Raw genomic sequence first — 69,049 nt, 5'->3', positions numbered from 1 at the left:
GCTCAGAAAGTGGCGGGGGATTTTATTTGAAGTGCCTGCAGGAGCACGTGTCAGAAACACACACATGGAGCAGGCCGCTTGTTGAAAGGCAACACACAGTGTGAGGCTAATAGAGGAGGGATGTGCGCAGAGCTGCTCGCTCATTCAAACATTGCCCCTGCTGTAAAGTCACGTGCTGAACTTGCCCTGATATCTTTGTGGTTTTCAGTCATGCCTATGAGAAATTTTGTCTAAAGGTCATGGATCAAACTTATACAGGTTTCAGAGTGCACAAAGCAAAAAATGTAGACCCCTGCAGTGTTAATTTTGACAGCAAAATTTGATTTAGTTTTAGTCGTAATTTAATCATACAAATCGTTTCAGCTTTAATCTAGTTTTAGTCGATCTAATATCATAATCATTTTAGATCTGGTCTTTGGCCTTTTCGCCTCATTTTTATTCGTTGGCAAAAATGTCAATACACCTCGTCATCGTCTAAGTCCTTGTGGATGAATTTCTATTTAGTTATCATCTAAATAAAAGGTTGTTGGCGATAACTATGACGAAAATTTCTCGTCAATAAAATTAACACTGGAACCCCCAGGTGTATTTACTGACGAAAAGTCTGAATTAGATTGACACGCATTTAGATTGAGACACATTTGGACAAAAAAAATATTACATAAAATCACCCAAGAAAGGTGACAGACAGAGAGGAAGAGTTCCTCCCTCTCTGTTTTGCATTGAAACTAATTGGTCCAGGATCAGAGGAGATCTATACACAGTATATATTTAAATGAAATGCCGAGATTTTGTGTTTTTTACCGGAGCGCACAGCAGAAGCCAGGGAGAGGAAAACAACAAAAAAAAGCAACTGCCGCCTCAGCGCGAGGACGACGGATGTAAAAAACCAAGTACACGAGGCCACAGGGAGGCGCCGTGAAGCTCATTAGGGATCTGAAAGAGGTGAGTGAACCTGTAGCTCGCATCACCTGGGAAAGTTTCACAGCTGCTGCGGAGGACTTTCAAGTCCTGTTGCAGTTAAAAAGTACGGAGCTGTTTGTCTCTCCCCAAGAGTTCTAATGAGTGAATTGTGACTGACGGGCAGAAAGACACAACAGTCACAAAGGAAGACGGGACACACAAAAGCAGCATATGCACAATTAAGTGTTTTTGTTTTCGGGGTGGGAGGGTGGAGAGGGGGTGTATCAGTTTTTAGCAAGGGATCTGATACAAATGTACACGTCTGTTTATAGACAGATTAAGCATTGTGTTGCTGTTGTTTGCAATGTGCTTCGGGTTCAATTGGCTGCATCAACAACAGACGTGGCTTTGTTTTTTAGTTTAGTTTTGGGAGCTCGTCTTTAGCGTCTGGAAGCAAATGTTTCCTTCAAACATGAAAGATCTGTACCTCGCTGTCAGTAGGTGTCACACTCACTCCAGCCTCCGCGATCTGTTCTGCTGGTTGCTTTCACTATCAGAGTTGGGATGATGTGTAGGGGAACAGACAGCAGGACCAAGACAGGTGGTTGAGACGCCTTAATGAGCTTTGAAACACACCGATCATCTGCGATTTTCTCGACTTTGCACTATTTTGTGCACGACGCCCTCAGTTACCGGTAATTTGCTGCAAGTCAAACACAGATTGTTCCAGGTAACAGCTGTTGTCCTTCTTTTAATTAAAGCCAACAATTAAAGGCATTACACATACTCATTCAGTACAAAAGCAGCCTTACTGACACACACTCTCTCTCTCTCTCTCACACACACACACACACACACACACACACACACACACGCACACACACACACACGCACACTCTTGAGAAGTGCTGTGAAAGGATGTTGAAGCTTGTGGTGACGGTCACTGCAGTGTTTGAATTGTTATTCAAGGGCAGCCGCAGCAGGAATTTGTGTATATTTGCCTTCTTTTGAGTGTTTAGAAGCTGTTGTGCACCTGCTGGTCTCAGAACTTGAATCTAGAGGGTTTTGAGAGGTTCTCCACCGCAACTGAAGTGAGGCCTGACTTTCATGTTGAGGTGTTGTGTTCACTTGTCCAAACAAGGAAAGTGTACCTGAGGTGGTGGGACATAAGTCTGCCACAAAAAAAATTAATACCAAAAAAAGCAAGAAGTAAAGAATATAGGCCTTTAGCCTAGGAGAAGACAACGCAAGGTCAAACTGAAGTTTTAAACGTAGGGTGTAGCTTCAAGGAAATTCCTGTGTTAATAATTTTGTTTGCGCTGTAAACAACATTTCGCCACTAGATGTCGTAGTTTTCCACCTGTGTGCAAATCAAAACCAAACGTCTCCTTGCAGGTCCTCCAATGTGGCAAACAGTGAGGATTTAACACAAGGCAGAACAAACACATCCATGGCTTGGCACAGTCAAGTGATATAATATTGTAAGGGAAAGGAAAATAATACCCTTTTGGTATTTATTTTTCTATTATTTTTTATTTTTGCCTGTTTGATGTGCTTTGAAAATGAGTGTTGAAGTAATTTGTGGTACAAGTAAAAAAAAATATATATATATATATTTTTAGTTTCATTGACGTAGTTTTCTCCTGAACATAGCACTCTGACCCGGACTGTTTGTACTGAGTGACATGTTACATTAAACAGTGAACTCGACGCTTGAGAACAGCCGCTGCCGCCACAGCCGCTTCTGTCTCATGGCAGCCTCTTAGCCCATCATATCCATAAATTTCCGAAATACACTTTTTTTCTTTTTTCCATTGCAGAGTGCAGACTGACAGCATGAGAAGGTGAATCTGGGCAGGGGAAATCTGACACTGAGTGTCATGAAGTCACAGTCCGCGTGCCTTATGCATGAAGTGTAGGTTTTTTCTGTGGTAGCAGACAGAGGGAGAGATGCAACTTTAGAAGAAGTGTGTGTGTGTGTGTGTGTGTGTGTGTGTGTGTGTGTGTGTGTGTGTGTGTTTTGGCAAATTGTTGCACACATGTAATGCAGTTTGTATTTTAGTGACAGCCAGTGACACACAAAAATTCAAATGTAAGCTTGTTTTTTTAGTTTTGTTTTACCTTCGCTGGTGAGTTTGAGGCAGCTGTTCTCCAATAGGCTGCACTCCTGTTCGATGGAACAGGTGTCATTTTGGCCCTCGGGGCAGGTGTAACACTTCAGCGAGAGCCCTTAAGAAACAAAGCAGACGGCACATTAACGCGTCTCACAGCCCGCAGTCAGACGGTAGTGGTCAACTTTTTGGTGCTGGATTCAAAGCTGACAGAGATGGAGCTGTTTGAAGTACGTGAAGCAGAAACACTTGTTGTGAAAGTGACGTGAAATTTCAGCAGTTTGCGTTTCCAGAAATTTATCTTCACAGGATTTGGCTACATATTCACTTTGTATTTTGAAAAATACGAAGATTGTAAATGCACATCTGGGCTTTTTAAAAGAAAGAACGATGAATAGCTCAAAATTGATGAGAGAGAAAAGTCGCCTTATAAATTGTTGCTGCTTCTTTTTGACTGTTCTCCTTTTGTTTACTTACCAACTCCAAACAGGGCAAAGCTGACAGCAAGGCAAAACACTGCAGAGCACCTCATCATGGAAAGTTTGTGGTAACTGAAGTAAATCAAAGGTGAGCAATTAATGTCAGAATAACAGCTGCCCAGAGAATCAAGTCAGCTGAATTGAATTTGAAGAGAGTTGGCAAATAGACAGTTGTTTATTGTAGTAGAATTGTTGCAAAAAGGAGAAAATCATAATAAATCAAATTATCAATATGTCATTGCAACGATAATACATGACACTAGAGAATTCTTACCTGTTAATCTCCGTAAAATAGCAGCTCGCCACTAAAGTAAAAGCCTTTTTGTAACACAACCACCGTCGGAACGCCCATTTGTTTGGACACAGAGTCCATGTTTGGATTTGATGTTTTGATCTTGCAAATATTGGGCAACATTGTACACTCCCTTATCGACACACGCAGTCAATGGACACAACAGGTTGACATGACGACTTAAAAAAATAAAACCATGAAAGTATTGTCGTTTGTGTTGAGCAATCAGCTGCAGAGTACAAATTAAGTGCCCAAAATGCAAAATCACATTTCATTCCAAAGAGTTTTTCTTGCCCTGCAGAGAGAGGCTTAACGTTTTTCCTTTACGGAGCTTCAGATGTCGTCGTCTGGAAGTCACGTGACTTTCCCCTGCCGCGGCAGCTATTTAGGCTAATGACTGTCTGTCCTGCTGCTCATTACGTCCTGTCTGAGGCCGAAGCTCAAAGCCGGTGTAATGAGGAAAAGCAGAGCTTTCATTTATCTCTGGCACCAGTTTGCGCGTTATTATCCTATTGCTGCTGCTGCTGTTGTTGTTGTTGTTTGTGCCTGAGCTCGCCCTTTTTTTTGTAATTTAGGGAGTTGCCTCAGCAACCTCAGATCGCTCAAATAATTCTTGAAGTGAATGATTTAAGGTAGCGTCATTTGTTTTTCATTGTCTTACACGTTTGCAGCTTTGATCAACAGGCACGAATGGCTCATGCAATTTACTCTCTACTGTTGCTCACAACGAAGAAAGGTCTGCCTCACATTGACCTCCTCAGCCGGAGTTAAGCACTTTTTAATTATGCATAGTTTGTGGAACTGCAACATTTGCATGACCACTGGATCCTCTGGCATCTTAGCCATCGGTTGCGAGCTGAGCTCGGCACCACCATCGAGGCAACTGTTTAAATGTTTTTGCATTATTTTATTTTTTCCACATTTTCCTGCACTTCTCCCCTTGATTCATCCACTGTTCCCTTTACCTCTTCTGTGCCGTCATTTCTTTCCGTCTCTTGCTCATTTCCCACTCCACTGACTTGAATATGGAGACACCAAACCAATCAGGCCATGACATGGTTATTATATTTAAGAACTGACTTTTTAGCTTCCCCAACCCCTCCACACGCACTCTCTTCCTGTCATTACCGTTCCCCTCATTTGTTCTCTTTTTCTTCCCCTCTCCATCCCCTGCCAGAATTCTGTCCATCTGCAGTGCTGGGAAAGCAAAACAGGGTTACGAAAGATAAAGTGAAAAGATCATAACCCTTTATTTTTCATCTCACACTACAGTGAAAAGTTTTATATGATGAAACTGCATGTGAGATCTCCGTTTACAGCCTCCTGCTTAAGTGCCAGGTTTGAACTTTATCTTTGTGCGTTCTTAAGTTATTGAATGATATATTTGGGAAGTGACTTTTTTTCATCATATGCTGCTGTTACGAAACACACTTGATTATTTACTCAAACGATCTAACGGGAAAGCTCAGACGCTTTCCCAAACCACTCCAAATATAGGCAGATTTGCGTCGGCCACGTGTATTATGCTAATCACGCTGACTGCCTGCAAACGGTGTGATGACGGGCGCTCACCTTCCCCCGGGAGCGGAGCACACAGGTTGGAGATCATTTAAAGAGAGCTGTGAAGACTCATAAATCGCAGCGCCGTGAGAGGGAACGCGGGATTAAAGGTTAAAGACGAGTGACGCAACAGCACAAACATGACAGGCGCTCACGTGTGACTGCGCGACTGCATTTCCCCACTCCATTATTTTTCAGCAACCAGAGTTGGACTTCGGTCTTTCGTTGCACATAATGTTTCACGTCTTCAAACTCCTTATGTTCCCCCCAAAAGGAAGCTGCTGCGATTGTACGTTGAGCCCCACACACAGTTGTGTTACATATTCTGTAGTTTTAGTGCCAGTTTGGAGTAAACTACAGCTCCACTAAAACTCTGGGAATTAATCTCACTTGGAGCCTTCCCCTCCTCCGGAAAGACAAACTGTGAACGACCATTGATTGGTGCCTGTGTTTTAATTGAATGTGCTAGTTTGTTTTGCTGCAGCTCTGTTTGTATGTTCTATTCCACGCTGCCCTGACTGACCTCTTGGCGAGGTCACGGATAAATAAAGAAAAAGAAAGAAAGAAAAATAAATGAATAAATAAATGAATAAAGAAGTCTTTTATGGAAGCTTTCCGTAATCTCATTCGCTAATGTTCACTTTTCTGCGTGCATTCTGAGCATTACAAGCCAGCGAGGGATTTGAAGGAGCTCTTGGTGTCCTTCAGTGTGTTTCCCTTCCTCCTCCTCCTCCCCCTCTTCCTATATAATGATGTCCCACTCCGTCCTGCCTGAAGTCATGAATCAGCCCCGTGCGACGCTGAGGACATCAGGACACACACTCTGGCACTCGGCATCCCAAAGGGAGCTGGGAACTTTCCAGCTTGCCCCGTACATTTTCAGGACAGCAGCAGAATTAAGCGGTGTAACTTAGAGAAAGAAAAAGTGCCCCCATTAAGGACACAATTAAGCCAATCAATGGACGTGTGGAAATAGCTATTAAACTTTAAATATGCGTGTGCACCACCCCACCCCCGCCTCCAACGTTCCCTCTGCATATGTGTGTGTGTGTGTGTGTGTGTGTGTGTGTGTGTGTTTGAAAATCCCAGCAACGAGGGGGTTAATGCTGTAGATGAATAATTGTATGGAGGAGAGAGGAAGCGCCATAGGTGGTGTAATTATCTGGAGTGACCTGGCTGTCCATGCATGTAGGACATGGCTGCTCTTTAACTCGCTTCCTCTCACCACTCTTTTCTACTTCCTCCCTTCATTTGCTTGAAGGCAAGGGAAAAAGGAGGGAAAAAAGAAAAAGAAAACCCTTAACAAGTATCTCATCGTGACTGATCCCAGTCTGACAACCTCTTCTTTCTTCATCATTAACCCACCGTCCCATCAGCGCGGAGGTCATGGAGACAATAAACATTTTTTTGTGCCTCCGCAGATGATCTGACTATAGCCGCTGCTAGCGGTTAGCATCGCCCCTGAGTGTCTGCGTCGTTCTCGCTCTAATGCCGCACTTGAAGGACAAGTGAGGCCGTGTTTACAGCTTTGTGATTTTTCAGCTTATGCCAAGGATTTAGCAGCTGCATTTAAAGCAAAAGAAGAGGGGAACTTTATTAATTTAAAAAGATACACAGATCGTCCTGAAGGATGAATTGACACTTTTGTAAATATCTGGTTTCCACATTTTTTTTCTATCCTAATTTAACCAAACTTTCAAACAAATGTGGATAACTTCAAGTGAAATTGTTTTACTCTAGCTTAGCTTGTAACATTGAAACATTAATTCCCAATAACTTTCTCTATAGCCAGGGAGCAGTACAACGGACAGGGCACCCCTCAACCCTGTAGAAACTAACTAATAACCTAGCTAAACTAACTAATGTCATAGGTCCTCAGCAAAATTGGAGCCCCCTCAATCCAATAATGGCTGAGCAGACGTCCCAGTGTCTCATTTCAAACTTGTACTTTTGCAAATATAAACTCTGTTTTCGTCATGTCTCATGAATTGCGGTTGTTTGGTTGTTTGAGGTTGTTTGAGGTTTTTTTTTGTTTTTTCACAATCAAACTCCAATCTTACGCAAATGTATCATGCAATGCTGCCACCTGATGTGTGCAAGTTTGGCGCTCGCTGTCATAACCACTTCTTGTCTGAAAGTTTGTGGGTATATGGTATATATACATACATATATACATATATTTACAGCAACATCCATAAATCAATGAGTCTGAAGTTGTGTGCGTGTGTGTGTGTGTTTTTGTAAGTGTGGATATTCACTTAACATGTGCGTGCGTTTGCGTGTGCTCGCGCGGCTGGCTGATATTTTTGTGTGGGTGTGTTGTCCAGGGAACATGTAACTGGATTAGCCGTCATGCTTTTATTTCTGTAATGGAAGCAGCAGCCTCATGAAAGGAAGTAGGGCCGAGGGCAGCCAATGAGAGAGACATGGTGGACAGACAGACACACAGCCGGGGGGGGGGGGGGGGGGGGGCAAGGAGAAGAGCGTGTTATGTGGTACTGCCTTGTTTTTTATTCATTTTAAATCTAGCAGGATTTATAGAAACATGTATTTAATCACAGACATTCCTACTTTGAAACAGATTTTCACGATTGGAGACACATGAATCTAATGCAGATCAGGATGTGCCACTCTTGTCACTACTTGCTGAAGAGTGATCATGCTGCCCATGAAGCATGCTGCCCAAATCGTTGGCCAATAGGACTTGATGAATGTGTGTGTTGGGAACATCCACAGGTTTGCATGACAGAAGACATAACAGAGAGCGACGTGATGGTGAATTAACAGGTCACTGGACAGTGCGTGCGTGCGCGCGTGTGCTTGTGTCCGTGCGTGAGAGCAGATGTCCAGGATCCCATGCCATGATCTCGGCAATGTGTGTATCCCGCTGTCGGTTCATGTGTGTGAAGTGATGTGTGTAGTTAATCAACTCAATCAACTCAAAAAAAAGTGATTTCTGAGGCTGAGAGACTGCTTCATTTTGGTCCCAGATCTGCCCAAAATTCTCAGGAATAAATTACTGTTCTATGATAGTTTAGCATGAAAAGGGTGATAGAAAGAAAGATACCAACATGTCCTAAAATGGGAAAGAAAAAAAAAAAAAAAGTCACCACTATTGTTTTTTTATGGGGGCCAAAATATGAAAAGTCCCATATCAGCCTGAAACGGGGTGTGTGTGTGTGTGTGTGTGTGTGTGGATCTCTGCGTGCTGTAAGACTTGATCTGCCATACTTGGCATTCCAAGTCAGTTCCACCCTGGGCTATCTGTTGACTGTTGTTTTCCAGCTACAAGAGAATTTGTCATTCTTTTTTGGACCACTGCACTTTAAAATTCAATTTTGCCTGTTGTTGGACTCAAACCACCTACCTCAGAAATTTAAAGTGAGCACTCTTACAGTCTGAGCTATCTGCTGCCTACTACCTAGTGGCGGATTTATCCTTCTGTTTGTGCCACTGCACATCAAAATGCAACTACACCCATTCTGATCTCTGGATTCAAAGCAGTTCCCTTGAACCCTGAATCTGCTGGTTCTCAAAGTACATCTACTGGCACATTTATCTCACTCTTTTTGGGCCATTGAATTTTAAAACGAATCTCTGCTTGCCATAGGACTTGAAGCTGCAACATTTAACAGTAAGCTATCAGCTAACTACACCAATTTTAAGACTTGGTTAGCTGGTCTCGGGATTCAGAATCAATTCTTTTACACCCTGAGCTGTTTGCTGAGTGTTGGGATGTGGCTACTAGCACATTTATCTTTCATGCTGAAACTCACTGAGACAACTGTTGAATGATAGTTTGTCATAATAAAAAAACAGACAAAAGTCTGGGTCTCCAACATGACAGTCAGTCTTAATGCAATGGACTGCAGCAGTATATGAGTACCTAAATCATACATAGATAGAAAGAAAAATCTCAACGAGGAATTGAACCCAGCCAGGTATCCTGTACCACAAGCAACAGGTTACCATAATAGAATAGAATAAAATAGAAGGACATTGGTTCTGTTGCCTGTAGCAAGAATTGAACCCGGGTCACCCGCAACACAATCAACAGTTTAGCCCAATGCTTGAGGACTGCAGAGAGTTACTCAGTCATGTGTCAAAGGCAAGAAATCTTTGGTAAATTCCAGTTGTCCCAGGCAGGAATCAAAAATCAAAATTTCTTTGTCAAGCACCAAAGCCACCTAGAAAGAGTTGAAACACATCAGAGTACTTCACTCAGCGCTGAAGATGGCCTGGTGTGAACAACAGTGACACTCATCTCAAAGATCGCAGGATCAAATCTCAGTGACCAGAGGTCACGTGTATGTTTGTGTGAATGTCTAAAACAAAACTCAAAACCAACCAAACCAAGAATTTGCGTTGCGTTCGTCGAATTTCCAAGTGCTTTGAATTTCTGAGCATTTCAAATTTCCTTCAACTGGGAGCAGCAGGATCAGCAGCAAACAGGTAAGAGAAGCTAGTGCCAGCTAGCTCCCCTTCCTTCTTTTCAAATTTTATTTGAATTACATAGAAAGGAGCAGTAATGAAAAAATATTGTTTCTTAAAAAAACAAAATAAATAAAATTAAAAAAAAGATTAAAAAATAAATAATAATAAAAAAAAAAAGAAGGCCCAAATCGAGAAGAAAAAAAGTTTTTTCTTGGTGGCCAAAAATTAAAAGTCCCAGATCAGCCTGAAATGCACTGGGATGCCTGTTCTATGATAGTTTAGCATGAAAAACGTGGAAAGACCACAAAATCTCAACATGTTTGAAGATGAAGAAAAAGTCACACTGACTTTTTTTTTGGCAAGGACAATTTGGTGCTTAGATCAGTCCCAAACGTGCATGGACGTCTGTTCTACGATAGTTCAGCATGAAAAAGAGTTATAGAATACAGAATATCAACTTTTTTTCAGGAAGTTTGGAAATTGTTCAGATCTGCCAGAAACAGTAAGAGCACAAAATATCAACATTTCAAAAATAATCATGTGTTTGCTCAATCGGAGTTGTGACCAGAATTTCACTCAGAAACACATGTAGATATTAAATGATCCCGGCGCCCCCCCCCCCGCGCAATTACCAACATGTTGTGTTTTTGCGATATTTTAACTCTTTTATGATATGTTATCAGACTACGGTCAACTCTGCAAGTTTCAATCTCATGATTCATGACCCCATTTTTTTTTTTTTTATCAAAAAACAAAATAAAATTAAAAAAATCCTGAGACCGTACTCTTACTCATTTCAGTGACAACACAGAACTATTACGCCATCTGGCGGTTATTTTGGTTAACGTCACATTACTATCTTTAATAATAAAATAATAAAAATAATTTCCTCCTTTTGTTGTTTTAGTTAACAGAGAGGTATGGCAGGGGAAAAAATAGATGCAGCTAATGCAAAGAAAAATTCAGGAGACAATCGCACAAAACAAAAAATAATCCTATTATTGTTTTGAATATACTGCCTGTGTCATTTAGTCACTTGTTCTGTTGAGTAGTTTGCTTGCCTACCTAAACTACCGGCACGCATCACCAATGCTGTGATAATGTTAAGCATTGTCTTATATCCAGCTGAAAGGAAAAAAAATCAGCTCTGCTTCTTTACTGCCAGCATTTATCATTACAAGGAGGATCGACTCATTTATGTGAATTATTTACTCCATAATGTTCCCTATTACAGACTACAGAAGTAGGAAAATTATTAAACCTAAACTGCAAGTTAAAAGAATACAGAAAAAGGATTAAGGTAAGTGCATGTTTTGTCAAAGTTAGAGTGGTAGCTCTGAGATCTGCATTTATAATAAGGTGAAAATGTTCAGTTTCTTTAACTCAATTTTCAAATTTCTGTTCATTGGATTAAAATATTCCAGTTTAAATTAGATGTTGGATCTTCTGCGGAAATTTCCATGACTGCAACATAATTCATTTTTTCAGACTTTAAAATGATAGCTGATTCATCACACCAGCTTCATCTGTTACAAAACTGCCTACCTTTGCTTCCCTCTCACATCAGTGCACCATTATATTCTTAGTTCAGTTTTATTTTTTTCTAACAAGGTTGTCGATCTTGCTGGTGCCTCCATACCATTGTGGACATTTATGGAGACTAGTGAGTTTGCTCTCCGATAGAGGAGAAAAGAAGTTTTAACATTAATGGAGACTGTTGCTGTAACACAGGACATGTTCTAGCAACAAGGTGCCAGGCAGGCAACCACAGTCATCGAGAACTACAGCAGGACAATCAGGTCAGCGTGTCAAGGCAGGGGTATGATTTTTCACCTCTGCAATTCAGTGACAAATAATAATGATTATAAGGTAGAAACTTGTGCATCAAAACAAACCTGCTCCTTGGACATCCACAGTAGCCTCTTGCTATGAGCAAATGACGCATCACTGAACAAACAATGATGATGATACAGACATAACAGGACCATTACAGGCTTGATTTTTGTTTCTTGTTTTTTAACAATGTCAAATGTTACATTTGTTTGTTAGTTTCCTCCTTGGCATTTCTTCTGCAATGTTTTGTTTCCTGCAAATTATAATTCTGGCTCCCATTTTAGCAGGCGAAATTTTGGAATAAAAAAGTCTTGTTTATAGACAAGATGCTGACGTTGTCAGAAGGAGCACAGTTCAGATGGCATGTTTGCACATATTAATGTGTTTCCAGGAAGCCCTTCCATTGAACAGGTTCGGAAGCCGGAGAACGCATAGGGAGGGTGACAACACTTTATTTTGTAGATATGTCATTTGTTTTCTTTAAACCCAATAAACTAAATATCACAAATAGTTCCTCTATGGCATATCACATGGGCGTGTCCCAAATGAAGAGAGTATATTAATCGTCCCCAACCTTAAAGAACATTTAAGAAACTAATCCCTTTCTCGCTTTCAGAAGAAACAAAAATCTAATTTATTGGAAATATTGGGAAACCTGAACTAACTAGTTGCCTTGAAGAGATCTTGCTTTGGACGTTTCCTGTCTTACAATAGGTAGCAGGGAACCTGACGATCATTACGTGTCTGAGCCAATCACAACCCAGAGTCCAAGAACACTGGGACTGCGTGGCTTTAAAATAGGCAAGTGAGCCGTGCACACTTCAATTGTGCCACAAAAGTACCCCGGGGAGAAGCTCGTTCTGTCTAATTTCGTCGGATTCCCTCAGTCAAAACTTTACATTAGCAATTAGCAAGGATGTTTAATTCCGCGCTTGTCATTCTTTTCGGCTGGGTTTCGCTCGTTTCCGTGTCGGCTTCTCCCGCCGTGGAGGACGCGTACGGGGCCGTGGTCGGCGTCGTGTCACCCGGGCAGCAGCATCTGACCGGAGATTCTCTCCGCACCCTCTTTAATACACTGGAGAACCGTGTGCAGTGTGGCGACGTGCCGTGTGGAAAGGTAAGCTTTATTAGCCCACGGCCAGCCGTGAGAGCGCGGGGTCGAGGTCCAACACGTAGCACTACTGCTTTACCTTCGCGCTTAATTAAGGAAGTTAATTAAATATGAATAATACTCAAATTTGAAATAACATGATTTGTGAACATTCAGGGGGTTCAGTTTGAGATTTTTATTAACGTATAACATTTTATTTTACTTCGAGCAAAGTTTTTTTTGTAGGCATATGTGTTTTTCTCTCTCTCTCTCTCTCTCTTTTTTTTTTTTTTTTTTTTTTTTTTTTTTTTTTACTGCGTTCTTGCTACGCACTTTGTCCGTCATCGAAGTATTTTAAGATTAAAGGGGACGAAAAAGACGTAATTTGGAATGTTGAGAGTAAAGTCTTGGATAAGAATCTTTGAGAGAAAGGTGAAAGTTTTCTAAACTAAAGTTTTTTTTTCTCCATTATTTTAAAGGGGAAATACATCCCAAAAAAAAGTTATTAGTCATCATCATAGTATTTTAAGATTGATATAATATTTTATTTTACTTCGAGCAAAGTTTTTTTGTAGGCATATGTGTTTTTCTTTCTTTTTTTCTCTCTCTCTCTTTTTTTTTTTTTTTAACTGTGTTCTTGCTACGCACTTTGTCCGTCATCGAAGTATTTTAAGATTAAAGGGGAACAAAAGACGTAATTGGGAATGTTGAGAATATAAGAATCTTTGAGAAAGAAAGGGGAAATATAAAAACTGAACACGTGATAAATGTTTGTTTGCTTTTTATGTTGTATTGTATTTCCCTGTTTTGTATACATTGTTTTGGGAACCATCGTTTTTAAATCTTGCAAATGTATAGCGACCTCGAGTGTTCTGGAAGGCGCCTTGACTCGTAGCGAATAATACATACACAGCCAAAAAAGGCTGCATATGTATTTTTCACTATGAGTTTGCGCTCTAAAAACTAGCATATTTTTGAAATAACTCTTGTGTAAGGAAAAATATACAAATATTTCGGTGAAATCTAAATACGGGAAACAACAAGAACAGTTTGTCGAAAACACTCCACATATTCTCAAAACTTAGACATTGGACATAATAAAAGGTAACTTTTCAATTTCTGACCACAGACTATGCAAACCTTTTCTGATTTATTGGCCAAAGTAATATCTCTGACTTTATATGTAGATGGTTATCACTTGAATTATCAGAGGCAGTAAAACTTTGGGGCTATTTAATATTTTGAAGGGTATCTTCACTATCAGTGCAACTGAGACTGAAGTCCCTGAACTTAAAACCATGGCTGCTGTAATGTGCATGACAGAGGGGCGTGCGAGTGATAAGTGGCTGCTTATCACAAGCGGATGAAGGAGGACACAAAAAAGTTGGGATGAAAAAAGATTGTAGACAGTAAAATCTAAAGTTAAACTGTGCCATTATAGAGTCCAAGGTTTTGTTTTTTTTTATGACAAGAGTGTTATATGACTGGGATACAAACCCCAAACTTGTCCAAAGTTTAATATACCATTGTGAATTTCCTGCACAGTGAATTTACACCGAACGTGGTGCCATACTTGAATGGAATTCGATGACAGCTTTGTTTTCAGTGGCACTTGTGTTCTGGCTGATAAAAGTACAGCTATGAACCATTTTGTAGTCCTCTTTTTCATTACAACAAGAAGAAGTGTGGAAACATTGTCTAAAAGCATAACCAGTGACCTCTTACTTTTTTTTTTTTTTGACTAAATACTCCCATTATACAATACAATTAAATGGGCAGAAACACTAAGTAGGTATATGTAAGTTATTAAAGTTATGAATACCTGAAATAATATGAAAATGCATCTCAGTATGGCTTTGAATGTACAGTTTATTTTTCAATTTTGTTTAATGAAAAGTTGATTTTGTGTGAATGACTCTTCCAATATGATAAGTATGTTTATCTTACAGAACAGAAAGATATTTGCAAGGCACATAGAGGAAAATTTGTAAGAATGTACTGGTCTAATCACAGACCTGTTTGTTTTCTCCTCTGTGCCTGTGCGTGATGTGCTGCCTGTGCGCACAGTGTGACCTGGCAGGCTCCGTCCACCAGCTGATTGGCGAGGTGAATGTGACCGTCAGCTTGTCCCAGTTCCCTGCTCTGGCTGCCGGAAGCGTCCTGTATCTCACGTCTCCCGGCCTGGTCTGCGACGCTGTGAAGGAGGGCAGATGGTTTGAGGAAACGCAACACTTGCTTCACACAATCACCCATGGGGAGGAAGCGCACCCACACCAACATGAAGCTGACGAGGTGGACCTCCACCATGATCATGAGCACGGTGGTGAGGTGGACCACGACCATGGACATGAGCACCACCGCAGTGAACATGATGAGCACAGTGACCACGGCCATAATCACGATCACATTGATTTGTACGGGCTGAAGGTGCTGCTTGAGATGTTTCATGACCACTATGACCCCATGAACAATGAGGTGAGCAAAAGGCCCAAAGTAAATAAGAGCAGCTGGGAGTTATGGGATCAAACACTAAAACATCTGAATAGGCACTAAATAATTAGTCTTATTATTATTATTATTATTATTATTATTATTATTATTATCCTAATACAACTTCAGTGTTTCTTCAAGAAACCACTAATGGGGTTTTGGTCTCCCAAGTGTGCTTGGTTGTTCTCACCTCCTGGTCCTTGTCTTCCTTACATGTGAACCAGAGCTGCGTCACAGCCACCAACATCATGGCAAACACATCGACACCAGACGAGAGACAGGAAGTGGGTGCGGTTTTGGGTCGCGTGCTGTATCACTCCTTGAGAGGAGGGTGTTTCAATAGCCAGATCCTGCCAGCGGAAAGTTTCTTCCTGGACTACATCCTGAGCTACCTGGGTTCAGAGAACTTCACCGTCGAAGGTAAACATCCTTCTTGTTTGTAGCAATGCTGAGGTGTTTTTGTGTCACAAACTCAAGTTGCTGGATCAACAGTTGAATCCTGCAGTTGTTGTTCATAATTCCATGTTTTTGTTGTTGTTGTTGTTTCCTGCAGATCTGGAGGTTCTCATGGCGAGGTTGAACATCGGGCCTAGTCATGGACACGACCACGAAAACGACCACAACCACGAACACCGTGCTCACGACCACACTCATCACGACCACACAGGTCTAAGGCTGAAGAAGAGGAGCAGCCCTGAGCATCACATGGAGCGTGAAGGAAACAGCAGTTGGGATCAGGTGAGATGATCCACTCATAAAAAACTGATCCTTGACTTGCAGGGATTAATATGCACACTGCAGCACTCTGGGATTCCAGTAGTTATTTCATTTGTACAGATCAGTGAGCACTTGGAAGCTGGCAGTGTTCACCAAAACACAAAAAGGGTTAATAAGATATAATATAAAATATAATTATTTGTCACCTACATTGCTATGATGAACCAGAAATATATCTTAGACCTGCTTTCAAATTACTGCAAATAAAATTACATAAAATATAAACACATTGAAGATGGATGAACAATTTGAAAAATGTTAGCTCTTAATGTCAGCCCTGACTTAGAACATGGGACCTCTTAGTAAGAGGAAACCTGGTTTGTGAATGTCTTTCTGTTTTCCCTCAGTCCTGTTTCTCAGCTGAACAGCTGCTCCAGATTTATCAACTTGCGGACAATACCTCCGCCTCCCACAGCCTGGGTCGGTCTGGCTTGGCTCGACTCAGCCCTGCACTGGTCCAGCAGATCATGAGCGGCGCCTGTGCAGAGACCACGGAAACAAGCAGCTCAGATGGGCTCACAGAGACGGAGAGTAAGTGTGAAAGAAACTTTATGGTCCCCACAACAACACCTCTTATTGCAAAAGGTCTTGCTCAGGATAAAAGAGGGCTTCTCACCTTTTTTCTTTTTTTTTCTTTGTATTTTTGTAGAATACCTGTATGCAACCCTTGCCAACGTCGTGATAACGCTCACATCCATGTTTGGCATTGTGGTCCTGCTGTGCACCGCCTGCACAGGTGTCTTCCAGCTGTGCATCCAGTTCTGCATCAGCCTCGCTGTGGGCTCACTGACAGGAGACGCGCTACTGCACCTGCTACCCATGGTAGGGAGGGATAGTTTAAAAACACAAAAAACAGAAAAGTGTGCTGAAAGGTCCTGTAGACACATAAACTGTAGAGCTGTAACTGCAGTGCAGCCCATCATTTGGGTTTTTTCATAAACACCTCACATCTGCGACGCCTAATTTTGCTTTAAACATGCAGTGTAAGCAAATGCAACCAGGTAGCATTACAGTGGCTGTTTGATTCAAACTATAATGCTTCAGTAATGTTCACTTTGTCTGCCTCCAGGGCAACAAGTATCTCATTTGTTGTTAAATGGCTATGACCTTGTATCCAGTTCCTAGGTTTGCACGTTCACGGTGGTGAAAGCCACGGACATTCACACGACGACCAAGAGGGAGAATCCCTGGACTACATCTACAAGATGCTGGTGGTATTGGGTGGGATTTACATGTTTTACTTGATGGAGACGCTCTTCTCCCTCATCACCTACAAGAATAACAATCATCACCACCATCAACATCATCATGCGGTGAGAAAGCATAAAACGTAGCTCTAACAATATATACAATAACAATATGTTGCACCACAACAATGGCTGTTATTTATTTCTAAGATAACATTTTCAAGGAAAAGCCTCAAAATTGTGTTTTAAATCTGAAATGTTGCCTCAACTCAAAATTGTTGTACTTTATCCACATGTGTCTTTCCCAAATGTTTGACCTTTTGTTCCCTCAACAACTCAAATTTTAAGATTCACTAAAGTGCTTAATAATTTCTTTTTCCCTTCCTCAGGAGGAAGCAGAGCCTCACCACTGCGACCATGGCCGGGTTTTGGAGCTGTACCAGCAGGAGAGGAAGAAGAAGGAGGATTCACAGTGGGAGTCTAAGACGGATCTGGTGAGAAGGATGTTAAAAAAACTGATTGGGAGAAAAAAAAACATTCTCGCGTGTTTTGAACAGAGATTCCAGTTTGTGCTCAATGAGCACTCTTTGTTCTGCTATCAGTAAGTAGAGAGGCCCGGTTCTGCTATCTCAAACCGACCTTCAACTCCTAGGGAGGCTCCTAGCCTGCTGCCTGTGGCCAAAGAATCATTTCCACATTTTATTGTAGCTGATTTATTGAAATAGTTGCCAGATTAGTCAGTTTGTTCGGGTCAAAATAAACGCATGGGAATTTGGGGAAAGTGGACACACAAACATTTTCAGACGTGTGGAGGCTGCCAACTTGCGTCACCAGCGTCCTCACCCGTTCTCTGCCCCAGGTCAACGCCGATGATGAGAAATCTACACCCGAGAAGAAGGAGCGCACCAGAGGTGGGTGTTTCCAACAGTGAGCGACAATGAGCGTCTTCAGCTCATGTCAGAACTAACTGTCTCTCCGCATTCAGAGCAACGCCTGCTGCCCTTCATGATCACCATCGGCGACGGCATCCACAACTTTGCGGACGGCTTGGCCATGGGCGCGGCCTTCTCCCTGTCCTGGAGATCGGGTCTGGCCACCTCGATGGCTGTGCTCTGCCACGAGCTGCCGCATGAGCTGGGTAAGTAAACTTAAACGCTTGAGTCCATCGACTTGATCTCTGTCACATTTTAATTCTAACATGGTCCCCGTTCTTTCCTTCCTTCCTTCCCGTCAGGCGATTTTGCCATTTTGCTCCACAGCGGCTTGTCCATCCGCAAGGCGCTGCTGTTGAATGTCGGCAGCGCTCTGACCTCCTTCGTCGGTCTGTACATCGCTCTGTCGGTGGCCACGGACCTCGCCACCCAGCAGTGGATCGCCGCCTTGACCGCAGGGCTCTTCCTCTATGTGGGTCTGGCTGATATGGTGAGTATTTAACTAAAGCGCCTGACCTCTAATGAGAGTAACCAGTGATGCGTGGTCATTTTTTTTTCTTTCCTTTTTATTTTATGTTGTTTCTGCGCAGCTTCCCACCATGGTGCACATCAGCAACACGAGGCCCTGGCTGATGTTCCTGCTGCAGAACATCGGTCTTCTAAGCGGATGGAGTATTTTGCTGCTGCTGTCGCTGTACGAGGAGAAAATCACCTTCTGAGGCTGATTCTAATTTGTTGTTTTCATTTTGTTTTGTTTTTCCTTATCAATGAAGGAGGAGACAGAATATGCACTTAAAACAGTGTGACAAAGTCCTGAAAGGTGATTTCTGTGTTTAGATCTTACATACTAGATATTGATTTGCAGAAGATGACTAGTGCTTTATGTCCCATGCATGTTTAGATTATAGCGAATGAATCCAGTGAGAGATAGATAGACCTGAAACTAACTGCTCACAGGACAGTTGTGCATATAGGAATATTCCCCCCTTTATGCACGAAAGGCTAGCCTAAAAAAAAAGGTCACCTTTCAGGACTTTTCAGGGGCTTCATACTGATTGTTCTTTTTGTTTCATGCCACTTTACTGTTTACTTTGCTTAAGGCTTTTTCAACACATTTCCATGAGATTAATGTCAATAACTTCAACAATCCAACTATCAAACTTTTTATTAAATTGTTATTTTGTCACACACGGCAACATCATAAAAGTAGGAAAGATACTTTCAAAGCAGACAGCATATTAAAAAAAAATGAGGGTCAAAATTGTTATTGGACTTTTTACATTGTACATTTTACAGATGATTTCCCATTCCAAAAACGTTTTACACAATTTCTCTCTCTCTCTCTGTGATGCTTTTTTTATTAGAGATTATTTTATATTTTGTGTGCTTTAAAAAAAATAAAATGAAATGAAATTGCTGCCAAACCCATAATGATTGGATTGTTTTTGTTGTTCAAACAAACTATTGCAACTATTTTCTGGGGGAGACACGGAGTCTCGTTCTCAAGCACCGAGTCATCTTAATTTTTCAGACATACAGTGTAAGAATTAGTTTCAGGCAGATGTAATTGATCAACACAGTATAATATTTGTGAGTCACAGGTTGCTGAAAATTTAACACACATGGGTCTCCTGAAGAGACTGACAGCAGATATTTGCACCCATTGGCTATCGAAACAGGAACAATATTTGGCTGCATAAAATATTTTTTTCTCAAGGTTGATTTACATCCACTTCACTGCGTCACCTGTATATTCCACTTTTTAGAGGGTCAGAGACCATGTTTGTACTGAGGAGTGTAAGAACACATTGACAAAAGCTGAATCTTTATGAATATCGTCGTAAATGATGCTGAACAATCTGAAAAGTTCAGTGGACACTTGGCTATCTTCTGTCTATTCTCCTCTTTATGTGTCATGTGAATGTCTTCACCAGGGACAGAGTCCCTGACAACTCACCAAGCAACAAGGAGTCAGTGGGTCCACCACACATTGTCTAATTAGTGTGTGTGTGTAATCACAGGTATGACCCATGTCATGACCCCGGACAAAACGACACGGGCAATAACTACATTTCAGTCGTGTGCTGAGCCGGTAAAAGCATGCCATCAACAGACTGCACCTTTCAGCATAATCGTGTCGCTGCTGACGAGGGCAGAGCGGATTCTCCCGGAGTCAGCTCGCCAGAAAGAACAATTCACGATAGCGAACCGTCACGGCCCGTCTTCAGGCTCTGAAGCTGAGAGGGTTTTATGAGTCACCGGCCGTGCGATTTAAACGACACCATCTAAGCCAGTGGAACCGGACCTTTGAGCTACTTCTCGTGCCAACACTGTAGAGTCTGAATGTTTCACGGTGGTTTTGGGTCATAAAAATATTAACAGTAGCAAAGGTGAGAGATGTTTAACTAGTTTTTACAGCCTCATAAAAAGCCATTTTAGATACTTATGTAATACATATATCCCCTTCCTGTGAACTTTACCGTTATAAGGCGATAACCAGTGATTTAAGGGAATGTCATACAGTGATGACACCTTGTGTTAAAGCAGAAGTGGTCAGCATCTGCAGTTAGCTGACATAAGTCTAAGTCTGTCTGGCACTATCACAGCACCTTGACCTTACATGGTTATACACAGAGAGGAGTTATGCAAGACAAATGATAATACAATAACATGACAATAACATGATATGAAGATAAACAGCACATCCTTATTGGTTGCACTGCAGTTTAGCATCATATCAAATATCTGATGACTATAATGCTTTCAAGCAGATTTGAACTCAACTGTTTAAAACAGTCCCACAGTTTTTAGTTTATGAAACAATCATTTTCCAGGTATGTATATCTCTAAAGGTTACACTTAAAGGTCCTACAGTTGAGTTAATATTCAACTAAGCTGTGAGAAATTCTATGGAAGATCCCACATCACTTGTGCAGAGAACTTAAGAATTTTCTGTGTCCATCTTTACACACACACACGGTGAATGTTTACTTTGGTAGCGTAGTAAGTGAGAACAATAGTTTCTGTTACTTATTTGACTTCCTTTTATCGGTTCATTCTGGGTCAAGTCTTGTTCTCATTGACTGTTTGAGACCTTGTAGCCAACTTTACTGAGGCAAAAGAAACAGATACTTCTATACCACTTTCTTTAAAACGGTAATAAAAAAAATTAAGAAAATTGTTTTTTGTCACTCACACATGTCCCTATCCATCCATTTTCTATACCTGCTTACTCCTGTACTTTGGTGTTGCGGGTGTCTGCTGAAGCCTATGCCAGCTGTAACAGGGGCCACACAGAAAGACAGACAACCATTCACGCTCACAGCAACGGTCAATTTAGAGGTCCTAATTTGCCCTCACATGCTTGTTTTTGGTCTGTGGGAGGAAGCTGGAGAACCTGGAGAGAACCCACGCAGACGCAAGGAGAACATACAAACTCCCACACACCGAACGCACATCCTTCTTGCTGTGAGGCCACATGGTGGTGCAGTGGTTTGCGCTGTTGCCTCACAGCAAAAAGGCCATGGGTTCAATGTCCCTGCATACACATGTCCCTAATAAAAATACATTTTGCAGAAACAGGAAGTGAGGTAGAAAAAAACATTTATTACAAATATCAAATATCCTATTAATAAAATATCTACGCTGTAGAAAACATTACATATTTAAATACTCCGTCAGTATGAAATAAAATTGTACAAGAAAGAGAAAAAAGGGGCATTATTCGTTGAAATCTGAGATCATAAAGAATGATGAACGGCTGCAGACTTGAGTTCACGTGCGTTCAGACGCTCACTTGAAGCGAATGATCTCGTGAGTGGCCAGTTTGATGAGCTGGTTGAAGTCAAAGTGGATGTACTTTCTCCAGTAGCGCCTGTCTCGGCCGTAGGTCTGAGCAGGGTAGCAGGGACTTCCTGGAAGAGACAGCATGCATGATATTATTGAAATCTACCAGTAAGAGTATGTCATTTAAACATTCGCAATTTAAATAACTCATTTGTGGTGAACATTTGGTCTTCAAAAAAGGCTTTGTGTATTTTTTGTTTATGGAACAACATGACTGGAAATCTACTCATTCTATTGACTCATAAGAAACGTATAGGTGTCAGAAAGCTCTGTGTGGATGAGCGGATGCGATTTGGAGGTTGTGGCTGACACGTAATGAGAGGCAGAGAGCATGAACATGGAAGGAGGTTGACGTTAGGGGTCAGAGGCCTGAGTGGGCAGACTGGTTCTTCGACAGGAAGTCGACCAGTGGTTAGAGCTGAGGTTGGCACAACGGCATCTCCGAGGGCACGACATGTCCAACCTTGAAGCGCCACGCATGTCAATTCACTCCCCAGCCACTTTATTGGCTGTCCAATACCAGGAAGTATTGAAGACAGCGGCTGATGAGTGTACCTACTAAACCCACACCGCCATCTAGAGGCCGTTGGGGTATTTTACAAACCTGTCGAAGACAATTTGCCGCTAGGCTTTGAGCCAAACGTGATGAACAATTACTTTTCGGTGATCATGAAAGTCCTTGTAACGTCACGTTTGAGAGCAATTCCCAGCAGAAACAATTATGAGACTTACGGAAGCGTATTGCATTCACTTGGGGAAATGCTCTGTTTTTCAGGGTAATGACCCCCCCCCCCTGTTTTTTTGAGTACTTTTTTTTTTCTGTTTTTCTGAGTAATATGTTTTTCAGACTATTCTTTCCGTTTTTTTGTGGTCATTTCAGACCTGTTTTTCAGGGGATTATCATGATACTTCCGCAAGAAAACCTGCAAGAGACACCAGGATTCCGGTACATACATTGCCAAAGGTGATTCCGGCGCCTTAGCTGCACACCGTGCATTCAATATTTGCATTTGAAATGATGAAGATGATTTCAAATTTATGTCCAACTGATCCTGGAAAAACATCACTACGTCGAGGAGATCTGAATGAGCCTACTGAACAACCGTAAAGTCCTCAGGTGCCTGCGTAAAGTCGACAATAGATGGTATTACAGTCGTAATACCATCTATGTGACTTAAAGACAGGACTGTCACCCAGTGTCTTAAACCCAGGTCAAAGTAAACCTGGATTAAACCCATCAAGCTGGCCATGTTTACTTCCATTAAATCCAGCACTCAATAAAGGAATGAAAGCGATTGTTTCAGATGCTCTCTAAACTTGGGAAAAAAGATTAGTCCAAAATACAGAAGAGGAAATTATTTTGAAAAAACACTAGAGAAAAAAATTACTCAGAAAATCAGAAAAGAATTAACCTGAAAAACCAACCATTAAAATAAACTACCCCAAAAAACAGAGCTTTTTTTCCAAGTGAATGAAATATGCTTCCACATAAATGCAATATGGAATTAATTTATAACAAATTTAAGTTGCCAACGCTTCTTTAACAACTCTACGTTGCGACATGAGAGTGTGCTCTGACCTATGCCGTGCAAGATTCTTGCAACGGCTCTTCCAGAGAATTTCTCATCACTTCGTGTGGCGAGGAAACTCCTGATGTCGGCCCTGATCTGGTCCTCCCAGTCGGACAGCTGCACAAAGATACAAAGACACGTCGTCGAAAAGGAAACAGGCTGACCGCGCGAGTCAAAATTACACTCCGTCTTACCTTGTACTTGGCAAGCTCCTCCACTTCCTGCAGAGCAACGGCGTGGCTTCGGTCTCGGCGCTTGTCGAAGTACTCGGAGAGGAGGCGCTTCAGCTGCATGCTGCGACTTTCATCCAAATCGTCCACGCAGGACAAAACGCTGCGAAATCCAACACTGCAACATCGAGTAACCAGTCAGAGGTGAACTGTTTTTGTATTGCACTGAACAAAAAAAAAAACAAGATGAAAATAAAAATAAAAGTTTTTGCGTAAACTGTTCTCACCTTTTAAAGGCGTTGAAGCAGGCGGTCAGCTGGTAGAGCTGTGTTCTCTCCTGGTTCTGCACTCGATTGTGGAGGAACTGACAAACTCTGTCCATCTCCTCGTCGCTGAGGTCGCCACAGGAGCGGAAGTAGAACGACAGGGAGGAGAACTCCACATGGATGCCGCTGCGGCCACCAGCTACGAAGACAAAAGTTTACAGACAAATGCTCCACACACACACACACACACACACACACACACACACACACACACACACACACACACACACACACACACACACACACACACACACACACACACACACACACACACACACACACACACCTTTCCCTGTACTCCACTGCAGCTGTCTCAGGCCCCTCTTCACCAGAGAAAGCTGCCATCCCATCGTGTCGGCAACCTCGACCACGTCAAACTCCAGCTGGTCACACGTCTCCACCCTCTCGCCAGCCATTCGCCTTCTGGCCAACACCACGGCCACCGGGGGGCAGCTGCCGTTTATTAAAATCAAAAGGAAAATCAGGGAAATCAGATTCAATTTGAGCCACAGATTGTCAGTCAGGTATTTGGCGAATAAGAGAATGACTCAAACATTTTAGTGGTCCTCTGCAGCTGCCTCGGCCCGTCGTAGCAGCTGATTTTGCACACGGAGAGCGTCGGGTGGAGGAGCTCCACAAAGCGCTGGGGATGCAGCTCCAGGTAGCACAGCAGAGTTTCCACTCCTGGTACGCACATCAACCCCAAAAAAAGAAATTCGTTTTTTTAAGCTTTCCTACTTTCCTTTCACCTCTGATTAACTTGTGCTCTGCACAATTCTGGTGAGGTGGAAGGATGCTTTACCTCCAACCCATGCACAACGGCTGGGAGACATTATGTCTTGTTTAAAACTAGAGGACATTAGACAATCTCTTCAGAGTTCAAAGGGAAAATACCAGAAGACGTGGGGACCCTTCCTAAATACAATTGTTGAAGACCACTTGATTCATTTATTGTTTATTTAGCGCAGGTTCTGGATGTGATGATACACTGGCAGTGGCGGGTTTACAGGAGGGAGATGGTTGGTTTATATTTGTTCTGAGTTACCCAGACTGCCATGCATTCTACTTGTATTACCCTTTGGACTGATACATGCAGTATATATCTCTTTTTTTTTTATTATTGTGACTGGGATATTATGACATTGCCCATCTTTTTTCTTTTTTCAGTCTGTCATAATATATTTGAGAAAAAATCTTTAATAAAATTAAAAAAGAAAAAATATTTGGATTTAAAATATATATAAAAAAAAATAGTGAAACATTCTGGGCAGAACTCTGAACCTATTTTCATTTTTACATCTCGACAAACACAAATTTACCACACACATATTGAGCTCCTTATATTACAGAGGTCCTTCCCTGAGTGTCCAACTGCTTACCTTCCTCTGTGATGTCTAAAGTCTCCACAGTTTCCTGAATAGGAATGGCCCTCTCGTGTGTGTGGCACACCCGCTCCCTGGGCCAATGGAAGCCCTCCTCTCCGTCCTTCCTTAGCAGATCCCCACCATCCTTCTCCTCCTCGTCCGTCTTTAAAACGCAGTCTTCCTCGTGATGATGAACGGCCTTGCCCTCCTCCTTCTCCTTTGCTTTCTCTTCACCCTGCTCCTCCTCACGGTTTGACATCTCCTACCAGAAGAAGCACAGACACACGTCGTCGACGAGTGCTGTCAAAAATCTCCTTTAGGGGGCACAAGACATCAAATCCGTTGTTTCCTCAAAACTTTTTAATCACTTGAGCAGCTGGCGGTATTGTCGGGTGTGCATCGCTGGGAGCGGCGAGGGGAATGACGCCGTCCTCCTGATCGCAGGCATCCATCATTTCAAGCAGCTCAGCGTCCTCCACCTCCTTCACAATAACAAAAAAAAACACACAGACCGTTTCCTTCAGCCTCCGAGTCTGAGAGTTGCTTCTCCTGGCAGCTTTTAGAACAGCGACTGGAAACGTACCTGTGTGAGTTCCTGCTGCTTCTGGTGGATCTGTTTACATTTGCACGCCGGAAAAACCTTCTGCACCAGTTTCTTCACAGTGTAGTAGTCCACCGTGTCGGCATAGATGTGCCGGCGGAGCTCATGAAGGTCCCCTCCCTACTCGTAAAGACAAACAAAATATGTACAAAATAAAATGAAATGTTTGATGCGTTACTGTACATTTGGAACCGCTCCTACAAAAACATCTTCATGGAGACTCTAAGAGAGCGAAACTTAATCAGGCTTACCTCAGGGTCCAGAAAGAGGTGACAGTGTGCTGGTTCTCCATCTCTTCCTGCTCGCCCGATCTCTTGAACGTAACTTTCAAAGCTCTGCACAAACATTTTTGCCATTTTTTGGCAACAATCCTCCGATATTAAATAGCAATGGCGTAGTAAATAATGTGATCAAATGCATCAAGCGCAATGAAGACGGAGGAAATAGCTGCTGGGATCTTAAATTATGCTGAGAACTGTCCCGATTCATACGATTACCGTAAACACATGCTGCAGAAAATCATTTTAGCTGCAAAATGAGCAGTTTGAGCAGCGAACGCGAGCTGCTGGCTTTGCCGAGTGCCTCCTGTGACTCACTTTGGGCATGTTGTAGTGGATGATGCCGCGGACGTCAGACTTATCCAGGCCCATGCCGAACGCCACGGTGGCCACCACGATCCTGAGCTCCCCGCACATGAAGTTGTTCTGCACGCGGCGGCGCTCTGAAGCCGACATGCCGGCGTGGTAAGCCTCCGCCTGCCACTTCAGCGGCTTGCGGATTTTCTTCCTGGCTGAAAGTAAAGAAAATGCATGAACACCGGCACGGGATAACAACAGAGTTGCTCGTTGCTCATTCCAGAACAAGTTACGGTTGCAGTAACTAATTGTGTGGTTTTCCAATATGGAATCAATAAAGTACATCTATTCTATTCTATTCTACTAACCCAGCTCCTTCTTTCTCTGTCCGACGGGGTTCTTCTGGGTCTGACTGCTGCTGCTGGCGTGTTTGTTTTCCTTCAACAGCACCCCCTGCAGGCAGGTCCTGAGCAGTGCCGCCATGCGGACTGTCTCCTCTCTCCTGGTGCAGTAGACAATGATGGAATCCAAACAACCAAAGCGATCGCCCTTCAGCAGCGGCACCAAAGCCTAGAGGGACGATGGCAAAGGATGGCGCAGTGAGTGAGGAGTAAGTGACAAGCTAACCATTTAGCAGAAGACCGATAACTTTAAGTCTCTTCCCACCTGATCCTTCTCTCTGTCCATGGACACAGACAGATACAGGTTAGAGGGCACCGCCGCCGACCGCACAGCGATGCCATCCTGGTCTGTGATGTCCAGATGTTGCGCAATGTCCAGATGTTGCGCAATGTCCAGATGTTGCGCAATGTCCAGCGCAGTGGACAGCGTCGCTGTGGCCGTCAGTCCCAGCAAGCACCGCACTCCTAATCGCTCCCTCAGTACCTACAAGCACGCACACCCAAGATGGCTGTGATGGATTCACTAGTACAACAGAGACATGAGACAAAATGCCATCAATATCGTCATCAGCCCACCTTGCAGAGTCTCAGGTAGCAGGGTCTGAAGTTGTGCGACCACTCGGAAACACAGTGAGCCTCGTCTATACACGCAAAGGCCACAGGGGGGAGCTCCTGAGCAGAGGGCAAACACCCTGCCCCAGAGCCGCCGCCGCTGCCGCCTACTAGAGCCTCTGGAGAGAGGAGCAGCACGCACACCTCGCCTGACTTTACCTGCAACAAGAAGACAGACAGAGAGAAACTTGGACAGGGACAGCTAGAGAAAGGGAGAGATCGCCCGAAAGAACTGAGCCGAGACTGCAAGTTCCGAGTCAGCTGCCACGTGTACGGCAAGTTCAGAGATTTTTGAGCCTGAGAGCTACTTCATGAGTACTGAGTCTTATGAAGGGTAACCAGTTTGCTACATCCAATCCTGAAACATCACATTTTGTCAGTTAGGTATTATATTATTATTATAGCTATATATAGTATTTATAACTATATATAACTATATATTATAGTTATATACAGTTATTATATTGTTATTAATGATACTGGTCTATGTGAAGACACTGATCAAGGTAATGAGCCCTCAATAATTGGTTGTGAGTGAATAATGAGCTGTGCTGTTTATGCCCGCAGACACCATTTTGTTGGTGAGCCCTGATATAAACTAACTAGCCGTAGCTTTGTTGGAGGCTACAGTGGTTGTTTTGGCTAAAACATGGCAATTCTTCCCCCTTTGTGATACTCCAGAACAATCAATCATCACATGGCTGAATAAATGTCACCAGAGCCTCCATCAACAGAGTGGTGAGTAGAAAAGTAGGTGAAATTTCAGTTCCTGTAAACCCAGAATTTAAATAAATAAATAAATTAAAAAAGGGAAAAGTTGCATGTATTTTAAGATAGCAGTTCGAGGACTTGATGTCTTTTACCTTTTCTATGGCAGCTTCCCTCTGTTTCATCGTCATGTTGGAGTGGATACAGGCTGCCTTTAGGTTGGCTGGCAGGCCAGACAGCTAAACACAGACACACCACACTTAGAATTTAGAACACAACTCTACTGTGTGCGAGTCAAGAAAACGGCAGTGACCTGGTCATCCATCAGCGACACCAGAGGTGAAATGACCAAGGTGATGGATTTCGATCGCTGAGCGTACATGTAGGCCGGGAGCTGATAGCACAGGGATTTACCCATGCCGGTGGACAGAACCACAAGGGTAGAAAGGCCTGAAGGGCGAGAGAAGACGATCATGAACGGAGATCAGAGACGCCTCAGATTACGACCCTAGAGCAGCCGATACCTGACAGGATCCTCATGATGGCTTCCTCCTGGCCCGGCCTGAACGACTGGTAGCCAAGCTCCCGCAGAGCTGCAAAGACTTCAGGCGGCGTTTCTAAACACACACACACACACACACACACACACACACACACACACACACACACACACACACACACACACACACACACACACACACACACACACACACACACACACACACACACACATAGCATTGCTTAGAAAAGAAAAATCCATGTGGCCCGTTTTTGATAATTTCAACCAATTTTTGACACATTTCTGAGTGTATAAGAACCAAGTAAATATTTACCGCAGACTTTGCCGTTATCAGCGAGATCAAAAAGCGGTTCCATTGGCGGCGGAGCTGGAGGCCGCTCATAGTCGGGGCGAATCACATTCAGCAAAACCTCGTCCCTTTTGGAAGCGTCCACATCCTTTTCGTGATGCGAGCGCTCCTCGCTGGTGCTTGTAGGTGGCGCTGCGACGGAGACGGAGGAAAAGTTGGATGGTGGTGAGTTGGTTAACTTCCAACCCACAGCATGAGGTCCGTTTCATGAGAATATATCAGCGGTGCAGGCGAGCGGGTCAATAACTGACAGAGCAAGTTTATTCTTCTGCGGCTACGCAGAGCCTTTATTGACTCTGGCAGTTCTTCTTTTTTGTTTTTTACTTGTTATTACGTTTGTTTTTGAGCCATCATCCCTTCTTTTCACAGAGTGGGAGACAGGGAGGAAAGAGAAAGCTCAGTTCAGGGCTTCCAGCAGCAGCTTCAGCATGGGTTAGTGGATGATTCCACTTTCCTCCTCCTCTCATTTATCACGCAAACGCTCACATACAACGCAAACACTTTGTTTTTTGCAGGTCACACCTGACAAGAGTTGTGAATTAACACATACAGTGGCCGCAGGGATTTCCCATAAAGCCCACACATCACTGGCATGGACACACAAAGCTTTTGCTGTAGGAGAGAGGCGAGGTGGAGAATGTCAACAGGCCTACCAAGAGGCTGAGGCCGCAGAGTCCCCGTCAACCTGGCAACCTCCTCCAGAGTGGGAAGCTCGAACGATTCCTCATCAGCGGGGGGGTCGTCGGGGACAGAAGGTGGCGGAGGAGCTGCCAAAAACATAAATGAATAAAACAAAAAGTGAAAAAAAGAAATTACTGCTCTTGGCACGTGCAGAGAGAAACGGAACTGCTGAAGCCCGACAGCTGTCACTCTGTGTGCGTCTGCGTTTCATCCCGCTGTCTCACCCCGCTGACTCACCCCACTGTCTCACCCCGCTGTCTCACCTCGTCCCGGGCAGTTGACGGCCCAGTGACCTGTTGCCCCACACTTGTAGCAGGTGTCCCCCTGGCGACTGAGCGACCCCCTAAACCCGCCTCTCCGTCCCCGGCCGAAATATCCTCCTCCGCCACCGAAACGCTCCCCTTTCAGCTGGAACTTCTGCATGTACATCTGCATGCACAAATGCCACAACAGAAGCAAAGTAACATTTAAATTCATATATTCTTTTTTTTTAAAGGACAGTATGACAGCCATAAGACTAGAAACAGAAATGCATCGAAGGGTCACCTGTTTGCGTAGGCCAGCTCCTCTGAGTGCGTACCCCTTGACGTGAGATTTCTTCTTCAAGTTGATCTTCACAAAGTTGCCCTCTGCGCCTCGATTTCTACAAAAGCAATGAGTTTGCTTGTGATTGTAGTTGTCTTGATGTAGCTTTTGCATTCCAACAGACGTGCACTTCACCTTGCTTTCACAGGCTGAGAGGAAATCCTCCTCGCAGCATATTCTTCCTCTAATTCTCCTAATAAGTTCTCCTTCTGTGCCTTAAAAGGAGTAACAATTAACTTACTTACAACAACAAAAAAGATTCTTACTCTTACTCACTGATAAACTAACTTACCATTTTGGGTACCTTAGTATCTCCATCTGCCTCTTTCTGGCCATTTTCATCTTCTTTTTTCTTGGCCTTCCTTTTCTTTGCTCCGGCTCGAGCTGGATCAGGTTCTGCGCCAGTAGTCCCTTCTTTACTTTTGGCAGTCCTGCGCCTCTTCTTCACTCCTGCCTCCTCTGACGGAGATCCCTCAGTGCTCTCTTCCTCTCTTTGCCTTTTTCTTCCACCTTTCTTGCTGCTTTTGGGTCTGTCATTTCTTTTATTTTCACCTTCTGTGAGTGGCGATGTTGTCGTTTCCCTCACTTGCTCCCCATTGATCTCACTTCCTTTTTTGCTCTGTGTGCTTTGCTCTTGTATGTTTCTTGTATGTTCACTTATATGTTCTTTACCATTGATTGTTGTATCTTTTTCTCCTTTTTCAACTCTTTGATCTTGTGTATTTGCTTGGATTTCTCCCTCATCACTTCCTTTCACAATAATTTCCTGATTTCCTGCTCCGGGTCTCGCATCAGCCTCCATCTCTCCAAACACTTGACACCTCTCGAGCCACTTCTTGTCAATAAAACTCATCCGGCTGGCCGGAGAGGGTCTCGATCCACTGCATCCCACTCCTCCTCTGAAACCCCCTAGACCCTTTGGGGTTTCTTTTAAAACAACGTCCTGTCCTGCCACGCCCACTGTGCCCGGAGAAGATAATGACGACAGCAGCGTCGATTTTCTTGGTGTCAGGAGACTAGAAGCATTTTGGTTTTGAGCGCCGATCAATTTAATTGAATTGCATTTAGTTTGACAATCACTACTGTCACAATTTTTAGAGTCTTCACAAGATTCGGTGACAGGCTTGAATGGCTCAAACTGATCTTCAGGCTCCAGTGGTTCTAGTGTGGCTGAAGCTGCAGAACCCTGACAAGCCTTTACGCCTCTGTAAAACAGGGACACATTGACACAAAATGTGTGTGTGTTTGTGTGTGCGTGTGTGTCACTTATTGCCACATTAATTTTAAGTATAATAGTCACAGAGCACTCATGACGGTTCCTTGAAAAGCTGCGCTAAACAACCATGAATGAAAAAAAAAAAAACGACAACAAATCTGCTTTCTAAGTGTGGTTTCTTTATATGTGGGATTTGCATTTTTATATTTACAATCACCCAAATGCAATACACTAAATGGCGCAATATACAAAGTATGTATCCCACCCTGTCAAAAAAGTGAACTAAAACTTTGCAAAGTTCAATGAACGCTGTAATACCTGAAAACTTCCACTCCTGGTTCCAACAACATCAATATAATTACCTGGGTGAGAGCGGGCTGCATTCACTGGAGGCAGACTTGACAGAGGCAGTGACAGGGCTACATGGCTGCTCAAGTTGTGCAGCTTTCAGAGAGTTCAGAGGCACGCGACCAGGAAAGCTGGATTTCTTTAAGGTCACAGGTCTCTCCTATAGGGAAATTACACAAATAAACCCAGCAGCATTCACACTAAATGCAAGGACGCTTCCATTTACTCAACCTGTCAAAATGGAGTTCTGATTATGTCCACTGTGCAAGTACTGTGTGCCTCACCTTGCCCAGAGATACCAAGTTGTTTTTAAGCTTCAGGCCATAGTATTGAGCAGAGGTTTTGAGGTCGTCTCTGTCCTGGGATGAGAGCCTCGGAGATGGGGCCGGCTGTGCGCTGCGGTTCAGGTGGCTCCCCCAACACTCTGGCTCCTACAGGGATTAGACGCGGGGCAGATTATAATGTGTAAACAAAGAAAACAAAGCGACAAAAGGTAAGGGGGAAAAACGCAGTGTACCGCCTTTGCTGGGTTCTCAGCTGTACATCTTGACAGATCAGCGCGCCCGCCGACCTCGTCATTGCGACCGGCTTCTTTGGCTTGTTTTAAGCTTCTGTATTCGTTGTACAACTCTGAAATTGAAACACGAACGGTAAAATATTCTGTCAAAACAATTGATTTTAAGAGATGTGGGCTTTCTTGTGGGTCATCGGCCGTACTCACTCCTGGTCTCTTCTGGAGCTTGATCAATGTCCTCCTGGATATTTATGAGCAGAGGAAGCAAATTTGCGTAAAGTTTATCGTCACAAAGTGCCGCAACCACTGTGACCACAACGTGGCAGGTCTGTGAGTCTTGTATCGAAAACAATTGGTTGGCTGCTTGTCCTGTTTATTTTTTTTCCTACCTTGCTTGGTTTCTTTTGGTGCGTCTTGACAAATTCTTGTTCCCAGTTCTTCAAAAGAACCTTCACCTTGTTGTACCGATCCATGCTGAGGATTTTGGAAGACGGAAACTCTTCACTGCACTGGCAAACGGAGCATGTTGAGGTGTCCAGTCCAGGGGTCACTCAAGCTAACGTTGTCGCTCGCGTTAGCTAGCTAGCTAGCTAGCCACCATTCATCCGTTCACTGAACTGTTTTTTTTTTTTTTAATAAGCATTATCGGGCGCACTCGGTGAAAAATGAGTGTCTGCGGTGTGTGAGCTGCAGTAGAAATCTTCCCAGCTGTGTTTATGACATTACGGTTTTCCCGCGCCGTAAAATGACAGCTTGAGTTGCCAGATACTTTCTTGTATCCCCCACTCTCAGAGTGATATCTTAGGAAAATGTTTTTTTTTTAAGTTTGAGCAAAACTAAATTCTAAGGCATTGTGACCATATCAAATTTACCACAAACCTATAGGAATAATGACGATTTTAATATTGCTATTGCATCAATATACGTTTTGAAAGGGGGTAGAGTCTACTAACTATTACTTCCGGCAGAACTCGGTGGTTTCCCCTTTCCTCTTAAAGGGACAGTATTTACTTTAGATCAGAACGTCATAGTAGCTTTACTTTTAAGCAAACGTGAAAAATCTATGCAATATGACTCATATTAGTATGGATATTGTTTACGTGGTTATTGGCATAAGGGCCAAACAATTAATTCAAAATAAAATTATGGTTCATAAAACTGTTCAGGCTCTGTATAAAATGAAAAAAAAAAAAAAACATTACAGGTATTGATGACACAAGAAGCAAGCACTCAAAGGAAATTATTTTATTATTAGTTGAGATTGATGTATAAAACTATGGAGGTATAATCATACTGTTATGACAGGTAGAAATATTTTTTTCAGAATGATAAATCATTTCACTCCAGCAAGGAAACCTCATGGAAATATGCGCCAAGCATCTTGATGCCCTGGATGTAGTTAGATCTGAAAAAGACATGTGAAAAATATATTTATGTAATTTATAAAAGAACATGGAGAGAATAAGCGAAAAACCTTGAAAAAACAAATGTCCCTTTCATTTTTTTTTTTTTTTTTTTATCTTTATGAGACAAAGTTTTTTTTCAATTGTTTTTTAAACCTCAAATAACCCACCTGTTCAGCTTTTCATTCTGGGAGTGTGCTCCATCATCAGAGGAACCTACTGGGAGCAGCATGACATTACGTCCCGTGGCTTCCTGGAATGTCAGGGTGACGGGGATGCTTCCGCCCTCTCGAGTCAAGTCGGGCTCTACACCAAAAACTGTGCCACAGTGGAGCAGGTGAAGTATGACTCAATCAAAGTTGTAATATGTATATAGGGTAAGAATAAAATAAAGTCATTTAAGAAATGTAACAGTTTTTCCATTTCATCAATTTCAATGAAAACTTAAAGTATTGCGGCACTCTACCTGTCTTCATGGCCTTTCGGCCAGCCATGTAGTGTGGATGGTTGAAGTCAGACACCCAGGCCTTGGCGCCATGGCCCATGCTTACTTTCATTTTATTTGGGCTTCCCATCTCATCAAATGTCTTTTGCAGGTGATCCATAACCTGGACATGAAAATGAACAAGGATATGCATAAATCTCAAATAAAGAAACTTAGCCAGTGACTTGAGCTTTTTCAAAATTGTGCTGTAAATTGTCTGTGAACACATATTTCTATTCATTTCAATAGCAATTTCAATTTCTTTCAACATTACCTGCTTCTCCACCACTTTTGGGTCCATATCAGGGACAAGGCGGATGGAGAACTTGCCAATGACCTTGCGTGGGATGACAGTCTTGGCCCCTGCCTCGGCAAAAGCTCCCTCAATTCCATGAAGTGAAAGGGAGGGGTATCTCCAGCGGTGCATGAGGATTTGCTCCTGCAAGAGAAAACGGTAAGAATTAATATGCTATTATATATTATTATACTATCTCAAGGCATTTGAGTAGAATTATGAGAAAGCTGAATGCATACTTTGGTGCTGTGGAGCAGCTTTTTCACTCCAACATCTATGCAGTATTCATCCAAATCAAAATCTATTTTCTCATACAGGTTCTGCTCTTCCTCTGTCACAGAAGCCACGCTGTCATACATCCCAGGAATCATGATCTTTCCCCTTTTGTCCACTAGGGAGCCTGTTTAGGAAAAGACAGACATTAACATTCAATTGAAAACTATTTTTTAGAAGGGAGGGTCAAATGAATCTTATTTAGCAGGTTGACCTACCCATAAGTGCAATCAGGTCAGTCATGGCTTCATGAACAGAGCCACCAAAAACACCTGAATGAAGGTCTTTGCAGCCACATTCCACCTACATATACATATCATCATTATTGTTATTATATGACAATAACTTTAACTTGTCCCATTTAATCACAACATGCAAGATTACAGTCACCTTATACAACAGCTGAACTTTGAAATAGGTCATGTTGTAAAGCTGACTGTAAAAAGGAGACTTTACCTCGAGGAAGAAGTAGCAGATTCCCCTCAGACCATAAGTGATGCAGGGTTTGGTTTTCCCCAGCCAGTAATTGTCAGAGATGCAGACATAGTCCACATCTTTCAGGAAAGTGTCCTTTCTAGCAAACACCAGCTCATCCAGGCCCTCTGAGCCTGATTCCTCCATCCCTTCAAAGCAGAATTTGATGTTGATGGGAAGCTCCTGCACAATAAAGAACAATATAAAATGTAAAAAAACAAAAACAATCAAACAAAATAAAAATCAGGGAGAAAAAAAACAAATCAATATCAAACTGTGTTCTTGTGTGTGATTCAGGTGACTAAAAACAAAAAAAATCAGGCACCCTAACTTGATTTAATCACCATGGCCGGATAAGCTGACGCGGTTTCTGATGTTTTTATCCGACAGGTTTTCTGCACATGGGTCAAAGGTGATTTAACAGCAATTATAATCTGTGTTAAGCTTTAACACAGAGATAACCAAATCTTCATCTGATGATCCCTTACAACAATGAAGGATGTCTGTTTAGTCTGACTACGGTTCAACAAGACCGACTATACCACGTCATTTACAGCCGCGCATGAATTAAAACCTAAATGGAAGTGCTACAGGTATTTTCAGATTATCTTCAGAGTCAAAGCTTTCAATCAGCTGCAATCAATTCAAAGGTTTGGAACTATTATCTATATACTATAGTCATTTAAAAACAGACTGATCTAATCACCAGAACACAAAGTTTGGATTGTGAACACAGGTGAGCATTGCTACACAACACAGGAACCAAAGCTAATTAGGAGTACAAAGGTTTAGTGCCTTGAATCCAAAAACAGAGATGGGAGACTAATACTAGCGAGCAAAAGGTTGACATTAGAGGCATTACCTGCTGGATTTTTTGATAGGCTTCAATGCAGTTAAACCAGGCCAACACAGGACCTTTGTCATCAGTAGACCCTCTTCCATAGAGTTTACCTAAAAAATAGATTTAGAAAATAGAGAACCATTTTCAAATTGTTTCTTTGTATGTTTTCATGTTAGCAAGTACCTGACATGTGTTTGTCAGTTATTTAGGTTTTTACAATGAAATAATTTATTAATTCCGGAAGTTGTTGTACAGAGTGAAGAAGCTTGAACTTATAATGAAATATGGAAGGTAGATCTATGGTCTCTGTCTTAACGTCACGTGAACAGTAAAATATGACGCAAGAAAGAAGAGAGCTGAGCAGACAGGAGTGAGGAAGCAAGAACAGGATGTGGTGCTTTCAGTCAGCTGACTTTTACCAATAACAAAAAACAGGACCAAAAAACACACCTCACAAATCAAAATGGAAGCCGTCAACAAAAAAGGTCCCAAAATAAATGCAAAAAATGTCCCTGTAAAACAATTTTTTTGATGACAGGCTCTTTTTGATCAGCAGATGAGGAAGCTGCCTGCCTGGGGAAACTGCTGCCGGTGCATTAGACGCACAGTTGCAGAGTTTAGGGATCTTCATACTATTGATTCCATTATTTTATAATGCGGCACGCATTTATATGTCATTTATATTTTTTGTGTGTGTTTTTAGGCATCCATGTGTTGTAAAACATAATGTGACACAAGTGTTGGATAAATGCTTCAGTCAGACTCTTTTGCCCTTGACTTGCTTAACTTGACTGTTGAGGTCTGCAGATAAGACATGGTTAAGAACAAGACAACACCTTGATTGATAGGTGAGGTAATGAGGCTGGACTTTGTAGCAAACCGTGATATGATCGCAAGCTCAATGACAAGCTCAAGAACAGCTCTCAGAGCAGTTTAACAAGACACAGCATGTAAAATTACTTTAAAAGAAGCGACAAAGAGAAGATGAGAGGAAATATGAAACAGTGTTTGCAAGGTATAAAAAACAGATTGGCTAACAATGGAAGCACACACCCTCTCGTCTCGTCTGACGTTCCCATGCGCTCTCAATATCGCTTTCTATTGTGAAAAACATTCCAAGCCACACCAAATCGGTTTTGTGTAAAGGTAAAACCGAAACCGTTTGTCTCTCACCATCTTTCTCCACCAAAGTGAAAGGTTCTGTATCCCACCCGTCGTCAATATTGGCTGGCTGGACATCAAGATGCCCATAGATGCACACAGTCTTCTTGCCCGGGTCTGATCCCAATCGGCCCAGGACGATGGGTGGCAGAGGGATCTCATCTCCAGAGGGCAGCTTCGTGCACAAAGACAATCAATCGGCAAACAAGTTTAAATAGCAATGCTCGCTTCCTTTCCGAACATACGCGGCGTGCTCCCAACTCTGACCTTCTGTTTTCCAATGTCCACCATCTCCACTTCGCCGCCCAGCCGTTTGATGTCCTCGGCTGCCAACTGCATCATCTTCTTGATCTCGCCGCGCTTCTCTGGCCACGCAGACACACTCTGGACTTGCACCCAGTCTGCAAGGCGCTATACAGGATGGAATCACATAATAGTCAATTTAATCTTGTAAGGCTGCCTTACTGTCAATTTGACCAATGCATTAGCAAATGGCCAAAACTTTAAAGCCAAGTTCAGTTTGGCTTTGAGCTTGGCTTCCTCCTTTCCAGAACTTGGATTTCAGTGTTGTATTCACTCCCAGCCAACACTTGATCAAGTAGCTGTAGAAATTAGTCTCCAGCCCTGATTCAAGCGGAACTTAATTATTTCTTCTTTTTTTCCTTAGCGGGCGGGGGGCTCAGAGCATGATCTCACCTGTACGTAGAGATCCTGGTGTTCGTCCACATATTTGAATAGCGCTGAGAGATGAGCCATGGCAGGAGGTGAGGGTCTGACGAGCACAGGGGAAAGAGTGAATCCAATGGGTCGCGTGGCTTTCGGTTCTTCTAAGAGAAGCCACGCCCGTCCAGATGACTGTTGCGTCAACGCACGACAACAAACCACCAGCTGTGCTAGTTTTAAGTTATGCACAGTCACAGCTATGTACTTGATGAGTTCCTAGGACTAAATACGCAGCTTTACGCAAGAACGGCAATAAATAAGACTGAATGTTTGACAAGTTCTACTTCAACGGTGGCTGTCTGAGGCTACGACTATTCTATGATTGAAAAGCCCATGTGTCAAACGCGTGGATGGGCAAAATAGTTTCCTCGTATTACGTTAGAGAGCTTTGAACCCTCTCGGGCACCGTAGGTTTTAGATCGCCACAATTCTATCTTTGGTTTTCCTCGCATACATACGATTGATCGCTTAAATACATATATCCTGCATGGTGTCAACAAGCATATTGACGACGAAGAAATACAGTCATGCTCAATTCACAAACATCTACGAGTCCAAACCAGCTCTAGCCGATTGGCTAACGTTAGCGCAACCCCGCCACACTTTGCCACGTCTAGGGTGGACTCCGTTTATTGGAACTTACTAGTGTATGTTCCCGCAAAGCCGATGTCCACAGCTGACTTTTCACGTTGCAGACAATTAAGTGTTTTCGCCCTTTACACGTAATATGCTCAAAAGTCAAACTCATGCGAAATAAACCACCAGGCGCAAGGAATTGTGGGTCAGTGAGTGTCGTCACAGTTATTATCCACGATGGTCTAGAAATGGTGTGTACAGAGGAGATCGGTCACCCAATATCGTTTCAAAAACATTACTACCATCTTTCATTCCTCTGGTTGGTTTTCCGAAAGGCAAGACATAACAAATTTCAAATTGCGTTTTGTTGAATTCCTGGTTTCCCCCTCATACATATACATTCACAACAGGACACGGAACCTTAAAGGGGACCTATTATACTAATTTTCTGGCTTTTGTATTTGATATCTGGCCCCTCCAGAGCAGCAACGCACGATTTTCCGCGCTGAAAGCTTTTTAGATTTGCGTATCTCGCGGCTCTTTTCCTCGTATTTACTGAGTCCCGCGAAAACGCTCTGTTTCACTTCATTCACTCCACCCCAGCCTTGGCACGACACCGGCACCAGCCCCGACACCGAGAGGAAGAGTACTTGAGGTGGAGGCAACAGGAAGAGCAGTCGATGCAGTAAATTGGCCAAGATTTGCGGGGCTGGGACTGAGAACCCTCAAGAACGCATCTGAAGAGAGAAGAATAGAATGAAACATTAGTCTAATAATACATATGATGAGATACATAATATGATTTCAAGAATAAAATGAAATGAAATAATATACACAAGAAGTCTAATAGGCATATGCATGATGTTCACTATACTGTAAATGTATACTTTGTATACTTGTATACTTTTTCTGATATGCAAATTATATAAGACCAAATGATGATTAGCAGAATGCACTGAATTAGTGAACTGAAGTATGATATGGAATGTGGAAATACTAAGTTATGCTATAACGTGAATGATGTGCACTTTGACACTGATGTAAAGTTTAAAGGTCAGCTATTATACTAATTTCCGGGCTTTTGTATTTGATGTCTGGCCCCTCCAGAGCAGCAATACACGATTTTCCGCGCTGAAAGCTTTTTAGATTTGCGTATCTCGCGGCTCTTTTCCTCGTATTTACTGCTTCCCGCGAAAACGCTCTGTTTCACTTCACTCCACCCCCAGCCTTGCCGGTGTACGCCCCCACCCGGTCCACTCCGCTGTGATTGGTCACACTCTTCATCGCTGCTGAGCCTCACTTCCTCAGTTAGGAGTGAAGAGTAAACGGCAAACTTTATGAAACAGGCACAATTTAAACACTTACTGCCGTGAAGGCTTCACCCTTCACCCGGTTTTGCGGCTAATCCAGCTTCGTACGGACCCAGCGCGGGCTGAGTTACGGCCGCAAGGCGGACCGAAGGTCCCTGGACATTTTTTGTGCCTTCCGTGTCCCCGGAAATATATTTTACTTTGTGTCCTGACCGTGTTTTTGTTTTGGATTTTTGCCAGACATTTTAATAAGGCTTAGAATGATTTAGTTTCATACTGTTGACTTGTATCAAAACACTGTCCTAGCAGAGAAAATATGTACGCTGAAACGATCACTTCAGTCATAGAGTCGTTTATTATTAGACAAGAATATCTGCACAACTTACGTCCACGCCAAGCACAAAGCAGGAAGAGCTCTATTCAACCGATGTTACCATGCTGGCAGCGTGAACATCGCTATAAGGAGTGAAACTTGCGAGTCAAAATCGCTGCCAGCGAACACAACACACGTAACAAGCAGAGCACGGAGTTAGCGGTTCATCAACACGATTCAGCGGTTGTACGCTGCAAGTAGTCTTAAAACTAATGTTGCTTGAGGTCACAGTACACTCACAGTCATTGTCAAGTCCTTCCCTAGTTCAAAACCCAAAGGACGCGAGGACAATTCAGATTTCCCAACTTAATCCACTTTATTGCCTTCCAACTTTTGATCTTTGATTGGTTGGTTTCATCGGTTGATAAATTGAATATTTCATCAGGTTGTAAACCTTTAAACACAAAGAAATCAAAGTTAACATCTTAATTCAAATGTGATTGAATGACTGAATTACACAAACATGATTAAATGATTACATGACTTGTATGAAATTAAATTTTAGCAGGGTTTAACTGTTTAACAGAATTTTAGCAGATAACATTAACTATCTCTGCTTAGGCAATAATATAATCAGTCAAACATAAATGTATCACACCATTTCAAACACCTTAAGGGTAAACAAAACGTTTCACCGACCATTGGCGTCTTTGGATTGAACCTTTGAGTGAACTTGTTTCCCTTGAATTTTCTTTTTGGTTCTTTCTGACGGCTGTTTGAGACTGAGTGACTGAGGATCCCTACTGCTCCTCAGGTGCTTTAAATCAGTGGCAGATCAGGAAATGCAGTTGGTTTGCTGCTGCTGGTGCACTCTGGGAAGTGTAGTTGTTCTCAGTGCAGTGCAGTGTGAATTTGAGGAACTCCCATTCCTGTGCTTTAGCTCAACATGTTTTCAAATATTGCCGTGTCTGACTATTCTCTCGTCGTTCACCGGCCGAGTCGAGCCCGTCTCCCTCCCGTTGCCGACCGGACCGGTGTTCCATCGCATCCGCATTAGGCTGAACAAACCTCCAACATTTTCTCTGTTCGTTCCACTCCGACGATTGTGGTCCTTGGTGCTTCGGTAGTCGCTCTGTATTTTTTATTTTATATTTTTTAATTTTCCTGACACCGAAAAAACATTTTCTTGGAGCAGCGCATCGCGACATCACTTCCGGGGCAGAGCGGGGGAGGGCGGTACCAGTCCGAGAGTGTGCCTGAGCTTGGCCATGAAAGGAGCTCCGGCACGCAACTACGTCATTGCGTTCCCAGTGTTGAAAAAACCTCAGTGAACAGAGCGTTTAGAACCATGCCCAACAATTTGCAGGGCTCACGTCCAAATGCATGAACCTCATTATTTGACGATTTTCAATCGTTTGACGATAGGGTTCAACATTGTAAAAGTTTTTAAAGCTCAGAAAAGTGGAAAAGCATCATAGGTGCCCTTTGACACTATAAACACACTGTAGACAATACAAACTGTAACACATCATACAGGTAGGCTTACAACTATAATAAAAGGGTACAATAGGAATAGCATTTTGATCGACTCTTACAAGCTAAGAAAATGTACGCTGACCAGATATCAACAAAAATGTCAACACATTTTAGTCTATAACTCAATGCTGAAAGGATCAAATATTTAGACATTTCCCTATGGAAAGTAAGGTGGGAGTAGTTACCTTAGTTTTTCCATAACAGCTTCATTCGTTCGACATTAAAACTGTTAACAGTAGATATTGATTGATTACTAGCGAACCATTTTATGCTAATGGTTAACGACGATACGTCGTTGTGCAACGGACTGTGAAATAATGTTATGACATGATCGCATTGGTAACGTCACCCTTGTCTTTGTCCCGTTTTTCTTCCTCTTCTTTTCTTTTCCAGATGGTTTAGTACGTTTATACATGTTTTAGAACTTGCCGTGGGGTCGAAATGTCAAAATGCAACCATCCCCGCCCCGGGAGCGGGTACATCCTAATTAGTCGGAGGGGGGAGGGGGGGTCTACGAAAGTAACGTGTTATTGTCATTATAATACCTATTTATTGAGCTTTTCTAGGCCGTCAAATTATTGTGGGCTTATTTTGTTCATCTTTAAGACAACATAACAACTCATTTTAAAAGTAGTGCGAGTTACTTTTTTTTCTTTCTTCCTCCATTAGTGGGGCCCCCTGGATGGACGGCGCCCTTAGCATTTGCCTATACTGCCTATGCCACGGGCCGGCATTGAATGATTAAAATCACATGGATTTTGCTTGACACTTTTGTTTTATGTTTCCAGCAATCTAATCATGTACATTTGAGAACTCCCCAAACATGAAGAGGAACATTAAAGTCAGAGGACAAATATGAATGACAAATGTCTATGCAATTTATGTGAATGGCATTCTTCTTTGTATTCATGTTCGAAAGACAGAAATATGTTTTAGTAACCTCAAAAACATAGTTCACTTGATAGAAATACTTAAAAAGCCTTTCCTAGGTATTTAAAAGGACACATGTACATATAGCATTGTCTTAAAAATACCAAAAGAATTAGAGCTCTTAAACGGTTACAAACTCTACCAGCGCTTCTGTTCACTGGCTTCACTTTTCTAATCAAAATCACCTGAGTGGTTCTCAGCTAAGCAGCATGTTACAATCAGCAGCCAGCAACCAGGTGCCATCAATGAAGGATCAGCACTGTATAACTGCCAGAGGCAAGGGACAGGCAGTTAGCAAGAGGTTAGCTTCCACTTGGACACATGGCCAAGGCCAAGCTTGCGGTGCTTTTGGTGGCTCTGACCAGCACGCTGCTGCTGGTTTCAGGCCAGGCAGGGAAGTCTTCCAAATTTCCCAGAGTCTCTGAATTTTTACCTCAGTACAGGACAAGCGCGCTGACTGATCCAAGTGTGGATTTGTTTGGTAAGGAAGTGTGTTATGCTTTGCTATGTTTGTTAAATATTGGTGGTATTAATGTTTTAGTTTGACTGTAGGTGGGGCAGTTTAAGGGTTGTCTTTCTTTATTAATCGAGGCAGAATTCCGCTGTTTTTTTTTTGTTTTTTTTTGTAGAAGAACCTGTAACTGCCTGGTAAAAGGACGGCAGCTTCTATAGTGCCATGAAACTCTTTTATGCAGTTGCAAGTGTTTTGGCTTTAATGTTATATCTGTTTAAAAAAGAAAATGGACAAAGTGAATGCTTGCATTGCTTTAAGAGCGTGGCTGGTTTCCACCTGCAGTCACTTGTTCAATCTGCTTCTTTCCCCCTTCAGATGACCCTTATGATGACGAGGAGAAGTTTGAGGAGTTGGCTTCAGAGAGCACAGGTTTCTGGGACGAACGCACGGAACCTGTTGCCAGCTTCTACTCTGGTCAACAAAATTTTGGTGTGTTGGCTGATGATGCTCTTGAGAGCAGATACCAGGGGGCTTCGCCTCCAGCGACCTCGACCGGCGGCACCGCAATCGACACTCCTGCCCTCACAGTGCAGTGCCGTAAAGAGAGTTTCCTAATTGCTTTGCGTGCAGGTAGCGTAAGTGGAGTCAGAGTCAAGGGTATGTGTCAAGGTGTTCATCTGCACTATCCCCCCCCCACCCTCCAAAATTAATGCTTGACAACTTACAAGCCCTCTCCCCACCCCAGATTCCAAGAATGCAAATTATCTCTTTGTCACGGAGCTTCCACCAGTTTGTGGTTATCACGTGGACTACCGGCAAAATGCAGTGACCATACCGTTCACTGGGTGCCACGTTAAATCCAGAGCTAATTGCAATGTGAGTGTGTACGCAAGGTATTGAAACACGGCAGGAGTGCTTCAACTGTGTGGCTTTTCCTGAAAGGCTGCTTGATGATTACAGGCAAACAACTACACAGTGGAGCTGCTGTATCCTGACCAGCGTAGTGAGCTGAGGGCTTTGCCTGCATATTGTGTGGTAAATGGGGCCCTAGCCCCCCGCACCAGTGGCCAAAATGCAAAGTGCATTCAATCAAACGCTCCACCGCTTGCGTCAAACTTGCGAAGTAAGACCAATTTAAAATGGAGTTTTCTGTTTTGGCTTTGGTTTTATTTTCCACCAATTTGTTTTTTTTTCCAGAGTGTTTTGTAGCAAAAGGACAGGGAGTGAAATGTGGCGCTGTGGGAATAAGTGCTACAGACTGCAGTAGGCTTGGCTGTTGTCGAGATCCAACTAATGGTTGTTACTACCCAATGGATGGTAAATTTGGTTTTGAATTTTGACTGCTCTGTTTTTTTTCAAAAACCACCTTATCTGACCAATTGTGGGTGACTTGCATTTCATTTGTAGAGTGCACTGCAGACCAACAGTTTGTCTTTGAAATTCGTGACAACCCTCCATCGATCTCTGTGGACCCCACAAAGCTTGTTATTCCTGGCTATCCTGACTGCAAGCCTGTCTTTGTTAATAACAAGGTTGCCATATTCAAGTTTGGATTTAAAGAATGTGGAGTTCGAGTTTATGTAAGTGCTTTTCTGTTCTCTTGCTCTTTACTAGTTTCATGTTGTATTGCTTCATGCATAAAATTTGCCTTCATCCAACAAACTGTCGCGGTAATGCTGCACAAACTGACCAGAAGCAACATTAATTTTTACTAACAGAACATTAGTGGGACTGTGATTTACATGGCTGAGGTGCTGATGGCTGACGGTTTGAGCCTAAATATGGTGCAAGAACTGACCCACTCAGGTTGGTGGATCCAGCACACTTGCTGTGCATGCATTGTGATGCATACCCCACCCCCACCAAGAAAATGAATCTGTCATAAACCGTCTCTTGTAGGTTCATGGTTGAGTGCCGCTACAGTGCATCAAGTGGCACGCAGAAGTCAGTAAGTGTTGGCGTCATGGTTAAAAGTCCATCATCCAGCTTGCCTTCAACGTTTACAAGTTGAGGCTTGTATAGTGTCCACTTGAGAATTGCCCGAGGTAAAGTTTTTGAACTGTAATCACGCAAAATGTCTAGTAACTTTAATGGGCTTTCATTTGCGTTTAATTCTCAATTTCCAATCCCACAGACAGTAACTACTCGAGCTACTATCCCAGCTTCAGTCTGCCCCTGCAGGTGCTCCTGGGCACCCCACTCTACCTTGAGGTGCTTTTGCATTGTTCAAGACCAGAAGCTGTGCTTCTTGTGAACTATTGTATAGCCTACCCTCGCTCTGCAAAGAAGGTGCTGGTTTATGAAGGGTACGGAGGTTTTTTTTTTTTTGGTGTTTTTCTTCCCTCAAACTGAATGTCGTATTTAAAATGTACCTGTCTGTGTAGGTGTGCCAACCCTTTTGATTCTATGACCATCTTACGAGTGAATGACACTAACCAGAACCGTCAGCAGAGGCGGTTTGAAGTTCGGGCTTTCCAGTTCATGGACATAAAATCTCAGAAGCATCTTGATGAAGAAGTGAGTATCTAGGGAACCACTTAATTGGACTGGGTGGCCATTTACCGTTTAAGGCAGAAGCTCATCTCTTTGCTTACTGATGTACTATTTCTCTGCAGATCTATTTCATGTGCTCTACAGAAGTTTGCATCCCAGGAGAAAAGACTTGTGAGGAGCGCTGCTTTGATGGAAGAGTCTCGCTTTTATATGGCCAGCAGCCGGGCCCGGGCCACCCGAGCCAGCACCCGGGCCAGCAGCAGCGTTTTTGTCACATGGCCATAAAGTTCAAGAAATATCTCAACAAACTGTCTTGTGTAACCTGAATGACCTTGAGTTGATTTCACTTTGCTTTTTGCAGTTTTAGAGCTCGCTAACGGAATGGTTTTCACGTACATGATCAAACTTGGCGGCAGGCAAATCAAGCAGTTTTAAGGGTTTGTGTGTGGAAGAGAGACCACGCATTCATCAAATTGCCATTTGAGATTTGTCAGGACCATATTGCTGCCAAGTGGGACCAACTGGAGCAATGAAAAAGTGACAAACACAAATGCACAGATCTAAAATGCTGATTAAAAAGGACCCAACTTTAAAGACCAACAAGGACGTGGCGCTATGATAAAGCCCATTATATTTCTTTTTCTAAATGTATTTCATTAAATGTAAATATTCCATGAATTAACTTGGTCTGTCATGTTTTATATTTGCGTCTTTTTCCGAATGAACGTCGTTTCAAAGTTTCCAGCTTACCGTCGGTGAGGTTTTTCTTTTTCATTCCGAGCTCAAACTTGAATGAAGGAAATTCTAACCTGCAAAGTTCATTTCAATGGAGGTGTTCCTTGGGAGGAGCGGGGCGAGCGCTCGTGTATGCTCAGTTCCATGATGATCGTGATGTAAGTTTGGATTTAACGATTGTGGTGTTGGGATTTATGTAAGCTAGCTTTGACATTTTTTTTCTTTCTTGATAACTAGTTTCATATCGCTTCATTAAAATGTCTGCTGTCATCCAGTGAACTGTTTGTCAGGCCGTGTCAAGGTAATGCATAAACCGACTGATTGATGAGCAAAACTCATTTTTACTAACGGAACATTAGCGGGACAGCGGTTTACCTGGCTGAGGTTCTGATGGCTGCTGAAGCTATGAACCTGTAATATGGTGCTGTGGAAATCTCCTCCACCATCTTCCTTACCCCTTCCCTTACATACACCCACTGTTTCCTGGAAGGGTGGAGCCTCAGAGTCTATATATGAAGGCAGCTCAACTGCGTCAAACCACTTTTCCTTGAGAGCAAAGGAGCTGGCTGGCCTCACGTTGAATGCCTCACCACATTATTGTTTGATCTGTGTACCTGAAATTTGAGTTTATTTCATTCCTGTGTATCTATAGCAATTCCTTCTTTCCTACTTCAAAGAATAACTGTTTGGAGTAGATGGCCTTTGTTGGAATATGAAGTGTTGATTATTGAATTCAGGATTAAGTCATGTTAGAATAATGACCCTTGTTATCTCATTTCTGTTTTGTTGTCAGATAAACCAGTTCAAACAAACCCAAATGACAATCCAGATCACCTGCCTTTGCCTATCTGTTCTGATAGACAGAACAATGAGTTGATCACCTCCTGGAACCAGACTGTTTAATTCCTTCCAATTCTTACAAGTTGAATATTTTTCAGTGCAATTACAGGAAGTGACTCACTCAGGTTAGTGAATCCAGCACACTTGCTGTGCATGCACTGTGTATTTTCACAAGCAGATCTGTCATTATAATGCATATACCCCCATTGCTGTGTGCGTCAAGTGGCACGCAGCAATGGACAAGTGTTGGCAGCAGAGGCGGATTTTGCTATGGGCAATGTGGGCAACCGTCCAGGGCGGAATCTACTTGGGGGCACGCCCTCAAAGAAAAAGAAGGAAAAAAAAGAAAAACAAAGGGCAAGTTCTCCCAGGCCGCAAAAGTAGTTAGGACCACCTCTGGTTAGCGTCATGGTTAAAACTCCATCATCCAGCTTGCCTTCAACGTTTACAAGTGTAGCCGAGTCTTTTGTGCGCGTATATTGATGGCTCCACTGAAAACAATCAACAAACACAGATTGCAACTTTCCGTCGAGAGGCTGCTCACTTTACTTTCACCCACCTGACTTCCGGTCTTTAACCCTTCAAAATAAACTCCTCACTTCCTATACACTGAACCATACTAAGAGCTGCCAAAATAGGAGCACTGCTGGCTAAACATAAAAGTCGGTTCCACACCTCCCCCCACCAAAAAAAAACGTCCTCGGTTCAACACATGACACATGCACCACACAAAAAACAAAAACAGCAACAAAAAAAAACACCCACACAACCGTCACAATGCTCTATCCATTTACATTCAACTCTTTTTTTTTTCCATAGTAAAAGAAAAACAGTACAGTAGCTCCCAAAATTCAACAGCAACAGTTAGAACCTGCACCATGAACCCCATGGAGTGCTAACAGTCAATGCCAAATACACATTGAGAATGTGACACTCACTGATAAGTAATAAAGTCCCTGAAGTGACCTGGCCGTCTCAGAGCTCTCCCAATCCGAGAAAGCCCTGGGCACCCCACTCTACCTTGAGGTACTTTTGCATTGTTCAAGACCAGAAGCTGTGCTCCTTGTAAACTATCGTATGGCTTACTCTCGCTCGGCAACAAATGTGCTGGTACTGGTTTATGAAGGGTATGATTTTTATTTATTTTTTATTTTTTTAAAACAACATTAAATTTGGTGTCCCATTTTGCTTTTGTATTCAAAAGATATCTGTCTCTGTAGATGTGCCAACCCTTTTGATCCTCGTGAGCGATGCTGATGGAAGAGTCTCAACTTTATATGATAAATCGGGCCAGGGTCCCCAGCAAGAGATGGCTCCTGAGGTGGTGCGCTAGCACCCTGAAGTGGAATGATGGAGTGACAATTAGCAATTTTCCAAATACTTTCATCTGAAATCAAGAATAATAAACAGAAAAAAATGCACATTTTTGGATGAGCTTTATTTTGAAATGCTAGTGCTAGTGCTAGTGCACCCTGAAGTGGAATACTGGCGTGACAATTAGGAATTCTCCAAATATTTTCATCTGAAATCAAGAATAATAAACATAAACAAATGCACATTTTGTATGAGCTTTATTCTGAAATGCTACATCAGAAATTGCTGAAATCCATTGAGGGGGTTCATTTTGTGGTGCACTAGCACGCTGAAGTGGAATGATAGAGTGAAAATTAGGAATTCTCCAAATATTTTCAATTGAAATCAAGAATAATAAACATAAAAAACAAATTGCACATTTTTGGATGAGCTTTATTTTGAAATGCTAAATCAGAATTTCCTGAAATTCATTGAGGGGGTTCACTGGGTGGTGCACTAGCACCCTGAAGTGAAATGATGGAGTGACAATTAGGAATTCTCCAAAGAAATTTCATCTGAAATCAAGAATAATAAACAGGAAAAAAAATGTAAATTTTTGGATAAGCTTTATTCTGAAATGCTACATCAGAATTTCCTGAAATGCATTGAGGGTGTTCCTGGGGTGGTGCCCTAGCACACTGAAGTGGAATGATGTTGTGACAATTAGGAATTCTCCAATAATGTTGCATCTGAAACCAAGTACAGAGAAAAGCAATTCTATCTTGTTTCCCCATTGAGTACAGTGATTACCTTAATATCTGGCATACACGGAGCTAGCAAAAAGCGAGTGCCTGCTGGCTCGACTGCTTTTGTCGAACTGTCGGTTGGTTTGACCGCAGTCAAACACTGACTAGTTCTCATGGATGAAGCAAACCCTGGGGGCAGACCAATATCAAGTAGTTTTAAAGGGGACCTGTGATGCTTTTCCACTTTTCTGATCTTTAAAAACTGTTACAATGTTGAACTCTATCGTCAAAAGATCTCGATATCGTCAAATAATGACGTTCATGCGTTTGGACATGAGCCCTGCAAATTGTTGGGCATGGTTCTAAACGCTCTGTTCACTGAGATTTTTTCAACACTGGGCACGGAATTACGTAATTGTGTGCCGGATCTCCTTTCATGCCCAAGCTCCGGCGGTGTCCACCGTCTGAAGGAAGCGTTCTTAGAGTTCCCAGCCTAGAAGGACGGACCAAACCCCGCCTCCCCGGTCACCACTCGGGACGGTCTAGCCTTCGGCGTATTTCCTCGTTTCGTCACCGCCGTTCCCTCCGGCTGGCCAACCCCGGAAGTGACGTTTTTATAGTATCAAGCTAACCATTGGTTCGCCATCTAACGATGCCGTTGGATGATCAAATAAATAAAATCCTACGTTAAAAACTGGATACTTTATGTGAAACTTCAATATTTAGATTTATATGTCGTGTCTTAACCAGTATATGCCGCTAATTTCAGCTGACTTCCCAGGATCCCACGATGCTTTGCAGCAGCACGCAAAGCATCATGGGATACCCAAGTGCACGAAGGATAGTGCGGTGCATCCTTGGAATCGGCTAAAACGAGTGCGTATTTCCGAGGGCGCATTTCCAGCGTCCTAAGCACCCTCAGGAATTGGGACAAGCCTTCGCACAGTGCTATGATGCAACTTCCTTTCAAAATGCGCACTTCAAGGACGCAGAATGTCGCAACCCGATCTGAGTACCTGCTCGAAGTGAGTCGCGCAGGCGCAGTTGATGCGGAAGTGGAATGCGTATGCGCGGATTTATCAGACGTTTTCCGACACGTTCCTGATGTGAGTCTCGTGTCTGCACCGGAAGTAGAAGACAAGTTTCTATTATGAACGAACACTATGTCAATATTCCCCGACTTTTGACAGTTGATTTATAGGCGTCGTGTGCGTACAATTTCAACTTTTTTTTTTTTTACGTCCGTCGTATAAGGAATATAATCTCGCCAAATTGTGAGATAATATGATGTGTAGCCAAGATAGTCAGCTGAGCGATTGGAAGCATATTACTCGGTAAAGCTAAAATGTTCAGTTTTTCTAAAAGTAAATAACACAATATATGTCATACAACATAACACTGCATGAAAAGCCATGTATCCGGGCTGGAATATTCCTGTAAACTCCTGGATACAACCAAGATATTCAGGAGTATCCAGGAGTATCCAGGAGTATCCCTGTTGTTACACGGACCGGAATACTCCTGGATACATACCAGTTTTGGTGGGGGCCACAGCTATTTGCATTTCACACCTGGTTGCCATGGTGAATAATTCCCTGGGTGCTTGCTAGGGAATATTTGCATTTCACACCTTGGTCAACAGTCTTCCTCTGGATAGGTAGAACAATGTCTTGCCCCTCCTATAAAAACCCCTTCCCATTGGTCCAGTGTGTAGGGAGGAGCTTCTTATTTTTAATTTAAATTTACATATTATTTTTATTTATTGTATTTATTTTATTCCTTTTATTTATTATTATTAGTGCATTATCATATGTATAATATACATATATGTCACCCAAAGATGAATTACACACATGTTTTTCTGATCAAAAAGCTTTATTTCAAAGGACAATAGAATATACACACAAATTTAAAAGACACGAGTGGCCTATGGCCTCAAGTGAATCAAGTCTCTGCCGGTGGGTTATAACATATTTCTGGTCAATGTCCAGCCTCTGCTGGAGCACACCACACAGTGTCGACAACTCTGCACTGCGGGGTGGAGGCCGGACAACCCACACTGGCCTTCCATCCGAGATGGAGTCCTCCTCTTCGGACATGAGGTCCACTGTTGCAGTCCCCCACAAGGCCTCTTCCCCAGTTTGGAGGACACCAGCTCTCACGTTGTACAGCTGCATAAGCACAGGGAAAACAGGAATTAGACCACTGAACACATCAAAGTGGGGGAGAGTTGATAAAGTTACTCTTAATTAAGTCATTTCCCCATGTTACTACATGGGGAAATGTGGTCTCACTTACTCTTCTCTTCCTTTGCCTCATGCGTGCAGCAATCCTGCTCTCCTCTTTCTTCTGACGATTCTCATCCTGGTTCATCCTGTAACCCTTCCGAATCGTCTCGAAGTATGTCTTGCAGGATGCTAGAGACAAGAAATGAGTTTAATTAATTATCAAACTCAGCATATACAGTAGAGCAGTGTGAGAGATAAGAGAGAAAGATGTTTTGATAAATGAAACTGATTTTAAGTCTCGGTTTATTTTATGTTTAGAGCCATAGGACATTGTGACTCACCCATTGTGACTTCAGGCTCCACATCCGGAAGAGCCAAGGACACTTCCCTCAAAAGATGTGTTGTCACCCCCTGGTTGTGGGGGGAAGATACACTGTGGAACAAAGGAAGCCAGGTCTTAGGAGGGTATAATGGCCTGGAGGAATTAAGGCACAGGCTGGAATTGAAATGAATGAAATAATATTTCCACCAACAAAAACGTTATCTTACCTTGTCTGTGGATCATATCTGTGCGTGTTGTTTTTGCCATAGTGCAACCTTCGCACAGCTTCCTGTAAAAAGAGGGAAAAAAGTATAAAGGTTAATTTCACAATCACATGGGATAAAGTAGCCTAATAATCGGTCCATTCCATAGGCAGCAACGTAAAAGTGTAAAATATATCAGTAATCATAGATATATATATATATATAAAACACACACACACACACACACACACACACACACACACACACACACACACACACACACACACACACACACACACATCGGGCAACAAAAACAAACTTACTGAAGCAGAGCAGTTTCTTCTTCGATGCCGGCTCCTTTTCTCTGGTGACCCTGAGTTCCTCTCTGACCTTGCAAAGCATCGACTCCATCCTGTCCAGCCGCTTATTTACAGTATCCATGAACGCGTCCAACTTTCTGAATACGGCGTTCACTGCGTTGGGACTGGTCATCTTCATGAAGGGTGCAGGAGAGGCGCGTGGAAATGGTTCCACAGAAATCCAGGCTTCGTTTGCAGGACATCCTCAGCGAGAAATGAGCAACAAATACAGTGAACTATTTGAGTTGGCTGTGATTGTGGTCCTGGACGTAGTTCGCGCTTCACCTCTGACGTCAGACGAAACGCTCCCATTGGTTGAGTACAGTCACGTGTCTCCACTGAAGCGTGAAGTAGAACAATGGCAGGTCACACTGCATGTGGAATGTGTACTCAGCCCCATCCATATCATTTGCATTTGAAAGGCCAAGCCACCAGCTAACGACTTTCGTCTGGTAGCTTCCTGAAAACCTGCTGTATTCAGGAATTTGCCGGTCCGCGTAACACATTGCTGCATACATCCAGATGTCTCCGGGAAACAGCAGGTTTGCCTGAAGTTTACTGTGCCCGAATATTTCCGGGTACGGCCCTTTTCATGCTTTTTTTTTTTTTTTTTTTTTTCAGGAAATTTTATTCAAAACTTTAAATCGTAGTACAAAGAGAATTACGCCAGGGGGTGCATAAAGAGTTTACAAGAAAAAAGAAAAAGATAGGGAGAGAAGTGCAACATTTACATGATCATGAGAGTTTACAAAAAAATGTTTAGACCGTCACAAATGTTCAGGGTCTTAATTGCCTTTTTGTTTCTCGAAAACCTGATGGAGATGATGTACTGTCTGAGCTCTCCACTGAGAGCAGAGAAAGAGGGTTTTTTCCTAGTAAATTTACATTTATGTATATGAAATTTTGCCATCAAGATGATCAAATTGATAATGAAAGTTAAATTCTTATTATTATTTTCCAGTCTGAAGAGCCCAAACAGTACATCACCCCAAAATAAAACAAAGTCACTATAGATATTGTTGGCTATAAAGTCACATATATCATTCCAAAATGTCTGCACAAGGGGGCAGTGCCAAAATAAATGGGTTACAGTTTCAGTACCTTCAGAGCAAAAAGTGCAATTTATGTCCACATCTTTTTTGAATATTTTAACAATGTGTTCATTGGAAGGATAAACTCTATGTATTAATTTAAAAGAAATTTCTTTAACCTTATTAGTTAACAGGTATCTGTTGGGGAGGAGCCAGACTTTCTTCCAGTCTGTCTGTTCTACGTATTTGCTCCAATATGAAATCACATATGGAACTGTGGTAATGTCCCTTTTAAATAGGAGTCTAATTAATTTGTTGTTCTTACCAAGGTTGCTAGTTAAGCAAGCTTTGCCAACAGGGGTGTCTGATAATGATAACAGGGGTTGACAAGATGTTGAGTTTCCATTCTTAGTTGATATCTGAATAACATGCACACACCAGATGGTATCGCTGCAAACACTTTAGCAAAGTCTGCAGGCGAAACAGATAAAAACTCATTATAAGAATAAAGAATACCATCTCTGTTGAACAGCTGTGCAACATGAAAAATGTTATTAGCAAACCAGTTTTCAATGAAAAGAGACTTATATATAAAATGTCTTCTTTGTTCCAAATAGGCCCTTTTCATGCAGTGTAATATAATAAAAAACAATATGTCATCACTCTTTGATAGAGATGTCCTGTTAATAACTTCTGTGAGGCCAGGTTTAGGTACACTCACATGCAGTGAAAAACACGATAAATAGAAACGGGTATATGATGAAATGTTTTATGATTATTTTTGGAGAGGAAATTCAGAATAATTTCCAACAATATTTTGATGTTGATTTCACAGTGTAAGTAATCGTCTAGCCTACGTGGTACATTATAACATTGTAAAATCATAGGAGGAAATAGACACGACATTGCCAATGCAGTACACTGAATAGCCTAATGTAAGCTTCGACACCACGTAGGGAACAGAGTAATAAAAACATTCTTGATTAGTGTCTAATTTGTCCGTAGTATAGCGTCGTTGATTGAATACATATAAGGTTCAACACCACGTAGAGGACAGCGGAATAAAAACATTCTGGAAAACTGTCTGTGTCCATAGCGTCATTGAATAAACTAATATATACACTTCAACAACACGTTGGAAAGAGCAAAGTAAAACATTCTTGATCAATGTCTAATATGTCGTAATATGTAACGTTGTTGATAAAACTAACACTGACACGATGAATAACATATTGCGCATGTACTTCGTTGAAACCGAAACGTAGAAGTGTGTGCAAACGTAGAAGTGTGCGCGCGCTCCCGCAGCCAGGGGATACAAATTCTATCGGGGATAACTGCCTTGGCACGACACCTGTCCATGGCTAACCCTGGTGGTGGTCGTAGGTAAACGCCAGTGTTGGAGATTGTCCCCTTCCTGCCTCCTCCTGCGTGTACAATATGGTGCACTAGCTGTAATGTTTTTTATTTGTTTTAAATCAATACTAACAGTCAATCCCTTACAGAGGACTGGCTGCAATTAGCCCAGTTGCTGCTGCTCTGTCTACCGTCTTGTCAACTGTTTTGTCGACTGCTCCGTCGAGCCCTGTGTCCCGGATCTGCTGCTTCGCGCCGCCGCCTTGACGCCGCTAGCTCGACGCTGCTGCTGCTTCGCCGCCGCCGCCGCCGCCTCGCCGCTGCTGCCGCCTCGCCGCTGCGACTGCTTCGCCGCCGCCGTCAAAATAAGTTGCCATTGTTGTTCGCTTTTATTGTATTAATTGTTGTTTTTCTTTCTCTTTTAGTTGTTGGAAACTGGTGGTGGCAGTACCAGTGTGGTGGTGGTGGAGACCCTCCACGTTTGGTGTGTCGTGTCTTGGGAGTGGTTTCCTTTTTGTTTTGTGCACAAGTATTTAATTTTAGACTTTGTTTTTTTTTATTTGTTATTTTCATCTTCACCCCTCACACTGGTTCATGACCATCCGACCAGCTCCAGCTTTTGTTTGTTTTTTACTAAAAAGAAAAGATTTTATTCACTGTTTGGTATTTAATAAAAGTTGTTATTTTTCAAGCATCTAAGAACCACGTCTTGCCTCCGTTACCGGGTAGCGAACCTGGGTGTCCTTTTAGTTTAGTTAATCCCTGGGTGAAATTCCCAGGGTGGCGTCGTCGGTCCCTATTTTTCTTTTATTAATTTAGTTTACCCCTACCCTCGCCACAGCAGGTAGCGGAAACAGAGGGAAAGATCCTATTCAGCATGGTTTTTGAAAAGTGCAATCGGTGAATAACTTTAAACTGAATGAATTGAAGTCTAGCATTGATAGAGCAAGATTTGATCCTACTCAGGCCATGGGACCACAGTTCATCTGAAATCTCAACACCAATGTCTGACGTCCATGCATCTCTAATATGAAGAGAGGAGGTTGCCAGGACAAAGAGATTAACAAATTGCCAGATTAAACGTTTAGAGGTAGGAGGTTTGGTCATTAGCTCATAGAAGCGGTGTTGTTCAGGCAAAGACTCAAAATAAGGGATAGACTGTCTGACAAAATTTCTGATTTGCAGATATCGAAAGAAATGGCTGGGGGGGAGACCAAATTTAGCCTGTAACTGAGCAAATGACGCAAAGTGGTTATTAATGTAGAGGTCTTTGACGGTAGTCAGGCCTTTGTCAGACCATTGTAAAAAGGCAGCATCCATAGTGCCTGGCTTAAAGCAGGGAGTTTGACAAATAGGAGCGTAGGTTGACACCCCAGGGAGGCCCAGCACAGATTTGATCTGTTTCAAGATCTTAAGTGAGTTACGCATGACAAATTCGCTCTTGAAGCATTTAAAGGGCATATTTAGTTTTGAGAATAAAATGGCTGCTAAAGAGGCACCTGCATTAGCTGAGGCTACCCGGGTCTCAATTGCAGGCCAGCTGGGACAGAGGGAATGCCCCTGCTCAGCAGCAGCCGCAGAGTGACTCCAGAAAACCAGTGCTCTAGCGTTACAGGCCCAGTAATAGTGACGAAAGATAGGGAAGCCAAGACCTCCCTCAGCAGTAGGTTTGTGTAGGTGTGCCTTAGAGATACGAGCTGGTTTATCAGCCCAAATAAAGGGAATAATGATTGAATCCATCAACTTAAAGAAAGAGGCTGTGAGAAATATGGGTATATTTTGGAAAAGATACATAGATTTGGGAAGAACAATCATCTTCACAATATTGACACGGCCGATTAATGAGAGGGGGAGAAGTTTCCATTTGTCTGTCATAATTTTAAGTTTGCCAATCAGGTCAGAGTAATTCAGTTTAAAGAGAAGCTTTGGGTTCCTGGAGATGTTAATCCCAAGATAAACAAAGGACTCAGTAGAAACTTTAAATGGTAAATTATTGATAAAGGCAGGGTCGAGTCCATCGGACAGAGGCATGAACACACTCTTTTCCCAATTTATGGCAAAACCAGAGAGCTGACCAAATTTCTTTATGAGACTTAGAAGTGGGGCAAGAGAAACCCTAATGTCTGACAAGGTCAAGATCACATCATCTGCGTACAGGCCAATGGGACTATCCGAGGCTCCACGTCCAATGCCAACGATGTCAGAGCAAGATCTAATCGAGATAGCCAAGGGCTCCAAAGCAAGTGCAAAGAGCAACGGCGAGAGGCTGCATCCCTGTCTAGTCCCACGATGTAATGGGAAAGGAGGGGATCTGTCATGGTTGGTCAGGACTGTGGATTTGGGGCAAGCATAAAGCATTTGTAAAAGAGTCAAAAATGTATTGCCAAATCCAAACTTTTTAAGCGTGGCAAACATATATGTCCATTCAATTTGGTCAAATGCTCGCTTAGCATCTAATGAAATAACAGCCGAGTGTGATGAGTTAGTGGAGTAGATGTTATTTAGCAACCGACGGGTGTTGGAGAACGAGAACCTAGAGTGATATCAGATTCGAGTTCTAGCTTAGCAGAATCATTAAGAGTAGGAATGTTCAGTGAGTCTAGAAACTCGTCTGGGGCGAGTCAGTGGGCTTAGATTTTGAAGTGTACAACTGGCTGAAAAAATAAAACATTTGTTGTTGATCAGTATGGGATCAGTTATCAGTTGTCGGGTAGCAGAGGAGATTTTGTGTACTGCCCTGTCAGCCTGTACTCCTTTCAGCTGCGAGTAATTTGTCAGGCTTAGCACCAAGCTCAATTAAAGTCACCTCCAATTCTTATATTATGAGTATCATATTCTGCAACGAGTTTAAAGATTTTATAAAAAAAAAAATCAGGGCAATCAAAATTTGGGGCATAGATATTAAGGAGAACTAATGGAAAATAACTGATTGTGCCAGTGACAAGAACATATCTACCTCCTGGATCAGTTGTAATGGAGTTGAGTACAAACAGAGTAGTTTTGCGGATAAGAATGGCAACCCCTCTTGCCTGAGATGAGAAGGTGGATTGGAACACTTGTGACACCCATACAGATCGTCAAACGTCTCTGCTCAGTAGGCTGAATGTGGGTCTCCTGCAAAAAAATAATATCTGATGACAGAGATTTTAAATGCGAAAATACTTTCCCCCTCTTAAGTGATTTTGCCAGGACCCCGGCAATTTCAAGAAGTAAAAGTAATAAGACTCGTTAACATCGTGTCTAGCCTGCATTTAGGAAACAAAAGAAGAGATAATAAGAGCTAAATGGAAAAAAAAATTATAAAAAAAAAACAAACTGGCAGTTTAAAACACACAAGGAACACAAAACAAGGTAACAAACCAGAAACCGCAACAAGAACAAGCGGCAAAACACATTATCCATGGTGGAGGCTGCCGGGTAACAGAGACAGCTGAACTGTGCTGCAAAAAAAAAGGCCTACTACTACAGCACCGTGTGTACCTCCAAATCTTAGATTAATAAACATTAAGATGCACCTGAAGGGTCATAGTTATAGCAAACTGTTGCCTAAACCCATATTATTAAAGCATATTAAAGCGTATGTTGTGCAGACACTAAGCGCCTACATAGAAGGCTATGGCAGTCGTGAGTCGTCAGATAGTGAGACGGCAAACCGTTGAGCATCCACCGGTGAGTCAAAGATTTTCACTGAATTGTTATAAACAACCTGGAGCTTGACCGGGAAACACAGTGTGCATTTGGCGCCGGCGTCAATAAGCTTCTTCCTCACGGTGTCGAAGGCTTGACGTTGAGATGATACTTCGGCCGTGTAGTCAGGGAATATAGAGACCCTCTCACCGTGGTACTGTAGCGGGGCCTGCTCGCGACTCAGCCGGAGGATACGGACCAGGTAGCCATCGTTATGGACTCTTGCAATGATGGTCCGCGCTGGCTCGTCCGCGAGTGGCTTGGGTCTCAAGCTGCGGTGGGCCCGATCAATTTTGACAGGCTTGGTGAAGCTATCACGGCCAAGATGCTCCGATATCAGCCGAGAGACAAACTCAGTTGGGTAACTGTTTTCTGCGCCCTCTTTAATACCGACAATCCTGACCTTGAGCCTGCGAGAGCGACTCTCCAAGCCGTTCACCTTAGCTTGAAGGCGCACGTTCGCCGCCGTTAATTCTTTACATGTCGTCTCTAGCCCTGTAATACGGCTGTCGGCAGCGGAGAGAACGTCATCGATGTCGTCCATGCGGTGTTCAGCTTCGCGATGTTCTTTTAGAAGGGTGGATAGGCATGCTTCGATCGAGTCAAGGCGCCCCTCCATCGACTTCTTCAGGTCATCTACAAGCGTGCAGATCTTGGAGAGCTCGGCGCCATGGCTAGCAATGGCAGCTGATATAGTATCGGTGTTAGCGGTAGATGGGCTTGCCTGAGATGCCATCTTTTTGCCCTCATTCTTCTTGGCCATTGCACAAAAACAAAGCGCGACGTGTTATGATGCAGGACGGTGGCAGGGCGAAGGGAAAAATAAATATCCAGGTGCAAAAATTTATGAAAAAGGAGGTAGCAGCACGGAGCTCCGAAAAAACACGTTTACTCCATTACGGCGCACGAGCGCCCCCGCCCATTTTATTTTTATTTTTTATTTTTTGTATTTCTTTCTAATCCATTCAAAACATTTTGATTGGACTATTGCTTTCTGTTAATAAAACAATGCTCAAGATAAAGTTATTAAGTTTCTTTTGACTATGTAGACCAGCAGTGTAATTTACTGCAATGCAAGGGGGGCGCCACCTACAATATTGCCAAGGGCGCCACATTGGTTAGGGCCAGGCCTGCACGGTGTATTCCTCTTCCAATTCTGATAGTCCATTTTTGCTTACATTTACCATTGTTTTCCTGTTTCACATTTAAAATTCTTTGACGTTGACATTTTGTTTCAACTTTTTTGACACTGATCTCATCATTGATTTAAGTTCCTTGCATACATATTGATACCACAATCCAACTAAAATAAAGAACTTTATTTAACCCTAACCCTTAATGCAGCTCTAGGTAACTTGGACTCATTACTACTCCCTGCTGGTTGAGAACCGCAAATACTCTTTGCCAGTGTCGTAAAGAGGAAAAATACGAGTCCTTCACATGGGTTTGTTGACACAGCCAGCATACTGAAGAATCGCTTGAAAATATGTCCACCGACGAGGTAAAGTAACATGCGTTACATGTTTGTTTGTTTTGAATATTGTTATATTGTTTTTTTGAACGTGACAGACAACTACAATTACACAAACAAGGATAGTGTGTTGCTTAGACAGACGGCAGTGTTTTGCGTTTGGTTCGCATCATGAAAATTGCTTGGAAATGATGTGGTGTATAATGGTTATAATATTACAACAGGTTATAAACCCGTGTAGCTGTAATGTCTACAACAGCTGTTCAACGTCGCATTGATTGGGTGGAAATGGCGAAATGACGAAGTGAACACGCTGCAGCGCTAGTTTATTGATGTGGGGAAATACAAATAGTCGCCGAGCTGGAGCGCTCGTATGTGTTCAGGAAAAACACCAATATGAAATGCAAAACAGACATTGACAATAATGTCGTAGCAAACTGACCGCTGCGCAAAGCCTTCTCTAGCACATCCCAAAGATTCTCAATGAGGTTCAGGTCTGGACTCTGTGGTGGCCAATTCATGTGTGAAAAGTATGTCTCCCTGAACCACTCTTTCACAATTTGAGCCCGATGAATCCTTGCATTGTCATCTTGGAACATGCCCGTGCCTTCAGGGAAGAAAAAAATCCATTGATGTAATAACCCGTTCATTCAGTATATTCATGTAGTCAGATGACCTCATTCTTTGAGCACATACTGTTGCTGAACCTAGACCTTAAGATTGGACTCTGGAGCAATAGAAGAAGGTCATGTGGTCTGATGAGTCCAGATTTACCCTGTTCCAGAGTGATGGGTGCATAAGGGTAAGAAGAGAGGCAGATGAAGTGATGCGCCCATCATGCCTCGTGCCTACTGTACAAGCCTGTACAGTAGGCACAATTAATGCAACACTGGATGGAAATCAGTCTTGTGACATTGCAGAATCTTATTGAAACAATGCCGCACTTATTGATATCAAAAGCTGCAAGCAATTGATCTCGTGTTGCGGTTCTGAAAAAAGTGGCTAGAGGAAAAACTTGTGTCTCGCAGTGTCCCAAGTGTAACATTTGATATGCCACCGAGCTCTGGGACTCAAGACTAGCTTAAAAAAATCTGGTTGGCGACTCTGCTTTGTTTTGGTGCTCTGACGTTCTCATTAGCTCCGGTGCTCGTACTAGCTGCTACGTGTTTTGCATTCAGGTGTACCGGAGGCTTGAATAACTGCGGTGGAACGAAATCTCGTTGTGGCACGTGCAAACTCGTGCAAAGTACGTTCCGTGTTGTCTAGAGTATAAAATAAAATGTGAATCAACGCGATAACGTCCCGACCCTAATATATATGAAAAAAGCGGCAAAAAAAAGCATTCAATGTGAATACAGCATAACAGTCAGTGAAGTTTTTCTTTTTCATGCTGAGATCGATTGTAGAATGAAAGACATTCCAAGCTGCGAAATTAATTTCTTTATTCATATACGGAGGCGTTCCGAGAGAGGAGCAGGGCGGGCGCTCGTGTACGTTATTTACACGATCACCGTGATGTACAAAAGAAACGTGCGGGATTCGTGCGTTCGCTACGTTTTCAACATCCAGATTTTTTGGGACGAACGTAGGTTTCTGGATTTGAGCGTACGTCAGGTATCAAGATGAAATCCACGTACGTTTTCGTACATGAGGCCCCAGATGATTTTAATATTAAAGCTCTCAAACAAAAATAAATAAAATGCCTTCTCATTGTTTTTATTATTTTTATTTTAGTTATTGCATGCTTCTATTTTATGTACATTACTCAGTTGACTGGAGCCCTGTTACAAAATGAATTTCCCTCGGGATAAATAAAGTATTTCTGATTCTGATTCTGATTTTCAAAAGTTGTGTCGTGATGTATTCCTCTTCCATTTCTGATGGTACATTTTTTTGCTTTTGTTTTACAATCAAAACAAAAGTGTCAAGCAAAACCCAGGTGATGTTAGTAATAAAACTCTGACGCAAAAAACAAAACAAAAATGTGAAAGTATTACGCTTAAGCTAATGCATCTGACCACCAAGGAAAATATTTGGCCATAAATGAACTATAACGGTTGTGAATTATTAGTTTAGATGCTCCTTCGTGGTCAGCGACTTATCATCCCACGCTCGCTGCAGCGCTATTATGTGAAGCAGCTGCTTCACATAAGCAGCTGCTTACATAAAAATCGAGGCCAGGGGCACCCTGGCCTCGAGGCCACTAAGCGCAGGGCCAGGGAGACCATGTACTGGCCTGCCATCTACAGCGACATTGAAGAAGAAGTCTTCAAGTGTGCCCCCTGCAATGCTCTCAAGCCTCATCAACCCAAGGAGCCCCTCCGGCTGCATGTCATCCCTGACTTACCTTGGTCCCTCACTGCAGCAGATGTGTTCGAGTGGGGGGGAAAGGAGCATCTGGTGCTTGTTGACTCCTACTCTGGATGGTTTGAAATTGACCAACTCACTGGAACGGCAAGTGCTACACTAATAACCAAATTTAAACGTTACTTTGCCACTCACGGAGTACCACAGCAACTCATGACGGACAATGCTACCTACTTCACCAGTAGAGAGTTCCAGGAGTTTGCTCGCAAGTGGGACTTCTGCCATATCACCAGCAGTCCCCTGTACCCGCAGTCAAATGGCCTCGCTGAGAGGCCATTTGACTGGGTGTGATTTCACTGCTCTGAAATCACACCCACCTAGCAGTCATGATGCCAGATGTTAGTGGTAAACAGACCTCTTGAGTTAATCTCATCGTTTATTACCGTTCAGCGCACTTGCCTTGTTCTTCCCAGTTATATACACACTGAGCATTTTTAGTAAGAAGCCCATGAATTGGAAACTCTAAGATGTGTAGAACAGACAGAAATGGCTCACTTGGGAAATTTCTGTTCTGCATTTACATAATTACAACTATTGCACTTAGCAAAAAGTGCGAGCAGACTGGCATCGATTTGTGAGTCAGCCTTGCCATAATCGTGCACGTGGTCTAGAAATGGCGTGTACGGAGATTGGTCTCCCAATATTTCAAACACACTACCATCTTCCATTAAACTGGTTGCTCCCATTTTAATCAAAAGTTAAAAGTCCTTACACATCGGGCAAAAGGCGAAGCGACGCAAATAAGCGACACGAAAAGGCGAATATTTCGCCAGCAATTTTTTTTATTTATTTTTAATTTTTTCTATACACACCAAGCGCGACGCAAATATGCGTCTAAAATTCGCTAAGCCACTGAAGTTTGAGGCTCTTTCTGTCTTCTGTCGCGCCGAAGGTGAAACAATGGAGTCGACAACATATTCAAGTGATGATGTCCTGGTGATGGTTGAATCAAAAAGGAAAAAGAATAGAAGTGTAGTGTATTGACAATATTCAGCTAGAGTACCCTGCCCTCTTGTGGTTGTGAAATGCAACAGCCTGAGTTGTAACCTGTTTTTTTTTGTTGTTGTTGTTGAGAGGGTTGACGTCGTATTAAAGTTCCAGTCTGCACGGTCTCAGTGCACTCAGTCAGGTCTCCGTCTGACTTATTGAACCACCCCAATACATATTACAAGAAGTATTTGGGTTCACCTAATATTGTTCTTGAGAGGTGTTGCAGCCATTAAATTAATGACTTTCGTATGCCGACTACATTAGTTTATAGTGGACATGTTTTCTGCTTATTCTTTTGCTAAAATTATAGTATATTATTTGTTTTTTGTGTCTTGAGAGGGCATGTTGTGTGCGTCAGGGGGATATAGGTCAGGTGAATACGCGGCGGCGCGGGTGGAAGATGAAGAAGCGGCGGTTATTAACCGTTTTTACCACGTTATTAAGGTTCCTGTTGCCATATGTTTTTCGTTTTCCTTTGGATGTTTTTATCATTTAGAAAGCTTTTCGGAACAGATTTAAAACAAAGATTTTTTTTTTTAACCGAGAAGTTTTGTTTTACGTGCGTAAAACGAACCACCGCTTTCTACACCACGGCTTAAAAACAACAACAACAACAACAACAACAAAAAAACCCACATAAGGAGATGGTTGAGTTAGACACGACCATACAGGAGCTTAAATTTGACCCAGTGAAATTTGGCCAGTACTTCTGTTGTCCGTCGGACAATTTGGAGGAGTGCGCCGTCAACTGGCTCCGCGTTTGCAGAGGGAGAGGACATTGTTGACGTGTTGATATGACGTCCTTCGACCATCCAACATTTTGGATTGGTCAGAAATCCAATATTCGCCTTTTCGCCTGCGAAAAATGCGAGACAGGAGTGAAGAAAAAAAAAAAAGTAACAGTCGCTTTTACGTTCCGCGAACATTCGCTGCCGGTGTGTACGGTGCTATTGACTTCAGTAGGGTTTAAAATAGCGCAAATTCGCTCCCGGTAAACACTCAGATAGGGACCTTAGACTGGGCAGCAATATGGTCCAGACAAATCTCAAGTTGCTTTTTGCTCACTGCCCGTTTTCACCTACCCCAATACATATATATTCACGTCCTTAAAGGTGACCAACACACGGTTACCCACACTAAAAGCTTTGTAGATCTGTGTATCTCGCTGCTCGTTTCCTCGTATTTCCTGCATCCCGCGAAAACGGTCTGTTTCACTGCCTCCTCCGTGTACGCCTGCCGCCCAGCCCACTCCGCTGTGATTGGTCGCTGCTGAGCCTCACTTCCTCAGTGTGCCGGTGCAAGAGTTGAGAGTAAACGGCAAACTTTGCGAAACCGGCACAATTTAAACACTTACTGTAGTGAAGGCTTCACCCTTTAGCAGCGGTTTAGTGGCTAATCCAGCTTCATACGGACCCAGCGTGGGCAAAGTTACGGCCGCAAGGCGGACCGAAGTTCCCTGGACGTATTTTGTGCCTTCCGTGTCCCCGGAAATATATTTTACTTTTTGTACTGACCGTGTTTTTGTTTTGTATTTTTGCCAGACATTTTAATAGGCTTAGAATGATTTCCTTTCATACTGTTGACTTGTATCAAAACACTGTCCTAGCAGAGAAAATATGGATGCTGAAACAATCACTTCAGTCATAGAGTCGTTTATTAGACAAGAATATCTGCACAACTTAAGTCCACGCCAAGCACAAAGCAGGAAGAGCTCTATACAACTACAACTCATGTTAACATGCTGGCAGCGTGAAAATCGCTACAAGGAGCGAAACTTGCGAGTCGCTGCCTCTTCAGTTTCGCTGCCAGCGAACACAACACACATAAGCAGAGCACGGAGTTAGCAGTGGTGGCTAACAGTTCATCAACACAATTCAGCGGTTGTACGTTGCAAGTAGTCTTAAAACTAATGTTGCTTCAGGTCACAGTACACTCACAGTCATCATCCATGTTTTCAAATATGGCCGTGGCTGACTATTCTCTCATCGTCCACCGGAAAGGAGATCCGGAACGCATTCAAGTCAATGCGTTCCCAGTGTTAAAAAAAACAAAAACAAAAAACAAAAACAACCTCTGAACACAGCGTAGAGAACCATGCCCAACAACTGGCAGGGCTCACGTCCAAGTCCACAAACATGACAGACCAAGATAATTCATGGAATATTTACATTTAATGAAATACATTTAGAAAAAGAAATACAATGGGCTTTATCATAGTGCCACGTCCTTGTTGGTCTTTAAAGTTGGGTCCTTTTTAATCAGCATTTTAGATCTGTGCATTCGTCTTTGTCACTTTTTCATTGCTCCAGTTGGTCCCACTTGGCAATATGGTCCCGACAAATCTCAAATGGCGATTTGTTGAATGTGTGGCCGCTCTTCCACACAAACCCTTAACTGCTTGATTTGCCTGCCCCCCTGCCGCCAAGTTTGATCATGTGCATGAAAACCATTCCGTTAGTGAGCTCTAAAACTGCAAAAAGCAGAGTGAAAGCAACTCAAGGTCATTCAGGTTACACAAGACAGTTTGTTAAAATATTTATTTCTTGAACTTTACGGCCATGTGACAAAACGCTGCTGCTGCTGGCTCTGGGGGCCGGGGCCCAGCTGCTGCCGCTGCTGGCTCTGGGGGCCGGGGCCCAGCTGCTGCCGCTGCTGGCTCTGGGGGCCGGGGCCCAGCTGCTGCCGCTGCTGGCTCTGGGGGCCGGGGCCCTGGCCCAGCTGCCGCTGCTGGCTCTGGGGGCCGGGGCCCTGGCCCAGCTGCCGCTGCTGGCTCTGGGGGCCGGGGCCCTGGCCCAGCTGCCGCTGCTGGCTCTGGGGGCCGGGGCCCTGGCCCAGCTGCCGCTGCTGGCTCTGGGGGCCGGGGCCCTGGCCCAGCTGCCGCTGCTGGCTCTGGGGGCCGGGGCCCTGGCCCAGCTGCTGCTGGCTCTGGGGGCCGGGGCCCTGGCCCAGCTGCTGCTGGCTCTGGGGGCCGGGGCCCTGGCCCAGCTGCTGCTGGCTCTGGGGGCCGGGGCCCTGGCCCAGCTGCTGCCGCTGCTGGCTCTGGGGGCCGGGGCCCTGGCCCAGCTGCTGCCGCTGCTGGCTCTGGGGGCCGGGGCCCTGGCCCAGCTGCTGCCGCTGCTGGCTCTGGGGGCCGGGGCCCTGGCCCAGCTGCTGCCGCTGCTGGCTCTGGGGGCCGGGGCCCTGGCCCAGCTGCTGCCGCTGCTGGCTCTGGGGGCCGGGGCCCTGGCCCAGCTGCTGCCGCTGCTGGCTCTGGGGGCCGGGGCCCTGGCCCAGCTGCTGCCGCTGCTGGCTCTGGGGGCCGGGGCCCTGGCCCTGCTGCTGCCGCTGCTGGCTCTGGGGGCCGGGGCCCTGGCCCAGCTGCTGCCGCTGCTGCTGCTGCCGCTGCTGGCTCTGGGGGCCGGGGCCCTGGCCCAGCTGCTGCCGCTGCTGCTGCTGCCGCTGCTGGCTCTGGGGGCCGGGGCCCTGGCCCAGCTGCTGCCGCTGCTGCTGCTGCCGCTGCTGGCTCTGGGGGCCGGGGCCCTGGCCCAGCTGCTGCCGCTGCTGCTGCTGCCGCTGCTGGCTCTGGGGGCCGGGGCCCTGGCCCAGCTGCTGCCGCTGCTGCTGCTGCTGCTGCTGGCTCTGGGGGCCGGGGCCCTGGCCCAGCTGCTGCCGCTGCTGCTGCTGCTGCTGGCTCTGGGGGCCGGGGCCCTGGCCCAGCTGCTGCCGCTGCTGCTGCTGCTGCTGGCTCTGGGGGCCGGGGCCCTGGCCCAGCTGCTGCCGCTGCTGCTGCTGCTGCTGCTGCTGGCTCTGGGGGCCGGGGCCCTGGCCCAGCTGCTGCCGCTGCTGCTGCTGCTGCTGCTGCTGCTGGCTCTGGGGGCCGGGGCCCTGGCCCAGCTGCTGCCGCTGGCTCTGGGGGCCGGGGCCGGGGCCCTGGCCCAGCTGCTGCCGCTGGCTCTGGGGGCCGGGGCCGGGGCCCTGGCCCAGCTGCTGCCGCTGGCTCTGGGGGCCGGGGCCGGGGCCCTGGCCCAGCTGCTGCCGCTGGCTCTGGGGGCCGGGGCCGGGGCCCTGGCCCAGCTGCTGCCGCTGCTGCTGCTGCTGCTGGCTCTGGGGGCCGGGGCCCTGGCCCAGCTGCTGCCGCTGCCGCTGCTGGCTCTGGGGGCCGGGGCCCTGGCCCAGCTGCTGCCGCTGGCTCTGGGGGCCGGGTCCCGGGCGGCCCTGGTGGCTCGGGGCGTGGCCGTGCGGTCCGTGGCTCGGGTGGCCGTGCGGACCGTGGCTCGGTCCGTGGCTCGGGTGGCCGTGCGGACCGTGGCTCGGTCCGTGGCTCGGGTGGCCGTGGCTCGGGTGGCCGTGCGGACCGTGGCTCGGTCGGCCGTGCGGACCGTGGCTCGGTCCGTGGCTCGGGTGGCCGTGCGGGCCGTGGCCCGGGCGGCCCTGCTGGCTCGGGCCGTGGCCAGGGCGGCCCTGCTGGCTCGGGCCGTGGCCCTGGCCATATAAAGGCGAGACTCTTCCATCAAAGCAGTGCTCCTCACAAGTCTTTTCTCCTGGGATGCAAACTTCTGTAGAGCACATGAAATAGATCTGCAGAGAAATAGTACATCAGTAAGCAAAGAGATGAGCTTCTGCCTTAAACGGTAAATGGCCACCCAGTCCAATTAAGTGGTTCCCTAGATACTCACTTCTTCATCAAGATGCTTCTGAGATGTTATGTCCATGAACTGGAAAGCCCGAACTTCAAACCGCCTCTGCTGACGGTTCTGGTTAGTGTCATTCACTCGTAAGATGGTCATAGAATCAAAAGGGTTGGCACACCTACACAGACAGGTACATTTTAAATACGACATTCAGTTTGAGGGAAGAAAAACACCAAAAAAAAAAAAAAAAAAAAAAAAACACCTTCGTACCCTTCATAAACCAGCACCAGCGCATTCTTTGCAGAGCGAGGGTAGGCTATACAATAGTTCACAAGAAGCACAGCTTCTGGTCTTGAACAATGCAAAAGCACCTCAAGGTAGAGTGGGGTGCCCAGGAGCACCTGCAGGGGCAGACTGAAGCTGGGATAGTAGCTCGAGTAGTTACTGTCTGTGGGATTGGAAATTGAGAATTAAACGCAAATGAAAGCCCATTAAAGTTACTAGACATTTTGCGTGATTACAGTTCAAAAACTTTACCTCGGGCAATTCTCAAGTGGACACTATACAAGCCTGAACTCGTAAACGTTGAAGGCAAGCTGGATGATGGAGTTTTAACCATGACGCCAACACTTATTAGTGACTTCTGCGTGCCACTTGATGCACTGTAGCGGCACTCAACCATGAACCTACAAGAGACAGTTTATGACAGATTCATTTTCTTGGCGGGGGTGGGGTATGCATCACAATGCATGCACAGCAAGTGTGCTGGATCCACTAACCTGAGTGGCTCAGTTCTTGTAATTGCACCATATTTTAGGTGCAAAACGTCAACAGCCATCAGCACCTCAGCCATGTAAATCACAGTCCCACTAATGTTCTGTTAGTAAAAATTAATGTTGCTTCTGGTCAGTTTGTGCAGCATTACCGCGACAGTTTGTTGGATGAAGGCAAATTTTATGCATGAAGCAATACCACATGAAACTAGTAAAGAGCAAGAGAACAGAAAAGCACTTACATAAACTCGAACTCCACATTCTTTAAATCCAAACTTGAATATGGCAACCTTGTTATTA

General features: G+C 43.7%; 6 protein-coding genes and 2 long non-coding RNA genes across 10 annotated transcripts in view; 4 read left to right on the top strand and 4 right to left on the bottom strand.

Moving 5' to 3' along the window:
• Positions 1-12,178: 12,178 nt before the first annotated feature.
• Positions 12,179-19,351, top strand: slc39a4 (solute carrier family 39 member 4). The gene is made up of 12 exons (XM_076011633.1): positions 12,179-12,729; positions 14,770-15,177; positions 15,417-15,612; positions 15,746-15,930; positions 16,317-16,500; positions 16,619-16,791; positions 17,088-17,282; positions 17,546-17,650; positions 18,016-18,067; positions 18,142-18,294; positions 18,391-18,578; positions 18,679-19,351. The coding sequence occupies exons 1-12, from the start codon at positions 12,529-12,531 to the stop codon at positions 18,805-18,807; spliced, it is 2,169 nt and encodes a 722-aa protein (XP_075867748.1). The 5' UTR covers positions 12,179-12,528; the 3' UTR covers positions 18,808-19,351.
• A 2,323-nt stretch (positions 19,352-21,674) lies between these two features.
• recql4 (RecQ helicase-like 4) lies at positions 21,675-33,416 on the bottom strand. The gene is made up of 28 exons (XM_076051605.1): positions 32,865-33,416; positions 32,683-32,716; positions 32,479-32,591; positions 32,246-32,392; positions 31,976-32,121; positions 30,690-31,602; positions 30,533-30,612; positions 30,359-30,455; positions 30,076-30,241; positions 29,785-29,898; positions 29,096-29,263; positions 28,787-28,879; positions 28,576-28,712; positions 28,418-28,501; positions 27,519-27,713; positions 27,208-27,426; positions 26,910-27,111; positions 26,563-26,756; positions 26,218-26,301; positions 25,949-26,086; positions 25,734-25,847; positions 25,381-25,627; positions 24,556-24,685; positions 24,288-24,454; positions 23,963-24,140; positions 23,700-23,853; positions 23,514-23,622; positions 21,675-22,002 (listed from the first exon to the last, which is right to left on the bottom strand). The coding sequence occupies exons 1-28, from the start codon at positions 32,946-32,948 to the stop codon at positions 21,881-21,883; spliced, it is 4,629 nt and encodes a 1,542-aa protein (XP_075907720.1). The 5' UTR covers positions 32,949-33,416; the 3' UTR covers positions 21,675-21,880.
• Positions 33,417-33,705: 289 nt separating this feature from the next.
• Positions 33,706-38,931, bottom strand: cndp2 (carnosine dipeptidase 2). Of its 3 annotated transcripts, none has more exons than XM_076051607.1 (12): positions 38,773-38,931; positions 38,103-38,178; positions 37,674-37,817; positions 37,419-37,581; positions 36,267-36,355; positions 35,387-35,587; positions 35,149-35,233; positions 34,897-35,057; positions 34,637-34,801; positions 34,345-34,486; positions 34,049-34,196; positions 33,706-33,880 (listed from the first exon to the last, which is right to left on the bottom strand). In XM_076051607.1, the coding sequence occupies exons 2-12, from the start codon at positions 38,160-38,162 to the stop codon at positions 33,814-33,816; spliced, it is 1,425 nt and encodes a 474-aa protein (XP_075907722.1). In that variant the 5' UTR covers positions 38,163-38,178; positions 38,773-38,931; the 3' UTR covers positions 33,706-33,813. The 3 variants fall into 3 exon arrangements, with proteins under 3 accessions (XP_075907722.1, XP_075907723.1, XP_075907721.1); XM_076051608.1 differs by lacking the exon at positions 38,773-38,931 and adding an exon at positions 38,335-38,654; XM_076051606.1 differs by lacking the exon at positions 38,773-38,931 and having other exon boundaries at positions 38,103-38,201.
• Positions 38,932-39,635: 704 nt separating this feature from the next.
• On the top strand, positions 39,636-42,090 carry LOC142877006 (uncharacterized). The gene is made up of 2 exons (XR_012923767.1): positions 39,636-39,745; positions 41,807-42,090. It is a non-coding gene; the product is annotated as an uncharacterized LOC142877006 (long non-coding RNA).
• Positions 42,091-43,638: 1,548 nt separating this feature from the next.
• On the top strand, positions 43,639-44,358 carry LOC142877525 (uncharacterized). Its single transcript, XR_012923862.1, has 3 exons — positions 43,639-43,905; positions 43,994-44,124; positions 44,209-44,358. It is a non-coding gene; the product is annotated as an uncharacterized LOC142877525 (long non-coding RNA).
• Positions 44,359-44,387: 29 nt separating this feature from the next.
• On the top strand, positions 44,388-46,067 carry LOC142905129 (zona pellucida sperm-binding protein 4-like). The gene is made up of 6 exons (XM_076051640.1): positions 44,388-44,565; positions 44,656-44,828; positions 44,967-45,054; positions 45,383-45,554; positions 45,633-45,765; positions 45,864-46,067. The coding sequence occupies exons 1-6, from the start codon at positions 44,388-44,390 to the stop codon at positions 46,065-46,067; spliced, it is 948 nt and encodes a 315-aa protein (XP_075907755.1).
• Positions 46,068-51,235: 5,168 nt separating this feature from the next.
• On the bottom strand, positions 51,236-52,628 carry LOC142905128 (uncharacterized protein C14orf93-like). Its single transcript, XM_076051639.1, has 5 exons — positions 52,432-52,628; positions 52,133-52,194; positions 51,925-52,016; positions 51,654-51,772; positions 51,236-51,526 (listed from the first exon to the last, which is right to left on the bottom strand). The coding sequence occupies exons 3-5, from the start codon at positions 51,926-51,928 to the stop codon at positions 51,236-51,238; spliced, it is 414 nt and encodes a 137-aa protein (XP_075907754.1). The 5' UTR covers positions 51,929-52,016; positions 52,133-52,194; positions 52,432-52,628.
• A 15,381-nt stretch (positions 52,629-68,009) lies between these two features.
• The window catches only part of LOC142905124 (zona pellucida sperm-binding protein 4-like), a 1,332-nt gene continuing 292 nt past the window's right edge, over positions 68,010-69,049 (bottom strand). The window contains exons 2-6 of the mRNA XM_076051635.1: positions 68,992-69,049; positions 68,756-68,853; positions 68,514-68,662; positions 68,247-68,424; positions 68,010-68,154 (exon numbers count right to left, since the gene is read on the bottom strand). The exon at positions 68,992-69,049 is cut by the window's right edge and continues 115 nt beyond it. Of these exons, the coding sequence (XP_075907750.1) occupies positions 68,010-68,154; positions 68,247-68,424; positions 68,514-68,662; positions 68,756-68,853; positions 68,992-69,049 (628 nt within the window). The remainder of the gene's footprint in view (positions 68,155-68,246; positions 68,425-68,513; positions 68,663-68,755; positions 68,854-68,991) is intronic.

Source organism: Nelusetta ayraudi, unplaced genomic scaffold, assembly GCF_046127955.1.
Source record: "Nelusetta ayraudi isolate G7.1 ecotype Tasmania unplaced genomic scaffold, CSIRO-AGI_Nayr_v1 ptg000135l, whole genome shotgun sequence".
Lineage (NCBI taxonomy): Eukaryota > Metazoa > Chordata > Actinopteri > Tetraodontiformes > Monacanthidae > Nelusetta > Nelusetta ayraudi.
Note: the sequence above shows the minus strand (reverse complement) of the source record. Positions and strands in the feature narration are given on the sequence as shown.

Excerpts from the sequence above, each read along its gene's own strand:
- slc39a4 (XM_076011633.1), top strand. The coding sequence starts at position 12,529 with ATGTTTAATTCCGCGCTTGTCATTCTTTTCGGCTGGGTTTCGCTCGTT. Across the intron at positions 16,792-17,087 it reads TACTGCACCTGCTACCCATG|TTCCTAGGTTTGCACGTTCA; the intron begins GTAGGGAGGGAT and ends CCTTGTATCCAG. Across the intron at positions 18,068-18,141 it reads GAAGAAGGAGCGCACCAGAG|AGCAACGCCTGCTGCCCTTC; the intron begins GTGGGTGTTTCC and ends CTCCGCATTCAG.
- recql4 (XM_076051605.1), bottom strand. The coding sequence starts at position 32,948 with ATGGATCGGTACAACAAGGTGAAGGTTCTTTTGAAGAACTGGGAACAA. Across the intron at positions 30,613-30,689 it reads ATACTAAGGTACCCAAAATG|GCACAGAAGGAGAACTTATT; the intron begins GTAAGTTAGTTT and ends ACTCCTTTTAAG. Across the intron at positions 22,003-23,513 it reads AAGAATCTTGCACGGCATAG|GAAGTCCCTGCTACCCTGCT; the intron begins GTCAGAGCACAC and ends TGTCTCTTCCAG.
- cndp2 (XM_076051607.1), bottom strand. The coding sequence starts at position 38,162 with ATGGCTCATCTCTCAGCGCTATTCAAATATGTGGACGAACACCAGGAT. Across the intron at positions 35,234-35,386 it reads TCTGCTACTTCTTCCTCGAG|GTGGAATGTGGCTGCAAAGA; the intron begins GTAAAGTCTCCT and ends ATGTATATGTAG. Across the intron at positions 34,197-34,344 it reads CCGAAAGGCCATGAAGACAG|TTTTTGGTGTAGAGCCCGAC; the intron begins GTAGAGTGCCGC and ends ACTGTGGCACAG.
- LOC142905129 (XM_076051640.1), top strand. The coding sequence starts at position 44,388 with ATGGAGTTTTCTGTTTTGGCTTTGGTTTTATTTTCCACCAATTTGTTT. Across the intron at positions 44,566-44,655 it reads TTGTTACTACCCAATGGATG|AGTGCACTGCAGACCAACAG; the intron begins GTAAATTTGGTT and ends TTTCATTTGTAG. Across the intron at positions 44,829-44,966 it reads AATGTGGAGTTCGAGTTTAT|AACATTAGTGGGACTGTGAT; the intron begins GTAAGTGCTTTT and ends TTTTACTAACAG.
- LOC142905128 (XM_076051639.1), bottom strand. Across the intron at positions 51,527-51,653 it reads TGAGGCAAAGGAAGAGAAGA|CTGTACAACGTGAGAGCTGG; the intron begins GTAAGTGAGACC and ends GTGCTTATGCAG.